This window comes from Chenopodium quinoa, unplaced genomic scaffold, assembly GCF_001683475.1.
Source record: "Chenopodium quinoa cultivar QQ74 unplaced genomic scaffold, ASM168347v1, whole genome shotgun sequence".
Lineage (NCBI taxonomy): Eukaryota > Viridiplantae > Streptophyta > Magnoliopsida > Caryophyllales > Amaranthaceae > Chenopodium > Chenopodium quinoa.
Genome location: NW_018744239.1, coordinates 7,550,409 through 7,622,497, shown reverse-complemented (window position 1 = coordinate 7,622,497; position 72,089 = coordinate 7,550,409). Strand labels below are relative to the sequence as shown.

Here is a 72,089-nt window from a genome sequence, read left to right as displayed (position 1 = left end):
GTTTTTCGTTTTTTTTGTTTGAACTTTATTTATTTATCATCAAAACTATGTTTTAATTTGATGTTTTAAACCTATATTTTCATATTATATTTATGTTTTAAATTTTCAGATTTTGTGATTTTAAAACCTAGGCTTTTAATTTATTTAGATTGGGATTTTAGGGTTCTAAAGAGCAATTAAATTGGGGCTTTTGTTTCTATGGTATTTCTAATCATTAATTAAGCATAAAAACATGTTTTTAAGGGAGTTTTAAGGAGTTTTTAACCAAATTATATTGCTGGAAATTAGTTTGGATATTAAATTTTTATTATTGGTTGTTTTCTAGAAGGTGATTATTCCCTAGGAGACTTTTAAGTGATTAAAAGTGGCGCAAGGGATTGTTTACACGAGGTACTTACATGTCTACTTCGTTGTAAGTAGTATCATGTTTACGTACCAAATGAGAAGAACTTAGTTTCATGTTTAGAGAACACTTGGATGGAAATTCTTTGGTTAAACATTGAATTAATTCATGTGCTTATGCTTATGAGACATGTTTTGGTGAATTGATTATGTTTGTATGGAATTTTGGATGCAAGCATGTTAAATTGGATTAATTGTTTGTATGGAATGTTGATACAAGCATATTTTAATTGGATTGGGTTGTTAACCACATTTGGATTATTGAAGGATTGGAATTGAATGGTTTAAGTGGAATGAATTTATTAATTATTCCATGAGGTTATTATTATTTTTATTTTTTACTCAAGCATGACTTGTTAGTATGTTCAGTAAAGGTGGATTAAGCCGAAATGGCTAGGTGGGTTGACTATGTTCAACAATTTTGGATATTCTTGGAAGTTTAATGGAATTAAAGGTCAATTTGTGATGTGATCATCGTTGTCCTAAATAAGATTAAAAGTGAATTATATGTATGATTATTATGTATGGTTTACTTGAATGAGTTGGCTATTAATTAAACTTCTAATCATGTAAAGTGAAACATGGATGAGCAATAAAACTCTGGAAAGTGTGCACTTCTAGAGTATTGACAATCATGGGTTGGGATACACGGTGGTAGCCCGTGACTTTCTAAGGCTTGTTTGATCAACATGTCCTCTTTTCTTTTGGTATTTTTATTTTTATTTTATAATGAAAGTTAGATGGGATCCTAGACTAACTTTGTGAGAATGGAGTCGCGCCCATTCTTGCATCGCGCTATATTTTTTTTTAAATGGTCGTTTGGGACCAAAATGATTTGGTGGGTTGGACAACCTCATCTATTGCTTACTCCGAATTAAATTAATTAAATTAAACATAACGAGTCAAGTGATAAGAATTGATTAGTAAGTATGTTGAGTTGATTGAACTATTTAAGTGAGGAGTCTTGATTAATGAATTCATGATGTATGTTTATTTATTTATTTTAATTAGTTGAGCATGCTAGGTTGGTGCGTTGTAGCTTGTATGTACTCAGCTTTGCTGATTGCGTGCTTTTGTGTGTGTTTTCTTTTGGTCATGGCCTTCGCCTTTCAATGACCCTATGATTATCCAGTTATTACACTTGTATTATTAGGGAGCAGTATTGCACATATTAGCTTGATGATAGGAAGTTCGAGGATTTGACAAAAGCATTGTCAAGGGCTTGGTGTGATTGAGAGTATTTGTTCTTTGTGTTGAATTTATTTATGTTTATTATTTCATTTATGATTTGGGTTTTGAATATTGATTTGGTTTAAATAAGGGCCTTATATGGTTCTAGTTTGTAAGTTTTGACTTATTGGATTTTTAAACTATATTATTTTAAAGATTTAAGTTTGGATTTTCTGTTGCGATATTCTAATATAGCCTTAACATTTTAACACGTGGCCGTAACATGCCAATAGTTATCCTCTATTTTATCTAAAGAAGGTGGTTTGGAAAAGGGAGAATTATTGGGGTGTTACAGTAGATACGGATTCCATCTATGAATGGGCAAAGTACTGAATGTACTTTGAACTGGTGGCAAATCTATTCCAACACATTCGGTAAAAATCTAGACAAGAGTAGGACACAGTCGACGACACCCATCCGTGTGAATTCGCTCAAAGAGAGCAGCGCCCATTTTGGTGGAACACTTGCTTTATTATCTTCATACATAGACAGTCAACTCAAATCGCCTGCCAAATATGGTAGGGGTGAGCATGGATCGAATATCCGATCCAAAATTGAATTTCGGACGGATATCCATATTCGAAAATTTGGATATTTGATGTCCAATATTCCATTCGAAATTTTCGACTTTCCGATATCCGGATATGATATTCGAAATTTTTCGATCGGATACTTCGGATATCCAGTATCTGAAGATCTTTTTAAAATAAAATTGTAGAAAATTATGATTTTATTTATAATTTTTGTTTTGTTAGAAACTGAAACAAAGAATGATAATTGGTTTCAATTTCTCATAAACAATACCAATCGAAAAAAATAAATAAGATAGTTGAAACTTATGAAAACTAGATCAAAACAAGAACTTAAATTATACAAAGTATAGAATTTACAATTTAACAAAAAAAAAAAAACAAACCAAACCATATCAAAATACAATTAGAAATAAAAATAAAAAAAAAATAAATAAATAAAAACCAAATTAAAAACAAACAACAACCACCCATCGAATTGGATCCCAAACTCCAAAACGTAAAGGCTCTGTCCAGATGAAATTTAGGACGATTGATGGAGTTGTTTTCTTTGTTCCTCTATGTTAAGCTTAGTAATGGCGGCCATTAATGGAGAAGAAATGGTGAATTAGAGGGTACGGGGTAATGGGTTGCCGCTGAGATGCCGTAAGAGTCAAGAAGGCGCCGATAGTTAAGCAACCGTGAGGAGAAGGGAGCCTGCAACCGTGAGGAGGAAGGAAGGCACTGCCGTAGTTGGTAGAGGAAATATGAGAGAAGATAGGAGAGATGAGAGAGAAGAGAGAGAGGCGGTGGGATCTGTTTTGAGGGGAATGAAATTTAGGGTTTGAGTTTTGGACTTGGGGGGGGGGGCGGGTTTTGTAATTTTGTAAATAAAAATAATATATTTAAAGTAAGTGATATTTTCGGATATCCAAAATTCAATATTTGGATATCTGATATCCGATCCGAGTTCCGATTTTTTTTGGATCAGATATCCAATCAAAAATTGATTTCGGCTCGAATATCCATAATTTTCGGATCGGAAACGGTTCGGATTTTTGGATTTTCAGATAGTTTTGCTCTACCCCTAAAATGTGGCAGTCCTAGACGGCCTATTGCCGTCTGCGCCTAATTTTTTGACAAGTTTAACCGCATGTTGTTGGACGGTTATTAACTTGGTTTGAGGCAATCGTGGTGATGATTGATTGACTTAAAAATTAGTCATACCGAAAAATGTATCAAAAATTTCTAAGTCAATCAACTAAACACTAAAACCAATCAAATAATCGTCTAGGAGCAAGGACAGACGGTTAACATAATGCCGCATGAGTGAAAGAAATTAAACATGACGCAAGATCAATAGAAGTACAACTTCAAATAAATTGTAATGGAAAAAACAATTTTTTGCAAAACCGACACTATAGTCGGAAAATTGGATAAAAAATTATAATTGTTAACTGATCCCACAATCGGTAAAGTAAGCAATTGTGGACCGACTACAAAATCGACAAATACACACATACCGACTCATAGGCCGAAAAAGCATACTCGGCACACAGGCTGGAAAAATAAAAAAAAAAATAATTAAAACTTCAATCGCTTGGCTGCTACTACTGCTGCTGGGGTTGGAGTTGAGGCTACTCAGGATTCTCAGTCGTCTGGTCCACCTCCTGCTCTAGACCTTGATCGGCTGCCTCATCTTCCTCCTACTTTAGACCCTAATTAGCTGCCACTTCTTCATCCTACTCCAGATCATGACCGGCTACCGCCTCGTCCACCTCCTCAACCTCCTCACCAAAGGGAGGCGGTGCCGGAAGACCAAGCTGTTAAGTGTTGAGGACTTGGGTAGCGTAATCAAACTCACTTCCTTCTCGCTATAGTCAACGTCGGGAAAGCAGAGATCCCAAGCTATCCGCATGCGAGTTTGGCAGTCGGCCTCATTGTCTACAATAAGCCGGGTCTGCTCCACATGTATCCCTCCGTCTGCCAAATTGATAGGCGTGTCACGCACCTAACATAAATAATACCTAATTAGACCTCCTAATTAGGTAGTAGGGTAAGTCAAGGTCGATCCCACAGAAAGAAGGTTGTTTAATAATCAACTAAATAAGATTAAATAAGAGATAGAATGATAGATTAAATAACTACGACTACTTAAATAACAAATAAGAATCAAATAACACTAGCATAATCAATACCGGAAAATTCTTATCCCCAATCAATCAATTATATGTTCACAAGGAAAATTAATCCCTAAATAGTATCAAAGGGCTCTATCGAGTTATTAATGGCTTCCCTAATCACAATCAGGCCTATTCTCTTGAAATCATGCAAATTAAAGACATTAAGCACATTACTCTAACTTCCTAATCATCCATTCAACTACTCTCGTGATGAATTTCAAACCCTTAATTGATCTATTCAAATCCGTTAAAACCCAACTCTCGTTGCGATTAAAACAAAGGAATAATAACAATACCAATTATCTCAAATCTAGTATTGGCATAAGCACAATCAATTAAGCATGAACAATATAAACACTTAATTGAGAATTTCAAAGAATAGATCAAGCATCAATCATGGCTAGGGGTCAAACTAACCCTAGAATAGTAATCTACACTAACATAATAAAAGAAATAAACATAAAAGAAAGAGAAGAAGAAAATATAATACTTGAATTGAATAAAATAAAACTAGAAAGAAAACTAGGGTTCTAAACTAATGGCTAATGGTATAATAAAGCCAAGGAGTATTTATAATAAAGTTAGGAGTTTAGGATAAGTAAGGAAATCAAAACGGGCTAAATCGTCCACACACGAACGTGCCGCTCAAAGGCACAGACGTGCCTCAATTCACTCGTCAGGACATGGACTGCGCGCGTAGCTCGTCTTATGGTCATAATTTGAGATCTAGAGCTTTGTTTGAGGCGTGTAATATAGAGCTGTCAATTCGGGTAAATGGGTTGGGTTTGGGTCGGGTAAACTCGGGTCGGGATAATTCTGGTTAATGTCATAACCTGTGCGGGTCAGGTTCAGGTTGGGTCATTCTTGAGTCGGGTCACATCGGGTCATACATCTTATCGAGTTTGGGTCGGGTTTAGGTCAGGTCAATAACAGGTCGGGTTACATTCAGGTCGGGTGAATAATAGGTCGAGATTAATTCGAGTTTTCACGGGTTAAATGAGTTAGGGTCATTCTCGGGTTCGAGTCAGGTTCAGTTCAAGTCAATAATTTGCGGGTTATAATCGGGTCAGGTCATTTCCAAGTCAGGTCAATCTCGGGTTCAAGTCGGGTTTGATTCAAGTCAATAATTTGCGGGTTACAATCAGGTCAGGTCATTTCATGTTCGGGTTTGGGTCTCAAATATTGAGCTAATTTAGGTTTCGGGTTGATTTGAGGTCGGGTCATATCGGGTTCGGGTACATTTCTTGGGTCGGATTGTTAACAATTCATGTAATGATGTTTACATATAATCATCATCAATTTCTTCATTTATTGTAAGAGAAATAATTTCACATAAGTTTAAATTCGAGCTAATTAGTTCTAATAAGTTTAGATAAATTATACATTATAGTTCATATTAATTCCCGTAAGATAGGTTTATTTTAAATTTTTAGAAGATAAGTTCAAACCCTATCCTAGTCTATTCACATTGCTTCCACTCCTTTTAGGGATATCAATTTCAAATAAGTTCATATTCGAGATGACAACGTAACTATATAACTATACTTTGATCAATATTAATAAGGTGGTCTAAATTGAATTTTAGGTGATATGATACGGACTAGGTCAATAATAGGTTAGGCTGAGTTCGAAATGGGTTAGGAACAATTCGGGTTGAATTTGGGTCGGGTCAATAACAAGTCATGTTGATTTCGGATTGGGGTAGTAACAGATAGGGTTGAATTTCGGGTCGGATTAGTAATAGGTCGGGTAAAATTTGGGTCGGGTTAGTGACAGGTTGGGTTAAATTTGGGTTTTGACGGGTTAAATCGGATTTGGGTCAATCTCGATTTAGGTCGGGATCAGTTCAGGTCAATAATTTACGGGTTATATTCAGGTTGGGTCATCTCTAGGTCGGTTCATGTTCGGGTTCGGGTCTCAAATACTCGAGTTAACTCGGGTCTAGGGTTGGTTTCAGGTCAGGTCATATCAGGTTCGGGTCACCGTTTTTTCAGGTTCAAACGGGTCGGTTAATAATCGGGTTCGGGTCGGTTTTTCGAGTTGAGTCAGCTTTTGACAGCTCTAGTGTAATATATTGTTGGAAATATCTTGAAGTCTACTTTCCAATGTAATTTGAATCACCCCATTATCATTTGTACATCAAAAGTTATGATCAAAATAGTGGATAGGACTCATATTTGTCAAGTCTTTCATCAACGCTTTGTTTCATTCTATCCCAATTTCGTCTCAAAAACATGATTTCAAATCCTTGATCAAGATAGCTTCATACTCCATTATTATTATACTCAAGATTAGCCAACCATAAACCATTTGCATCTAAATCACCTGAAATTTATCAAAACACACAAACGGAGAGTAGTAGAGCATAACCTAAGAAAACAGTGTAAATATACACCTTAGACCTCTAAATTTATAAGCAAATAAATTAGGACTTATCACGGATCTCCTGATTAGAAAGCTCGGTCTTAAGGGCATTGACTTAGGCTCTCAACTCAGTATTTTTAGTGTCAGCATCTTTAAGAGTAGCCAGGTCGGCCTTTGCCATCTTAAGCTCGGCATCAGAGAGGCGACTCTCTTATGAGCTGTCTCTAGGTCGGCACACGACTTGAGGGACGATTCTGCCTAAGAAAGCAGAACGTCCGAGGTTAGTAAGTCATTTCTATGAGTTAAGTACTCGGCCTTATGTAGAGACTTACAAGCCCGATTGTTGGCCTTACTTACCTCTTTTATCTTCGTTTTGGCCCCATCAACCCTCAACATTGCCTACAAACGGCAAAAAAATGTGTCGAAGACAAACGACACATAAATTTGAAAAAAAAAATTGCGAGTAAAGTTAAGTTACCTCAGCCAGTAGGGCAAGTATATGGTCTACGTTGCCTGACTCCACCCCTCTTATGACCGCCCTAGCTATCAGCCTTAGGGACGGCTTTCAGCATGATCTTCGTGAGCTGCTTCACATCCAGCCTTGTGGGCGTGATATATGAAGCACAACAAAGATTACGTAAGTAGGAGCAATAAGTTGATCGTATAGATGGTGCACTTCCAGGTGAGCCGGGTGAGTGTTGATAAGACTTGACTCGGCAAGGGTAAGGCGGCATGATAGACTTGATACCTTGAGGAGTCTGGGGGTCAACAAGGGTGGCTCAAGACTTCATGCAGAATAAGATTCCGTCTCTTTGTCATCGTCGATCTTGACGGTTTCCACTTCAAATAATCCTAGGATTAAGATTTGGTCCTAACCTTCCTCAGGGATAGGCGGCAGGTGCGCCTTTTTTTTTAGAAAGCAGGGGTTGTGGTTCCAAGAGTTAAACTCCAGGTTCTCCTCATGATTTTCAGATGCAGTGCAATAGAATTTGTACCGCCAGTCTTTCCACTTGGATTTCTTGTCCAAAATCATCATGTGTAACACCCTAGAAATTATTTTCCCTTAAAATACTTGTTTTTCCCTTTTTAAAATACGAAATAGGAAAATCTAAGACATTACCGCCACAGTGATAACGGCTAAGGCAATTGTCAAAGACACACAGCAGAAGACTCAATTTAAAAACCATTCAAAATAAATCCTTCCTAGAAGGTGCTCTGGTGCATGGGCTTAGTTTGTTCTAGGCTCTGTTTAGAACCCTTCCTAGAAGGTGGCTAACTCAGATCCTTGAACTGCTTTAGGGATGGTTTGACACTCGGGTCTTGTGTAGCTTGGGTGTTCTCGCTAGTGCAACTTTCTTTGTCAGTTGTACTATCCTTTTTGGTAATAAAATTTTATTTTCCAAAAAAAAAAAAAAAAAAAAAAAAAACATTCAAAATCAGTCAACTTAAAAAATCAAACCAAACGAAAGTAAAGTCAAACCCAGGTCAAACGAAGTCAAATAAAGTCAACCTACAACTTGGAATCATTGTAGGCCCTTATCAAAACCCAAAACAAATAATAAAACCTTTGCATTAGTCTCATAAGTAGAGGTGCCAATTCGGGTCAGTAGGTCGGGTTCGGGTCAGATTTCGGGTTGGTTTCAGGTGATGCTTAGAAACTATCAAAAATTGTGTAAAACTTAATATTATTTTGAAATATGAAATTTGGGGCAAATTGGGTCGAATTCAGGTTGTTCGGGTTCGGTACAAGTCGTGTTCGTGTTTCTCTCAGTAACTTCGGGTCGGGTTTGGGTCATGTTATCCGGTCGGCTCAGGGATTGCCAGCCCTACTCACAAGCAAATATATAATAATCAAAGCAAATAAAACACATCATATTCTTATTGAAACTAAATAGGACTCACTCTTCACTCATGCCCATCATGAATATGCTTCATCACCTGAAAAGTTTTTCTTTACTTTGTCCCCACTACTCGCCATTAGAAATGGGTTGTCGTAGGGCCAAGATAAAGACAAGTTCAAACAATCATACAAACACACAATCAGCAATGCTGGGTACATAGGCGTAAACAGTACACACTAACATGCTTTCATCCTATCAACACACAACTTACCTTGTTGCACCTGTTTACAAGCATACAACATACAACATAACCAACCAATAAATAAATAAATTGCTTATTTAATTTTATTACGTATCAAACGGGTTTCCCCCCTAACCTTCCCCAAATAAAGGGGTACTAACACGGGAGCTAACCGTGCCAGTATAAAAGAGTCACTAGTTAAGAGGCGGAAAACCTGCGCATAATAAAAAGGAAAATACAGCGTCCGGTACTCCCAGTAGAAGCTATGGTTAAATATAAAACCCCATAACTCCCCCCATATGTTCATACTCGAAGTATATACGTTCCAAGAGTTTGGTGCATAATCTCTTTCGCTTTACGTTATTTACATATTTTAGACTTGGTGATGACTCTCAATCCATAACACAATCAATCATCATAAATCATTCAAGCAATCAAACATACCAATTTAATTCTTGAATAATTAGTGACCACGTTTAATTTAATGTTGAACCCTTTTTAAACTATCTCGGTGTTTAATAACACCTTAAGCGCATAATGCACCACAAATCCTATCCCTCGGTGTTTAGATACCTTAAGTGCACTTAGGCACCAAAATATAATTAATCCTCGTGTACATAGATACTTAAATAGCTCATTTCCCATGCTTATAACATCAATAAAAATTATATGAAACATAATAAAATTCCCTTTCAATATTCCAAACTCAATTAAACATTTAGTTTAATTAAACATGCACTCAATAATGCCAATAATAAAAGTATGGTTCATAATTAACATGCCAATATAATTAATTCCAATCAATAATTCACCTCAAATAATTCATACCTCATAAATCAATCACCAAAATCAATCCAATCAACAATTCCAATCAATACATATCGTAATACTACCTTGGAAATAATTAAACAAAGCCTAGCATGCTTCTACACACTTAAGTAATTACCGAGTACGCAAACGTACCTCGAACATGATCTCAAAATCGCCACGACTACACGAAATCACTCACTTGGAAGTCTCCTACAACCCAAAATTACAAAGAGACACTAATACCTATTCATAATAAATTTCTAGCAATATAAACACTCTTTAAATCACTTGTAAACCTTGTAAAACATGCTGAAAATTAATTTAAACCACCTACTTTTATTCCCAATTAATGGGTAATTAAAAATCCTTTCAAGAAACATAATTCTAGCCTCTAAATAAAAATTCCAGCGTTATAAAAACTCTTAAACTTGTTGTACTTTAGTTTAAAAACATTAAATTCAATAGTTTTAGTCAACTACAATAAAATTCCATCAATAAATATTAATTTAGAAACCTAGGGTTTTCAATTTAGGGCTTTTTCAAAAACCAAATCTGAAAATTATATGCATATTAATCATAATTAAAGAATCATAAAATCATCACACACACCCAAAAACAATAATTAAATCAAGGCTAGATTGAATTAAAAATAAAAAGAAGAAGTTTTTTTTTTTTTTTTTTGGTAAAAGTTGAACCACAAAAAGGGGAAGGAGGGGAGTGTGGTCTGCGCCACCTCCCTGCGGCTGCTGTTGCTGTCGCCCTGTGCTAGCGGGGGCCACCTATGGTGGTGGTGGAAGCCGACCACCGCTGGTGATGGTGGTGCGTGCGTGTGAGATGAGAAAAGGGGATTTGGAAAATCAAGGGGAAAGAAAAATAAGAGGAGAGAGAAATAGAGTTTACCTTTGGGTATTCTCCACCTAGGGCAAAGTTTAATTTGCTCATATGATGGGTATTTATACCCGCTCTCAAAACCCTCCTAACTTAAATTCCTTTTCTATCCTTAATGATTCCTACTCCTATTCCAAATGACATTTGACTTTCTTTAAAACTCCATGACTTTAAAACTTCCTTTTATAAAATAATTATGCCCCAAAGTTTCTAAATAATAAAATAAAATATTTCCGAAACAATTAAATACTACCTCCGTTTATTATTATGTGCAACTTTGGGGTATTATTTGTGAGATATAAAATATTCTAAAGTTGCACATAATAGTTAACGGAGGTAATAAATAAAAATGAACTTTTAATTAAAATAAACCATTTTAAATTATTAAAATACCATAAATAATTCATTTCGAATTATTTAAATACTTCATAAAATAATGTTCTAAATTAATATACGTATAAAAATACGGGGTATTTTATCATGTACTACTTGTGAGTCGTCAAGGTGTATCATCCTTCGCCGCCTGGGGCATGACTCAAGTAGTGCATGTGAGCAAACGCCTCAAGGCTTCATCTTTTGCATCTGACATGCGGCAACATACCCCAACATGTTCAACCAAGAGTTGGGGGTGAGTTGCCAGACACCCAGACAGTATCCTCCCAAAATTTCTTTCACTGCCGGATGTAGTGGAAAGCGAAGACCAACATTTATGACCACCTCATAGCAGCCAAAGTATTTTTCTCCTTTTACCGCCTCATGCGGCCAAAAAATGGTGCCACTACCGACACGAGGCAGACGGATCTCATAGTCGTCTCCCATCTTATGAGAAGCCCTATAGGCTTCAATTTCACCACTCATGGAAGCAAAGTCCTTTGCGGACACCAATCATGTATAGGGAGTAGGCTTGCCGAATGTAAAGGCCTCTCCTCCTTCAACTTCCTCACCCTCGGCGTCATTTACCGCCTCAGGCATCCCTGACTCTGTGTTCCTTGACTCAGGGCCCTCCACCTTTACATCCACTTGTGATGAGCTCGCTGTGGAGTCGGATATACTCTTACTAGAATCCTTCAAGATGGAAGAGTCGGGAGGACTGGGCGAACTAGGGGGGTAATCAAATACTTCGTCAGCCAGTACTCTAATGGGGCTGTCACTATCAGAAGAGAAAGTTCTTTGGGCAGTCCACAGAGACGGTCGGACTTCGAGAATGAAAAGAAGGGTCCGCAAAAGGAGAGACGACACTCCTAGTCATACACTTGGCCGTACTTGGAGACCGGCTGACTGTTATCCTAGGCCGTGTCGTGTGTGTTTGTGAAACCATTTGAAAAAAGAAAGCAAACGCAAATGGCGCAGACGAAAAATTAAAATAAAGGATAAGAAGAGAAGAGAGGAGGTTACCTTATAAAAAGATAACTTGAAGTTGGGAATTGTGAGACGCCTTGAACACAGATGGCAACACGAAAATTTCTCTCTCTAAAAAGCTCTCTGATTCTCTCTCTCTCTCTAAGGCTTTTTGGAAAAGTAAAAAGTGAGAGGGGGTAAATCCTCTATTTATATGGGGTAAAAGGAGGGGCAAAATGGAGAAAACCAGGAGAGGTGAACAGTTAAAATAACTAACCCCTGGCCACGTGTTAGACGGACATCACAGGCGCCCACGAGGACGGCCACATCACTCCCTGTGAAGGACAAATGTTTAGGGTAAAAACACACTAGATACATGGACAAACGAGCTAGTGACACGTGTCCCCTAGGCCAGAGCTCAAAAGAGCCAACCAGGACATGATACGTGGCACTAGTCAGCATCAAGGAAAAAGGGCCTTTAAGCCCAATTTCCGAGAAGCCGTAAAATCGGCGCAGCCCATTTACCTAGGTTAAAATAATCTAAGAGGGTGCGCACTCCCACACACCATAAATATTGTTCATTTATTAACAGTAGTAGGAAGCATTCAATATTCAACAATTATTACACACTTATTACAATCCCTCGAAAGCCGAGGAATTTACTCTCAGTTTTTTCTTTCCATTTATTACATCCTCTTTCCGGTACTAACTTGACCGTTGGAGGCGAAACTCCAAACATCCAGAGCTTTCGTTGCCTTGCAGGTACAGTGCATCCGGTGGGCCAGGTTCGGTGTTGTAACTCTCTCGCAGGACATCTAAAAAACCCCGAAACAATTACAATACATACATAATTTCGATAACATTAAGAAAATGAACATGTTATCTTATGATTATCTGTAAGGGGGAAGGAGGGGGAGGGTGGGGAGAGGTTTGGGTGTGATATTTTGTTAGTAGTAAAGTGACTTGTGACCTAAAGTCACTACCTTAGAAATTGGTAGCCTAAGTTAGTTTGTGTTTGGTTGTTAATCAAAGATCTCCAATCTCTCTGATTCCATAAGAGTGTGTGTGAGACTGCGCCGTGCATTACAAAGGTAACACTGAAAATGCCAATTCCAAAGCACTAGAAAATAGACAATGCAATAAGATGGCAACATTGCATCAAAAAATGCAGTAACACATCAAAATAAAATTAAATATCCCGTTTCAAAAAGCATCAAACCGTCAAAACCTTTCTAGTTATAACCACAATTTTATCTACTCAAACCAATAGAAAGCTGTTGCTATACAGTTTCAAAAGTGAAGAGGGTGTAACACACTCCAAAAAACTTGGAGACTATACAATGTCTCAGCACTAAACAAGTCTGGAAATATTTCCCCTTTTCGCTCTCTTGGTCTGAAATTCTTCAATCTTCACACTAATGCCAACTCTGAAAGTGGGAAAACAGAACAAATGATACTTGCTAATATAGAAGAATAAAACCATAATACAAAGATCCACCAATGCGAGCCTGCGCGAGATAAATAAGGAATGAACATACGTTAAAATCTATTCCAAATAAATGCTCCTTCAACTATACTGTTACAAGTTCAGAGGAATCATAAAGACATTCGCTTTACATTTAGCAGATAAATATTTCACTAAGAACAGAAAAATGCTATCTTGTTTTATCTAGTCAGGATAAGAAACGCCATTTCCAAGATTTTTCCACCATAGACTCCATTGTCTTTTCTAGATCACAGCTTAAATTCCTTCGTGATTTAGGGAGCAATAGCAGATAAATCAACAAAGTATGGGCATGTAGACAACAGATTCAAATTTGATCAAAATTTTAAAGATTAAAATGAATAATGCATGGACAAGTTATATGAAGCATATCAAGCATGTCTACAACAACTAAATGCTGAAACTTTTCCATACTTGTACGCACATGCGAAGAATTCCATAGTTTTCAAAATTCCAGTTTTCATATTTTCAGTCGACTGACAATGTTTATATACACAGTTGTCCATCAAAATGTCAATCACAGGACAGACTTATTCCAAGTCTGATTCACAGGGGTGGGATCTCCTTTCATCTAAGTGCAATTGTTAAGATATGGAATCTTCCATTGATAAAAGCAGGTTGCAACTGTTTCCAATTACTCAAAATAAAGAGGGTAAATTCAAAGAAAAACTATCAGGCAACAGAATGAATGCAAACAACTAAAGAGATTTCCAATGCGAAGCTGTAACAAACAAATTTACGTATTTCCTACAGAACCAGGAAGTCTAGGCATGACCTAAAGAGCCACTCATGCAAAAGCCTAACACAAAAACAACAATTATCAGTAGCAATGCAAGAAAACCAACCTGGCAAACAGAAAACTTGAGCAATAAATACATTCAACCAATACCCCTATCCTCTTAGTTCGTTAGGCTCTGAAAAGTATGCAACCTCTGAATCCAGAAAATCATGAACCAGGCAAAAAAAATACCACAACATCATGATACATCCAAAACAATACTCATTCTGCATCCAAAAAGTAGCTATTTCGATTGCAACTTAATTTCTCTTCATTGTGGGGTTATTGCCCATAGACGAACACAGCCATCCTCACCCGAACTGTAGATGCTGCATTCATCAGCAAATTCCACACCATAAACTCCACCCAAGTGAGCAGCCTTTACTGTTGTCCTAGATGAAGCAGGTTTTCCAAGTTCATAAATTATGACACTAGTATCAAGAGATCCAGTAGCAACCATAGTGCTTTCAGGGGACCAGGCTAAGCAGTTAATACGAGCAGTATGGTACAGCATGTTGTTAAGCTTCACCTGCAAAAGCACATTAGAATTAAAGAAAAACAGATTACATCACAAGAAATTGATGCATGTATAATTTTTAAATAGTTTACGACATCAACATATTCTACTATCCTCCATAATAAATCCAACTATAGTACTTCCTCGATTCTTCCGTTCATTTAAAATTGCAACATGAGGGGAGTGCACAAAAATTTAGGTTGTAGGAAAAAGAAAGGGATAGAAAGGAAAGATTACAAACTTGCCCATGTGAATGATGTGATTACAACCATTAACTTAATAATTCTAAGGGTATTATGGGAATTTGCAATGTGAAAGAAGACACTTATTTTCCCAAAATGGATGTGTTGAAATTTGTAAATTATCTAAAGCGGTGAACGTTGCAATATTTGTTTTTTTTTAAAAAAAAAAAAAAAAATTAAGTAGATATATAATAAGCTATATAATGATGTACTTGGCTGATGATAACAAATTTCCAATGGAGCATTTTCTGAAAAACTATCCCATTATCTATAAGTTCACAATAACAAGGGTTGACTGATTGGGTTCTATTTTACAAAACAATTAAAAATCTAAAAGTTTAAGTGGTTGAGAGGGCTGGAAATAAAAATATTAAAGAAAAAAGAAAGGGATAAGCTAATTTTTTTAAAAAAAAATTGGAAATAAAGATGCTCAGATCTGCCACTGGTGAAAGAAAGATGGTGGATAGTGAAAGATGGAATGGAAAGGCACATGAGGATGGAAAGAGGAGAAAGAAGGATGCAAGGAGGAGGGGGGATGAGTATTTTTTACCCTCATTTGAAGGGGAATACATTACCCCTGATAATTTTATTTCCATTCCAGGCATAATAAAAAACATCAGAATTTTTACTTCCTTGATTCAGGCATGCTCTCACAGTAAACTATATCTGATGAGATATTGCAGATCAACTTTTTAAGAATGTGAAAGCATGCTACATGAACAGATATTACTTGATGACAGTAAGATCAAATTGCTTTAGATAATTCCTTGTGTGATTGTACCCAAACCAATACGGAAGTCTTTTTTTTTTTTCATAAAGCATTTTTCCTTGGTCTTCGCATATTACTCTATGAATCTGGAAATTTGATCAGCTCCTTAAATCAGAGATAACTATGAATTTCCTTGCATACAGATACACTAAGAAGCGCAGTACGATAGCATACATTGTTTTTCTTCACTGGTCATTGATCAAGCAAAGTTTACGGTTCTGTAGTCAACTACTCAGAAAGTACAAGGTGACATGCCCAGGGAGAACCATAAATTAGTATGGGCAACCTGCTAGTAATATGCAGCACCATGGAAGGGGTTTGTATATATTAACAAATGAAACAAGCTTTAAAAATCGATCAATTGGGGAGGACATCAGCATTTCAGTAAAGCAAAGCCAACTGCCTTCCATTTCCAAACAAGATGGGAAAAGAAAAGGCCATTTTTCAACATACCTCTCTGGTAGAACGATCCCAAACAACAGCCTCTCGGTTGGCATCACCAGAAGCAAACATGGAAACATCTGGAGAGTAACGTATCACAGTAATGGCACCCCGATGCTTTTCCAGAACAGCTTCTTCTGTCAAAGTATCACCAGACACAGAATATATATGCAGTTTTCCATCTTGGCCACCCAATACAGCTTCAGTTCCATCAGGTGAGATGGCAGATGCTGTCACAGTAAATCCAAGGTCAATGCTTGACAAAACTTTCAAACCATTAAGAAGCACTGCTCCTGAATCAGTAGCAACTAACACAAGTTCAGGCACATTAAGAGCAACACTCAAATCCTTTGGTTGGCTTCCTACATCAACATGCTCAGCAGATCCACATTCATCTGCTTGGATGGGAGCTCTCCATACCTAGCACTCAAACATCATGGAATCAGAAACTACCATACATCCCAGAAATACAAGTTGAAAGCTTCTGTTGAAAACAAAGCACCACAACGTGGAAATTTTTTGTCTTAAAAGATATCAATACTGCATAACTACACTTGATCAATGAACCATGTAAAACATATGGAAACTTCAAATCAGAGTAATGACACAAATATACCAGTGTGCACCAGTAGGGATCAGAACAATTATCATGCAACCATAAAAAATAGAACACTGTGAAACTACACCTGCAATGCTCAAGTATAAAACAATCAAAGGGTAACTACTGGCAATTTAGGTGTTCTGTATATGTTTACAGAATCTCCCATACAATGTTTAAAAAATGAATAGCAGGTGACAAAAGTTGTAACAGAAATTGACTCATATAAGCTCAACCAACTAGAAAGCTCCAACAACTCCCCTGCATAGAGCATTCGTCCTGAAATAGAATTTTTGAGAAAGGGTACTTATGCCACTAGCCCATTAGGAGATCATTGAAAGAGTCCTTAATGATATTAATAATACCAAAATAATGCACCTTCTGTTTTAAAAACCTTATATTATAATAAAATCCTGGAATGGGTGACCTACAAACTATCCAGGATGTTTATATGAGGGGATTAAGTATAGTGGAAAAAATTGTGGTTTGTGTAGCCAGCTGTCACTGTTTGCAAGCACCACATATATTCTTAATCACAGCATCAGAAGAGGCCACAGTATTAGCTATCTTAGAATTAACCAGGCAACAATTAACCATGTAACAATACTAAGAGTTGCTTACGGTGGGTGACCTGTTTAAAAATTTCCATTGTGCACCTAAACAAAGATTAAGTGTGCTTGAAGCAGATATATAAACTTAAGTGGCCTATCATCATATCTAATCTAACACATAAGCAACATGTGGTAACAATTTGCAGTCAGAAAAATCAATAATACCTACCTTGTTATCAAAGCCAGATAAAATGATCTCGCCTTCCACAGCAATACAACATTTAATTGGTGCATGACCCTTCATGTTTATATTGCCAAAATATCCGACACCACGGATCCATTTAACTACCACTCCATCATAGCTGCATGAGAGTACCATATTTCGATCATTCTTGAAGATAATCAAAGAAGAGACATTTTTAATATGTCCAGAGAGAGTACAAGGAGCTTTCTCCAAATCGCTTGCCGAATATACATTGATAACACCACCAAGTGAAACAGTAATTAGATGATCATTCTGCCAAAGACATCCAACTAGCATGTCCTCCACTCCGCCAGATCCAGAAATCAATGTTTTAATAACCTTCCCATTGCCATCTTGTGAAATTTCCCATATTTTGGCAGTTTTATCCGCTGATACAGTCAACACCTAAATGAGGTTCCATCAGTATAGAGTTATAGACAATTAATTTGAATAATCTAACATTCAGACACAGCAACACAAAAGAAAAATAGAATGAAATTCAACATCTCTGCATATAAATTCAAAAGACCATTATTAGGAAGAGACAACCAAAAAAAAAAAAAAAAAAAAAAAAAAAAAAAAAAAAAAAAAAAAAAAAAAAAAAAAAAAAACCAATTTGAGAACTACGATACAGACCACGTTTCCTTCTCTTGAATTTCCTCTTCTTCAATTTTGCATTTTACTTTTATCAAGCTTGTACCCCTTAACTATAAATCATTCCATTATCATGCAAACTTTACAGAGGAGCCAGGAGGCATCTCACCAAGTGAGAGGATCAATAAACAATTATTTAAGAAATGCAAATACTACTTTAAATATTGAGTGATTTTGTTAATTAAAAAAAAAGGGGGGGGTGTTTCCAGTTCCAGTTCCAAATGACCTGTCACAGCTACACAACTTTGTGTACTTAGCCATGCTCATACAGTCATACTTAGTAGCAGAACTTAATTCTATCGATCTTCAATAAATAGTTCATCCTCTATTTATTCTTGAAGAACATTAAGTTTTCCCCATGATGATGTGAGGAAACCTAACAGTAATTGCTTCCTCGTGACGCTCATCATTGGCCAAAAGCCATGATCAACTATTATGTGGCCGACTAACCATTGGCTTACTTTTCCTTCTTAGTCTCCCACTTAGTTCCAAATATAATACAATTTCCTAATGATTGCTCATATTATAGGTAACATCTAACAAGTTATCTAAAAATGGACCATCTCTAAGTCATTTTATGCTCCCTCCGTTCCACAATGATGTTCTTACTCTCCATTTTGGGTGTCTCAAAATGATGTTCCTACTTCCTATTTTAATTCCTCATATAGTCTCAGTATTTTCCCATATTACCCTCATTTTAATGGTCCTAATCCAAAAAAGAGAATCCTAATGTACTTTATTCCAAAATAATAAGTGGTACCAAAGTTATTTATTCCAAAAATGGATGGCCCCATTGCAATTAATTGTCCAAATGTACTTTATTTCAAGATTCTTCCTTTACCTTAATTTACACAAAAGATTCCAAATAGGAACATCATTATGAAACGGAGGGAGTATCCTTCATTTCTTATCTTCAATTTAAAAAATATTAGAATAAAATTCTAAATTTTAAAATATAAGAATTGAAAGATAAAAACCGTTCTTGTCCTATCCTATCATAAGTGGAAGTTGGGCCTGGATAATGTATTTTACTAGGAAACAGAAAAAATTACCATATCTAAGGAAAGTTCTTCCAAACTTGGCAGGTGATTGTACATGTTATGGTGTCTTTTTACCAACCTTGTTCACAAAGACCTCCTAAAAAGAGCTTCAATGCCATTTCTTACATTAAGCTTTGAAAAGTGACCAGGTTTGTTGATTTGCACTTAGATCTGCCTGATTGCTTCTATAACTACCAGTGCAATTAAAAAGCCATTGTTTCTTAGCTATCAAACTCACTCCACTAGAATTGTTTAGCAGCAATGAAGCAAAAGATATCCGCAGTACACCACAAGAAGAGTTACAAGACTAGATTAAAGGGTCTTATTTTACAAGAGTTACAAAAAGAACATTGCGTGAAGAAGAAGATAAGTTATATCAATTCCATGCAAATAGTGATCACTCTGACCAATAACGGGAGGGAGAACTTCACAAGTAACTGAAGAAAATCTAATCTGATTTTAGAGAGAGAAGGGGAAGAACAAGAGAGAGAAAGTTGTCATATATTTCATTAATCTGGAAAATATTACAATGAAGAATATATATAATATAGATAATTAAAAAAGAAAGAAGAAAACTAATGTCCTAGAATTTGAAATAGACTGATTTTCTGGCTTCATATTTCTGATTTAACAAAGCAAATGAATAAGGATGAAAGCTTGAAATTTGATTGATAATGGCAAAAGAGGTTACAAGTGACAGGTTTTAGGCTATTACTCTCAGAATAGCTTGAGGCTATCACTCTCTAACAATGGCTTTAGGCATTAACTCTCTAAGGTTTCCCAATACAAATTTCTACCTACCTTCTCAATACCTCTCTTCCATTTTTATATTTACATTCTCTATCCCTAGGATGATTCTAGACTTAGCTTTTGTCTCATGTGCACAGATGGCATCTCTTGGTCCATTGCATATTTTCTCTTATGTACAACAGACCTACAGTTAATGACTACTAACATACAAAACTACCCATAAATCCATCATACCCATCCCCTAAGTCGGTTCATTATAGAATTGCACGGTCAGCTACATTTGCCAACTCAGCAATACAATCTCAAAGTACCCATGACTCTAGAGGGAGATTTTCACTTGGATCTTATTATTTATTACACAGAAAAACAATGTTTTCGTGGAAGTGAATCCCAGTTCTACATAACACAAATCCACTTGATTTGTGTGCACATTGCTCTTTATATCACTACACTGTTCTTTCATTGGCTTAGTGGATTGAACCAGACCATAGTTACCACAGTTCACTCCTTAGTAAGCGAATTTCAAATTTGGTCCAAATCAAGAAAAATAGCCGATTTATCGAATCCAATATAGTTTTCAACAACCTTAATAATATCTTTAGAAGATATAAAGCATGGGATCAACTTAGCAATGGCTATAATTAGCAAATTAATCGTAGCTAAGTCGCTTAAGTGATCCCTGTAGCTGCAGTCATTCCATTAACCTGAACATTCAAATTTTGCATGTCTGTATTACTTTAGCGAACACAAATAAAGAAAATCTAAAGGATGAAACACAAGAACCAAAAGTCGACAGTCAAATCGCATATCTTTTCTTCACTCTTGAAGTAGAAGAAACCTTGAATCAAATTTTGAATGTCAGTAATACTAAGGCAAGACTCGAGAATGTTAAGCAAGCAAACCTAATTATCTACAATCTCATTATTTGCTTTGTCTAGATTTTTTATGGAAACCATAGCCTTTTTTTCTCAGAAATCACTACATTCTACAATAACTGGTAACCAACATTTAAAACAATTTAACTTCTAACATTTCATAAAAGAAAATTAAACATTCCAGGCTTTCCAGCTAACAAAAAATTATCTTATATCAGTATATTACTTCCATAATTTTATAAAATTGACACAAACACCTGCAGTGTAACAGATTAGCATGATGTTTTCAAGTCTAAGCGTAATATTTGCAGCAACAGTGTGAAATCAGGATGTTTTAACTGTTTTCTTGGATAGCCATCTGCCTTATGAAAGTGGTCAGCTTGTCCTCATATAGAAATAACTTTACTAAGAATTTTCTCCTCTCCAACCCACCAACAACTCTCCAAGTACCTCAAAAGAGGTGGTTGCCCTTGGCAGGATGAAAGAAAAAAATTGTCGCGTGCATTCAGTCTAACCCCTATAATCACAGAGAAGTAAAAACCAATTGACCCTTAATCCTATACACAAAGACTATCTATTATGACGGCAATAGAAGAATGTTGAGCAATTAAATGAATCATAGTTGATGTTGTCAATTAGTATTCCAAAAACAAAGAACAGTAAATCTTTGATTCTTTTAATATCAAATAAAATGAGGAAAAAAAAAAAGGAACAGTCAGTTAACACAATACATCAAAAAGAGAACAATTGAAAAGTAACCTAAATGATACTCCCTCCATTTCACAATGATCTTCCCATTTGGAATCTTTTGACTATCAAAAATGATAGAGAATCTTCTAAATTCCTCTTTATGTATAAGAACATAGTCATATGAGGTTTAGTTTGGTTCGTCTCTATGAGAACATTATCAACATCCAATTTTTATAAATTTTGATAATGTGGGATTAGAGATGTTTGCAATCAAAGATTTGCATCGATATACGTAAATAGGAAGATCATTATGAAACAGAGGGAGTACATACATAACATACAGACAAGGCATGACATGCCATACAACTTATTCTTTATCCTCCTACTATGTAACAATGGTACTTACCTGCTTACTATCTGGACTCCAGCTAACAGCATAAATACTACCTTGATGTCCATCCTGTGCAGATAATTCCCCAAGTTTTTCTCCTGTCTTTCCTTCATAAATTATACCTTTCTTATCAGAACCAACAGTAATGAATTTGCTTCCGTCAGAAGAGAACCTCACACAGTTGACAAAATTTGAGTGCTCCCTACAAATTAATAGACATGTTAGTTCCGATGGAAACTAAGCTCATCAAACTGACAAGATCAGCATGCGTCAATTATAAGCCTGCTTAAGAAACAAGGAAAATTTCATGATGAAGATATGAGCACAGAAGTTAAGGAATCCTCTAAATAAATTAATGACAAAAAAATGGTGAACAAATCATGCTCTATATTAACAAAAGGAACCAGGAAGATCCAACATAGAGGACACCAAATGGATGCAAGATTCAATACTATTACCTCCAAATCATACCTTTTATCGAAATTGTACAGTCATTTCTCTGATTACAAAAATCAAGAAACACCCAGCCATACTGATCACCAAAGTTCCTTCTTTCATTTCTTCCAAAATTTACATCAGATACCAATAGATAAGACAAAACTAAAGAAAAGCAAACCCAATGTACCCCCATTATTATATTCCAATGATAAGCAACCACTTTGATATGAATTAAAATGAGCAAACCCATTTAACTCCAATGATAAGGATGGTTAAGGCTACAAATTATCATGCAAGTTCAGCTGTCAATTACATGTTTTGACCACTAGAAGCTTAAATTTCCTAGATAAGGGACAAGACAATAAGTAAATGCACGCAGATATTTCTGTAAGTGAGATACAAAAGCACTGCAATAATTTCCAAACAAATTCTGCAACTAAATCATCCTATCTGCAGAATCATTAAAAAAAAAACTAAAAATACTAATAAATATCCAATTTTCCATACTTAGAGTTGGCCCTTAATTGGAATAGCTCCGTTATACGAAATATTAGAGATTAGAGCATTGTCTAAGATAAAGAGCTGTCAAAACTCAAAAGAAGAGGAAATGAAACAGAAATATGATGCTCCCATGCCAAAACTCCAGATTTGATTATATAACCTTCTACTTAGAAGCTCAGCAACAAATTCCCATCGACTAGAGAAGATAGTTTTTCAAAAATATCAGATGCAATCCCATTTTTAGCAAACTATTGATCAACCTTAAGTAAATCAGCTAAATCCTTTTTCATCACCCTTCATGACTAAGGCAGAGAGCAAGGGTGAAAACAAAGGAAGGTAAACCAGTCAATGAAGCATAACACATAAACAAAGTTTTTGAAGGAAGAAGACAACGAGCCCTAAAAGCTTTGTGAATATAAGTTCTGAAGAAAGAGGATAAAATCCTACTGGACACATACACACACAAACAATCCATGGCTTGGCAAGCATTTACCTCCTCCTACTCTAAAATCCTGTTTAGAATAGTATGTCCTTGTATCCATCTATATTTGCAAATGCACTATTGCACTGACAGGTAGATACACGTACATATTTTGATTATCACCAATCTGCCAAAGGCTAAGCTCGGCAAGGGGAAGGGAATTATGTGGGTACAGGAAGTCATCACATGGTTGTTTATACTTGGTAGGATAACCCCAGTATTCACTTTATCAATTTGGTTTAGGCTGAAAAGGTTGTGTATGTGGCAGAGGGGCCACATTAATTGAAATAAGATATGGGAATACCTCTAAACTATGTGGTCAATCCAGATAGTGATTGATTAATCCATTATGGATCAGAAGGCCCAGATCGACCAGATGTGAGGATCATTACCTATAGATAGACAGATGTGGCACATTCGCATGCACACACGTATATGTAGATTATACATACAAGTATGAATAGACAAGGGAAAGACAGCTGATAAGAATAAGATAAAAGAAGATCAATTAACAATAGCAGCATAGCAAGAGAAGATACTTAGAAAATGACAGATTCAAGTTTCTTCAAAATGAAATATATTTCCAGCACTACCCTCTAAATTCACATTTACCACATTTTTACTACTTCCTCCGTTTTCTATAAGTTGCAGCAGTTGGAAATTTGCAGTTTGCACTACTCACGTTGACGATTCACCCATTTGACCATTTTTGTTGATTTTGATGTTGGGCAAAATAGAGTCGTGTGGGGTCTTTTTAGATTCGTCTTAATTTGTATTTTCACAATATCAAACTTTACTCATCTATAATTAGATATATAAACGGTTGAATTTATGCATTGACAAGCGTGAAAATCGAAACGTTGCAACTAAAAAAGAACGGAGTAAGTATATTCTCCGGTAAGACACACACTCACGAGCATATCCGGAATTGGACATAAATATCATTTTTGTCCATCTTGCAACCTTCTTATGAATGAGGCAATAGTATGTAACATAATGCTCCCCCCCCCCCCCCCCCCAAACACCAGCACAACATACAAGAACATAGGACCGGAAGTTGGACACATGGTCCATATAAAAATCTTTTTATATGAGGCAATGGCATGTAATATAATGCTTCAATTATTGTACCATAAATCGCCACATCAAACCACAAAAGTACTATAACAAAAAAGAACCTTTGAGAGTGCTTAAACTTGAAAGGAGGGCCTTCATAAAAGTTCACCAAAAAGTCTTCTCCACAGGTAACAATACGGTATGGCCTTGATGGTTTAAAAGCACAACTAAGAACCCGCCTTGAATGACCGTCAAACTCTCCAACAGTAGATCCTGAATCCCACCTGAAAAAAGATCATCATGAAAAGTAAGAGTACTACTTCAATCATCACAGCAAGGAAATCTTATGTAAAGTCAAGCACATACAAAACCTAATGGGAAGATGATCAAATGACAGAAATAAAATATATATTAAAAAAAAAAAAAAAAAAAAAAAAAAAAAAAAAATCAATCATCAAATTGGATAATGGGGAAAATATGCTTTCCTCACAACTCATTTGGAACCAATGATCGGTGTAAATTACCATATACACTTTTCATAAATGATTTCGATGAGTACAAAGACTATCAGACAAAAGAAAAGAGATGTAATAGAACACAACTATGGTTAAAATACCAACTTTCCTACAATTATAACCACTTCCATCTTGCATATGAGCTAAGATTAAGACATTAATACCAATCTCGAATTCAGCCTATTTGTATAATGCCACTCAAAATCAAAACCAAAACAAATTACAATTTCCAAAAATCAAACTAAGAATCGAACAAACATACCCAAACAACACGAATAAAATTCAAATAAACCCAGCATTGTAACACATTTACCAAAATTCACCATCAATATCATCAAAAAAAATCACAATCCAACATCAAAAAAATCCAAAATCAATCAATTAACCAATCAATAACAACATTACCAACAAACCCATCAAAATTCAACACCAATCAATTCAATTAATTAAAAACCACTAACATGAAAGCCCGAACCAACGATTTGCCCTTGCCATCACCAGAAGCAACAATACGAAGACTATCAGGAGACCATTGAAGATCATCAATCCGACCCGAAAGAACCTTAAACTCATTTTTCAAAACAAACCCATTATGGGTACCCCAGATCCTAACAATCCCAGAAACATCAGCAGAAGCGATCCATTCACCATTAGGAGAGTACCGTGCAACAGTAACAGGATAAGCATGTTCACCATACACCTCAACATTCTGAGGATTATCGAGGTTTCGGATGATCACTGATCTTCCATTGCAGTAGAGAATGTTGTTGGATTTGGGATCGCCAGAGATTAGGATGCCGCGACCACGCTCTGTTGAAGGTACGCAAGCGTATGTTTCTGAGAGATGAACTTGCGCCATTGAAGGAGAGAGAGGAGGAAGATGGAGGAGAGAGAAGAAGAAAACGGAGGAATGTAAGAAAGGAAGAAATTGAGATTGGACAAAAAAGGGGGAATTTTGAGAAATTATTGTTGTTGTTAATTTGTTATTGGGAATTTTTGTGGGGACACGTGGGAGTGAATTATTTTGAGGGGACAGATTTTAACCCGTTTTGGGGTTTGATACCGAGCGGGAGTTTCAACGGTTAAACTAACCACCCTCTCTCTTATACATTTTGAGCTAGACGTGTTGATTAAGATAAATACAAGTTAATCTTTATGATTGAAAAAATACAATAATTATTTGGGTAAAATCGATATTTTTATAAATTATTTGGGATATTTTTATAAATTTTTTGGGTAAATTATTTGGTTGGGACTTGCTTTTTTATGCTATTAGTTGATCTTTCTTCCTCTTTCCTTCTCTAACTCAACAGTGGCGCTACAACTCCAAAATTTTCAACCTCACTTCTTCACCGCCACTACCACATCACAACCATTGTCATCTGCTATCTCCTTTCCTTTTGACGCCGACATCACTTCTTTCATCATTTTTGACCTATCTTAAAAAACCAAGCCCAATTAAGGTAGTTTCAATACAGGACATGGTCACCTCTACTCTTTGGGTTGACCATGCCCTTAATTTCACCCTTCATTCATAGGGTTTTTGTTTAAGATCAAGGAAGGTGGGTGGAGATCGGAGAAGCTTCAATGTTGTTAGTGTTGGGAAAGCTTCAATGGTGGTGGAGATGGGGAAGTTTCAGTGGTGGTCGAGGTCGGGGAAGCTTTAATGGAAGAAGAAGCAAAAAGTTTTATATGGAGGGAGTTTTAATGGTGGTGTTGGTAGAGTAATGGTCGTTATCTTTACTCGTAAAATGGCATCGAGTACTGTTCTTCAATATTACAATAATGCCATTAGATTGATGAAATTCGTCAATCATTAAGATTAACTGGGGCTTGCTTGTCAATTCGGGTTGTTGGTTAGGTTTGGATTAAATCATTTCGTATTTGATTAAGTAATTGTGCTCATGTAAGTCAATTTATTTATAAATCGAATCTATTTTTTTTTAGGAAAAATCAAATCACTTCAATTAAGTTAAATTGGTTTTTTTAGATCGGGGTCATAAGGTTTGCTGAGTTGGCTTAACCATTAACAAGGAAAAATGTGATCTCCTATTTTCAAAAACTATTATATATGTATTTTCGAATATAATTTGAAATTCTTATAATTAAATTTTCAATCAATCAATCAAAGTTTTAATCTCATAAGTGGGGTCGGCTACATGAACCAAAAGTGATTATTTCGTGTAGTCATCAATAAAAAAATTTCCTTCTCCAACCCTTACGATCCAATGCCTATCCTCATGCAAATCCATATACTTCATTCATATCTTTCCTAACTCCTTCCAACCAACTTATTTTTGATCTCCCTCGTTTTACCCCTCCATGGTCCCACTCTTCCACTCTTCATATCAGTGCACCCTTGGGTCTCCGTCTTACATGCCCAAACCAGCGCAAGCGATTTTCCTTAGTTTGTCTGCAATGCCTACCACGCCTACTTTATAATTAAATTTTTAATGAATTAAAAATCATAAAATATTTTTCCCAAATTATTAAAAAGATATAATTTTTTACGGAGTAACGAACAATTATAAAATATGTCATGTTGATATCATTTATGACATCATTCATTTTAAAATACAAAATTTGTCAATTGTACTAGTTTACTACCCAAAAAGGCCTTTGTCATTTGCTACCGTTAAAAAAATTTGCTAATTACTAGGGGTGAGCAACAATTTTCGGTACCCGGTCTAGATCTGGTCGCAATCTTAACGAATCAAGGTCCGATTCCAATATTTTGGACCCGGTTGGAATCAGTTCCAATTCTAAATTCTAGATTTTTGGACTCGGTTGTATTTATGTAATTATTAATTATTAGATGTAATTATTATTTTTTTGTTTGTTTTTTCGTTTTTATTGTATTATCCCATTACAATTTCTTCAGTTTTTTTTTATTTTTTTTATTTTTTTATTTTGTAGTTTTTGTTTTTATCCATAGATTGAAACCGAAGTACCATATATGCATGCCTTGCACGATAGCCATAAATAGCAATTTAATCATTCATGATCTATTATGCGAAATAATATATATGAAGTTTTTTTTTTTTGTTTAACTTCAAGTTTTATTTATTTTTCAATTACTAATTTTCATCATTTCAATTGACGATAATTTTTTGTAATCACTTGTTAAACTTTTTATCTGATTTGGTAATGTAACATGACTGATGTATCTGAATTTGCCAATTATTTTTAATTTTATCTTGCAAATAAATCAGGTACCCAATTTTGGAACCAATTATGATTAATGGACCTAGATAGAACCAGTTCCAATTTTCCAGACCTACTTTTGACAAATTCCGTTTTCAGTTACGTTGTTTTTGACCGATTACTTGATTCTACTCATCTGTATTAATTACTACCCCAAAACTAATATAATTATTATGATTACTACAATCTTCCCTTTTCCAGTGGTAGGATTTTTCATGCCCCGGTTTACAGTATATTAATGTAAATCGGGTAGCTTGCACATGCCAAATTAATTTCCTCTGAATTCATGCACACTGCCACTTTGCCAAAGGAGAGAGAAAGTGAAATCATGCAGTAGGTGTTGGGTTTCGTAGCGTTCGACTCTACGCGGAAGAGAAACCCGCCCACTAATTAAGGCAACTAAGCATATAATCACAAATTAAACAACAAATAAGGGAGAGAAAGAAAATACTTTCTTACCCTTGGCGCGTGCTTCGCTCGAACCCGAGCTCTTACTTCAAAACTCGAACCCCGCAAATGCGAAGGTCTCCGACGGCTCGTACCCACGAACCCAACCCGAACGGTCCAAGTCCCTAAGGTTAGTCGGGACCCGACCAATAAAAACTTGAGTTTTACGAACTTAAGGTTTTCTCACTTTTCTAAGGAGATGCCTTTTTAGTTTCACTCAAGTGTTCTTCCCAAATCCCAAAACCTTGGTATTTATAGGGAAATGAACCTTGATTTCCCATTCACCATCAATGTGGGAGATTTGCAATTTTCCCATTTTATTTTAATCAAAACAAAAATAAAATTGCAATTCAATCAATAAGTTACAAGTGGCACAAGGAGGATGAGAGATTAGGTGAGGACCATTTCCAAGGGGGGGACCATAGCCTTGCTCCCCAAGGCAAAGCTCCAACCCTTGGTCACCACAAGCAAAACCGGCCCTCCCCTCCAAGTGGCTAGCTGGCTGGCAGCCTGCCTTGGCTGCCAAGGCTGCCAGCTGGCGCCTAGCACCAAGGTTGGGCAGCCTAGCCAGCCAGCCAGCACACTCGCACAACCAGCCACAACGAGCCAGTGCATGCGTGCTGCTAGCGAGCCACACATGCTGGGCGCTGCTGCTATGCGAGGCACATCGTGTTGCTGCTTGCTAGCACATACGCACAACCCAACATGCCTAGCACGCTGCTGGCTGGTGCATGTTGCTTGCGATGTTGCGAACCACTAGGCTACTGCTATGCGAGGCCCAGCACGCATAGTGCGCAGCGATGCCTGGCACAGCTAGCACGCATGGTGCGTGGCTGCGATGGCTAGGCGCCAGCATGCTAGCAAGCACGCAATGGCTGCAATGCTTGCGAGCAGTGCTAGGCCATGCTTTGCGCCAGCGCCTAGCATGCTAGCAAGGCCTAGCCGTGCGATAGCTGGCGCATGGCATGCTAGCACGCACGCAAGGCTGCGATGCTTGCGATGGCTAGTTAGCATGCATGGCCCTAGCACGCCTAGCATGCTAGGCTTGCGGCTAGCATTGCGATGCACATGCTAGCTCGAGATAGCCTGCCCTCGCATGACTAGGCCAATGCGAGGCTACGGCCTAACTCGAACTTGTAACTTGATTGATTTCACGTCTCGTCGAATTCTAAATTCGACTCGACTTGCGACGCTCGGTCTCGACGCTCTAAGCTCGATATCCGACGTTTTTGTTCGTAAAACTCTAACGACTCATCAAATCCTTCAGATTGATTCGTCGTCTCGGATCGGTTGTTCGATTGGGTTCGACCCGAAGGGTTCAATCAAGATTAAGCTGTAATATTAATTGTACATTAATATTACTAATCGGAAGTGGCCTCCACCTAGGCATTTCGATCACTTGACCTTACTGAAGAATTAGCTTTCTAATAATTTTGAACCCTCTACCGGAATAATACACTTGTTGGAAGGACACCATTCCTTTCAGTAGGAAAAGAAAATTTTGCCATTAGAGAAAGAGAAAGACCTAATCTAGAGGCGTATTCAATTGATTATGGAGGCGTATTTAAACTCCATTGATAAATAATCTGGAGAACTCAAAATTTTCCATTGAAATCGGCCTAAAATTTTCAATTATGTTGGATATGAAATACATTCAGTTGATGATGGAAATAGTATTTCAAACTCTCAATTTGGGAAAAATAAATATTAGGAAGTTATCACTGAATGTATTCAGTTATTTTTAGATATTTGTTTGTTTAAATTTGGAATAATTTGTTTAAAATCATTCTGTAGTAATTGAAAATCTAGAAATCAAGTTGTTCCTCATATATTAGAAGAAAATTAGAACAAAATCCAATCCATTCTTCTAATTAGTTGAATAACGGAACAAATTCACATAAAAGTTACTCTCAAACTCAATTAAGTTACCCTTAATCTCACAAAATTATCCTTAATCTCACAAAAAGTTACCCTTAATCTCACAAAATTACCCTTAATCTCACAAAAAGTTACCCTTAAAATATACAAAAGTTACCCTTAAATTAAAATTAAAACAACACTTTATCAAAACCATGACATCAAAAAATACAAATTAAGAAGATCAACAATCTCTAGCAACAAATTTCCAGAAAAAAAAGGGTCAGAAAACATAGTACTCCGTAGTCTTCGTCTTCGTCTTCGTCATTGCATATTTGCAGTGAATCACCAAAGAATCAAGAGGAAAAAAAAAAGAGAGAGAGAAAAAACTTGGACAGTAGAGAGAAAAAAAATTGAAGAAGAGAGATAAAGTTTTCAGGAAGAAAGAAACAAATGAATGAGGAGAGAGAAAGGTAATGAAATGAATTTGGGTGGGTAAATGTCTCACGTGGCACGTGTGGTAAACCACTTTCTGTCCTCTTTCTTTTCGCCATTCACTTAGTTATTGTACACCTGCCTTAATTAAACATTTCTCTTTCCAGTGACTTAAGGCCTTTATGACGTCATAGTCTAGTGACAATCCAAATTAAGCCTAACTAATCCTAAATAAAAAAAAATAAAATAAAAATAAAAAAAAAAAATTAGAGCCCTACTTTATCGTTTAAGAACTAATTGACTACATAAGGGAAGAAAAAAAAACACTTAACTCCCATGAATTTCATTTTAAACTTCTTGTTTGGTTGACACAAAAAAGTGAAAATGGGGGCAATGACAATTCATGGGAATTTTGGCTTCCCACAAAGCATGGGAATTTACTTACCTTATTCCCCCTTGGTAAGTTAAAATTCCTATCGGAATTTACTTTCTCCATTCTTAACCAAACAAATTTGTTGAATTCCCATGATTTTGATGACGGAATTTAATTCCCACAACTTGAAATTTCATGGGAAATTTGCACTTTTCTAACGAACCAAACGACCCTGCATACCTTCATTTCCAATTCAATAATCTTTGTTTTCACCTCTCATTTGATAACCTTCATCTTCTTGTCTTAGTAATGCTGAAAAAGCAATCCTTGAATCTTTAACTATTGCATTCGTGCTTAATTAGGGCAAGTTGCATTTTATCTTAGACAAAGTGATAACTAAACTTAGTTAATTGTTCAATTAATCCCTGTTTTTTATGAAGGTAAATTTTTTTTTGAGATTGTGAAATTGACATAAGGTACAAAGAATCTTGAAGGGAATTATAGTTATATTATACTTTGTGAAGCATCGAGTCTCTTCGAAATTTGAACTTCTTCTTTAGAAAAGCGTGTATATATATATATATGTATATTTATATATATGTGTACATATATATAAATATATGTGTGTGTACATATATATATATGTACATATATATATATGTACATATATGTACACATATATGTACATATATGTACACATATATCTATATATATGTACATATATATATATATGTATATATATATGTATATATGTATATATATGTATATATATAACTCAAAGTGATGAGCTCATAGAGTTATATCAAAGAACTATCTCATGTATGTCTTTTGTGTCCCAATTTATTTCATCACAATTACATGTTCTTTTTATTTTAGATTAATTTCCTTGTAAATATGTGTTCCAATTATTACAACTTGTTTCATTTGTCAATTTAATGTAATATGAAAACAAACAATAAAGTAAAGGGTAATGCCATTTGTAGCTCTTGGGCTATGAATAAACATTTAATAACTTTCCTTATTTGGTATTAATTTAGGAATGCATGACAAAATCAAGCGCAAATAAGTATTCCCTCTGTTCTTTTATTAAGGACCTGTATTTCTTTTTTGGCAAATCAAAATTAAGGACCTATTGTTAGAATCTTTCCCTTTTTAGTAAGTGATTTTTTACAATTCCAACCTCATTCTCCTAATTTAATCCCCAAATTGTCCTGCCATTTTTAATTTTTTGTGCCATACATTTTTGGCATTTATTGTATCAACCGACAATATTTTCTCTCTCCTCATTCTTCTTCATTTTTCTGGGTTCTTCATCTTTCTAGGTTCCCCCTACAAAATAACCCCCTCTACAAAAGCCCTAGCCTCTATCAATTTGGCTTTATTATCGCTCGTTTTGTGAAGATTTGAAGTTTACCCCGACACTGCTCACATTTTCTCTCTTCAAAAATCCTAGATCTGGGTTTATGGGTGATTACAGATCTTGAGTAATTGCTTCCCATAACATCCTTCCTCCAAAAAAAAAAAAAAAAAAAAAAAAAAAAAACTCCTCCCTCACCCAGATTTTCATTCTGAAAATTTTCCCTCATTCCTCATTTTTTCCGAAAGTTTTTTCCCTCGTTCCTCATTCTGAAAATTTTCCCTCGTTCCTCAGTTTTTCTGAATATTTTCATTTGGGCATAATCCGTGTAATTGTAAAGAAAGCAAATGATTGGTTCTTTTTTGTCCCATGCATTGAATGTGATGGGTCCTTTTCATTTGTTAAAGATTGGTGACATATGCAGCCTATTTATGAGCGGTGTATTTATTTTCATTTCTCTTTTTCTTTCATATAATTTGTCTTTTAATGCACTTATTGTATTTTGGTACTTCCAATCATATGGTTTAAGGAATCTACAAAAACCTTAATTTCGGTGAAAAACAAGAAATAGGTCCTTAATAAAAGGACGGAGGGAGTATAATTAATGTTATACTTTCATTTGTTTTTTTCCATTTTTAGCTATTTATATACAACTCTTAGGATTATGTATAGCATTTTTCTAAAATAAAATGGGATAAATTTCTTGTAAATTAACAATCAATTTATTAATAAATCCCAATTGATGAGCCATAATTGAACTTGAAAATTGTACCTGTAGATTGAGTGATGTCTTAACGTACTTGGAAATTGGAATTACCTCAAAGATATCCATTAAACTAATTTGGTGAGAAATGGAATAAATTGGATTTGGGTTGGGACAATTAATTAAGATTTCCCATAAACAACTATCATTCATAATCTTATCTTCCACCGTAGAACATAAGAAGTTTGGCCAAACAAATTTTAAATAACTGTTAGATAGATGTACTACTATGCATAACAGAGTACAACGGTGAAGAAATCCATTCATTTTTATTTTATCACATAATCCTACTTTATTATTTTTCTTCATTCTCTTCTTTGGAACAATTTAGTTCTTAGTTGACCCAAGTCCCAAATAATTTTTTTCATTTGTATCATAAAAACTTCTTTTTTAACATATTATTAGGCAAATTATTTTGCACATTGTTTTACTCCATTTGGGTATCAAGCAAATAATCTTTACAATTACAAATTCATCTGAGTTTTTAAAATAAAAGATTTAAACTTAAATAGAACCCAGCTAAGGCTTACTCACAAAATGAAAGTGTTCACTTCTCATTACAACAAGAAATTGCAATATAAGGGTTAGCTACTGCTCAAATATTTCCCGCCTCTTTGTCAGTGTTCTGATGTCCACTTGAATTTTGAGTGTTAACACAGCAGATCAAATTGTACTGCACAAAATTTTCCTCTTCGCCCATTTCCTGGGCATCTTTAGTTCAACAATATCCCCATTTTCTACCAGCTGAAAGATCCCAGCGGATTCAGCAAATTATAACATAACAAAGGCACTCACAATCTTTACAGAATAACAAATGAAGGCATACGATTCAGTTATTCACAACTGATACAGTGTCACGAAACTAAATGGTGTCTATGATTCAGCAATTAAAATCCAAAGCCCGAAGGCCTGGATGAAACCTGATGCATATTTACATCACAGCATCCCGAGTTGGGAAGCAATTCTAACCTCTAACAACTTCACATTACCTAAATTACAGGGTCTCACAACAGTGTCTGTGATCAGATACAAAAGTTAATGGCTTTTACATGCATTCAGACCTGAGATCACATAATTTCAACAAGCATACAAAGGTGGTATGAACAACACAATCCCGCACTCAAATATCCATGTTGTCGAATATTTCCCCATCTTCCTCAAAATCCAACTCATCGGTCAGATATTCATCAGCCACCAAGTTGCTGCAAGAAAAACCACTTGCACAATCAGAATCAGCACAAAAGAGAAACACAACTTCTAAATTCAAAATAATTCACCTTTCAATCATTATTTTAATTAAGTTTACAATGTCCTTATTTCAAGGCTTATGGGAAAAGGCATTATGTGATTCAACATAACGTTAATATTTAGGTACTTCATAAATGTGAAATACTTCTTGTTTGAGCAACACCTGATGTTTAAAGACTTCCCTAATTACTAATCTGAGGAAATAAAGTTACTATACGATTACCATTCCCATCAAACAGAACAAAGCAAATAACCAGACTAAACAGAAGAATACTCCTATATAATTCTCACTTAGGAGGCATTTGGTATATTATAAATGGATAGGGATTAAAGAAAATGGAAAATGCTTAGTCTGTTTTAAGAAATGGGGATAATAAGGGGGATGGCCGAATGAGGTCATGGGGATAATAAAGAAGACATGAACAGGAAAAAGTCCCTCTTATCCTGCCAAGATAAAAGTTCGTACAAGGGAAGACAGGCGAGGATGGAGAAGAAAATACAAATTTAACCTTATAAGAGAGAGAGAGAGAGAGAGAGAGAGAGATATTGAGTAGGGTATTCATGAAACTTAGTTCTAAACCCAATATTAATCTCAATCCATACCAATTAAAAAAAAAAAAAAAGGAAATATCATCCTTTTATTCTTATCCCACCATCTTATTCCTATCCCCCATGCCTAACACGCCGCTAAGGAGAAAATACTGTAAAATCTACCTCAGGCAGCAGAAGCGTAAGCTCACAACACACTTCAGCTTTCTGTTGTAGAAGAAGTAATTGAACGACCATCTGCAGAGGAGAAAATACAAACACAACATTGTCATAATGATCACCCATCGTCAAGCAGATAAATAGTAAATATACAATGACGGAATCTTACATGGCTCCTCTTTGTAAAAAAGGGTCTGCATCACAGTCAGGATTATAACTGTAAATTTCACATTCAGAGAGTTTCACCACCTGCATTACATATAACAAATATGATTTTTAGTCAAACAAATCAACCTGAGTCAACGACTTCCACAAAGAATTAAAAGGTTATGACAGGTTATATTAGCAATATAAATGCTCATGAAATATAAGGCCACCATTGACAATTGCTGAAAACTTACTTCATCTAAGGCCTTGTACAAATCTTCAAGGAGTGAACTACCACCATTAGCTTCAATCCATTCCTATACGCAGCGAAGGTAACAAGCACCATTAAAAGGTCAACAACTACGACCATAAACATGAAGGCAAAAGCTCACCCTAAAAATCTAATATCACTAACTCTTTAGAACAATACATTCACCATAAAAGCAATAATATGCAAATAAATATAAGTAACAAGCTAAACTAAGTGACTCAAAGATAAGAAACATTGGTAAAGACCTCTGCAATTTTGTCCCTAACTCCCTACACTACTTTTCCTAGATTCCCCCATAACAATGAGATTTCCATCATAAAATGAGAGAATCCTCAATCTTATACTTATCAAAATAAATAAATAAATTAAAAAAAAAAAAAGAATATAAACATAAATAACTTTTTAAGTTATGGATTGTTATTTCATCAACCCATATAATACACCAGCATTTAGAATCAGCTTCTTAAAACCTACACTAAAGCAACTACAACAGTACAACCCCCCCCCCCAAAAAAAAAAAATAAAAAAATAAAAATAAAATAAAAAAATTAGAGAAAAGAAAAGGAAAGTAACTGAAAGTTCTTTATCCCTAACTTATATTTTACCAGGTTCTAGGGTAGCAGATTATCATTAAAACAAGAAAAAGATTGATACCTTTGATGCTTCTCTCATGTAAGAATCAAATAACTGCACAAAACTGTCCCAGGTTTCATCTATGAAGAACTGGTGAGCCTTCACTGCACTGCGAGGCAGCAAACAAAGTGGGGTAATATCACAACATACAAAACCACATAGCTATAACAAATTGCATTTGAATGCATCCCCACCCCCAAAAGGCTCCAAACCCAAAAATATTCAAAGAAAAGATTTTCTCATCTGTCAAAACTTGCTACAAAATTTTTACAATGGGAAATGGAGAGACTTGAACTCTCAGCTCCTACAGGAGCGACAGTTTTCAGAACCGTCTGTCAAACCTCTTTGACAACACTCCCAATACCAATTACGAGAGGATTATATGTGGGTTGCCATGTCGCCCATAAAGCTGACAATGACATTACCCATAATCCTCTTTTTAAAGAAATTCAAAATTGAACATCAGCAAACCCAGTTACCTGAAGTCATAATCTGGGTACATGTGGTACAGAGTAAGGACCAAGTAAATCAGCGTCTTCCGGCTGAAGGAACAGTAGGTTGGTTAGTTTGACTAAAAAAAGCATATCATGCCAAACTCATCTAGGAATAAGTAGAAACCTGGATCTGCTAATCAAATTTTCAGCAGGTGATGGAGAATCAGTATCAGATGATCTTCCAAGTTGATCAAGAATCTGCAAAAATAAAATTTTGGCTGCTATGAAGCAAGATCCACAGGTAAATTTATGTAACTACAGTTGTAGAATACAATCATAGTAATTGTTATACTTAGATAAGTAACATCAATACATTTTAACATTCAAAAAGGCCATGTAAAAAGGAGACAAGAGCAAAACATAACACCACAACTCTTCTTATGTGTAAAAGTAAAACAACAAGTTAAGTTTTTTATAAAAAATAAAAGCAAGGAAAGCATAATGCATTTCCAGGAAGCAAGAGAGAAGCATGGCCTCAGTGAACATGATGTATGTAGATGTGGACTGGAAATGGCAGAAGTAACCTTATAATAGAGTTAATATAATTCCGTCAAAGAAATCAGAGACTGCATTAGCACTTATGTCACTTTGCCTCTTTCATTATCACAGACACCAACATTGAACACTTGATCTCTACCAAGGATATGAATTATGGAATATTTACCAAACATTTCAATCACCTCAGCGCACCTCATTACATTGGAGACATTGATTAAGGTTAAATCTTAAAAGAAAGGGAAAAGAAAGCAAACTTGTTTAATATATGCTCACAAATGAGCTTAATATATGAATTTAAAAGGGAGTGGGAACAAAATCAGCAGGAACATCATAATAGAAGTCACTATGCCGCCCTCTGTCCTAATATTTTTTTCCTCTCCTCTCCACCAGAACCACAACACCAAACATTCACACCTATATAAAAAGTAATGAGTACCAATGAAGCATCCTAATCCCATTCATCTAACGAGTCATCCTTATCCCATTCATTTATAATATCAAGTACTTAAATTATGATGCAACAGAAATAAAGTTTATTGATTATCAATCCATGCTCATATAAAAGCTGAAAAAAAAGGGCCTAAAATGTTACCACTAGACTAGTAAGAGTACAACATCTTATTGAACTTCCAAAAAAGAGTTTCGGATCTATAAACGAAAGAATACAATGGATATGATAACATGAAGGAAGATAAAGTGTGTACACACTTATAAGGAGATTGTAAGTGAAAAAAGAGCACACAGGTTCATATGGTCAAGGTTAAGTCAAATTCTGTGGGCCAATCTAAAAAAGTTTTGCTCTTTGTGTCATTTCAACATCCACAAGCATCAAATGAAGAAACTATCTGCCGTGAAACATACCTTGGTAACCAAAGTACTCCATAAAATACTCTGACTAGATTAAAGACTGCTCATAGCACTCTACACTCAATCAACCATAATATCTCATTAATATTAGTACGTCCCAGACTTCTTCATGCGTATGAAGGGTGACTAGTTTAATAACAACTACGGTTCTTCCCATATAAAAGTTACAAAAACCCTAGCATAACCCATGCTAAAGAAAAAATATGTCCTACAGAAGCTGCATGAAATTGGAAATATCACTTCTAAAACCAAGAGCAACAAATGCAACCATTTAACAAATTCCTTGTGAACCTTTTAAGGGGGTGTTTGGTTGGCAGAGTAGCATGGGTTTGGAATCAAGAATGGGGTTAAGGTGGTATCGGTTAGAACTTGATACTTAATACCATGTGTTTGGTTCAATTCTGTAATGGAATCTCTGACTATTCCCTCCTTTCATTTGATACGTAAGGGAATGGAATGAGCCAAACCCACCTCCCCCCAAGGTTTGAGGTAAGGGTTTAAAATTCATACTTTTGACAACCAAACATATGGTATGGGTTTTAGTCATTCTAAACCCATACCTCATACCTATATTCCGCGAACCAAACGCCCCCGGTCCTACTTCCTAATGCACACCTCTATTTGTTTGTTTATTCACCTATACAATTCTTTTCATTTGTTTTATATAATAATAAATATCAGCATAGATTAAGATCACTGTAGGTCTGCAGTCATAAGTCGCAACTTTCAAAAGACAGCGGAATACTGGCAATTGGCAAACAATAGCAGCACACGAATAATCTAAAAGACAAAAGCACATGATTAATTTACCTCATGCTCTAAACTCAACGATAGTCTTTTGTCTAAACCTGTGTGCTTACCTGTTAAACAATAAAAACACACACTAAGATCAACAAAACCGCACCCAAAAGTCATTCATTCAACCTGCTAAATATTATAAATGTGTTTCATGTAGGCAATAATCAAACAAATATTCCTATAACAATGATGAGTTTCTGCTTACATGAATATGCCTCCAAACATCCCTTAATAGTACGCTCGCCAAGATTTACATGACTCAAGAAATCGTTTATACTGGAAAAAAAAAACCGGAAACTCACAATTACTAAATCAATTCAAACAATCAAAACCTAAAATAAGAATCAAAATCATCAAAAATAAACCAATCACATAGACAATTTGCAGGTGTCGGCTGCATAAAACTACTACAAATGCTCAAAAAACACTCTATAAAAAAGAAATTACGAATAGATACCGATTTAACTGAGTGTATTCGAGAAACTTCATGATTTAATTGAGAATCGATTCTACAGACGGGACTTCGAGGCGGTAGCGGTGGCGGCGGAGGTCTACTTGTTCTATAGAAATCCTTAAGAACTATACCTACAGAAATCAATGAAAATGAATAAATTATTATGATTACATTGCAAAAATAAAAAAGTCAATTCAACAACAATTTGAAAAATGAGATTCATTTCCGAAAACCCTAGCTATAAACTCATCAATAAGAAATAGAGCACTAAATTCTCTCCAAATTACACTACATACTACTCGAATTAACAAATAAACTAGAAATTTTCACCAAAAAAACCCTAAATTGAAAAGCATCAACATTGAATTATTCCACCAAGTACCATACCTGCTTCTAATAACATACGATTAGATGCGGAAGAACTGAGTTGCCGAATTCGCGAAATTTCTCTAGTTTTCACTTTCTCTTTCACTTTCTCTCTCCTCTGATTTGGTGGATTTTTTTGCTGTAAGAAGAAGGTTGGAAAATATAAAAGGGGTTGGAGAAATGGAGCCCTAATTGGAATATTCGGATTTTGGAAGGTCGTTGTTCAAACGATTTGGGGATATTTGTGGTGTAAGAGATTTAAGTGCATGTTCCGGTGTGTTACATCCCATGTGGACTTGATTACAATTTTTTTTTAATAATTGATGATCAATGTTCTCATTTTTTTTATTTATGATTTAAGATGTCAAAATCTAATTCAACTTTTCTGAGTTGAAATTGACTTGAAAAATATCTGAATTAAATTTTGACTTATATAGGTACAATCACACAATAATTTAGCATGATTCAAGTTTGAAATTAGATCTGATCCGGACACTCGAATTGACAACTCTATTTATAATAATTATTGAGGAAGTCACTTGAAATATTAAAAATTAAAAAAATTACAATAGTTTAATACACTATGCCATTTTGAAAAAAAAAAACAGTAACTACAAGTAGGCTATGTAATGCTTGGGTTAAAATTTCTTATAAAATGTTTTTTAAATGAGAAAATTATTTCATTGCATATATGAGATTGTTGTTGGATTGGATTTAAACCAAAATATGTGTGTAAATGCAAATTGTATTGTAGTAGTAAAATTAAAATTAAGCGTAAATGCATGGAGTCAATCTAAAACCTTGTAAATACTTGGGAGCGGGGTTTATCTAAGCAAACAATGATTAGGGAGTGCTTGGATAGATATTGTAGGAATGAAAATGTTTCGAACTATAACCTCAAGCGATTGTCAATCACTTAGTGAAATTTAAGTCTGACCACACCCCCCATTTTGGTTAGACTTAAGAGATTTAAGAAAGAAGCATGTGAAGCGGTCCTTGCCGTTATGAACTCTTCGATCGGCCTCCCCCGCAAACAATGAGCTTCTTTGCCAATCTTTCACCATGGATGAGAGTTTTGCTGCCACTTGTGAGATGCACCCATGTAAAGCACCGGGCCTGACGATATGCACGCAATCTTTTATCAAAAAGGCATATATTATGTGATGATACACTATTAGTCATGATTGTATTATTCTTCACTTGTTTTCTTTTTTGAGGAGTGTGAATTTTACAAATATTTTATTGATCCCAAAAGTTAAACCCCCTATTGCTATGTCAATCTTTCTCCTTATTTCTTTACGTCATATGTTCCATAAAATAGATTCCAAGGCAATGAGATTGAAGTCTATCCTCCCAAAAGTCATCACAAAAAACCAAAGTGTTTCATTCCACGCAGATTAATTATTAATAATGCTTTAATTGCTATAGAACTCTTTCATACGGTGAACAAAAGGAGTAAGGGGCCTAATAAAGGGACAGTGGCTATGAAGCTTGACATGAGTAATGCTTATGATAGGTGGAATGGAGTGGTTCTTTCTTGAGAAGCTTCTTTTATTCGGTTTTAGTAGGAATGGGTGAAAATAGTGATGAGTTGGGTCTCGATAGTCTCATATTCTTTTGTTATATCAATGACGCTCGATTACGCCCACCCAAGGTCTACGATAAGGTGACCCTCGATCTTTCTCCATATCTGTTTATTACGATTGTTGATTCTTTGTAAAGCCTAATCAGGAAAGCGTCAGATGAAAAACTGATTCATGGTGTTGGTGCGAGTAGGAAAGGGCAAAATATTCTCACCTTTTTTTTTATTAGAGGACAATTTGCTATTTGTTGCAGCCAATCGAGAGAAATTGTTGGCAATAGTTGATACTCAAGATATAAGAAGCAGCTTTCAGACATAAATTTAACTATGATAAGTTGGAGCAGGGATGGCTATTAGGCCGTGCAAACAGCCCAATAGTATAGAGCCTCACACTTTCTTTTTTCTTCTTTTGACAAATACTAAACCGCAGAAATTAATCTAAAGCAAAAACAAAAGAACAAAACTAAACATAATTTTTACGCAAAAATTAGTTATGTCGTGTGCTCTTGTTCCCTTGTACTTTCCTTATGCAACACTGCTGAGCTGGTAGTTCTTTGATATATCATGTATATTGTATACTGTTTATTGTCCATTTAATTGAATTAGTCATCCCCTATCTTCCTTGCAGAGCAAAAACTAATTGTGCCGAATCCGTATAAAGAGTCAGACGCTGGATCCGTTTATTTTCTGCCCATCATACTAGAGCTTGTAAGTAAGCATGCGCCTTCACATCAATTGCGGAAATATTCACACCATGGTGTCCCCCCATCGTAGACCACATCCTTATTATTAGATAAGGTCCAACCCACCCCTAACTTTCTATTTTTCTTCTCCCAAGAACCATCAACTTGTGTTATGACATCATTCGTAAGAATATAGCTCTTACCTACTAATTGACTGTAAAAAACCTTAGGGGGTACGCTGAACCTTCATCCATATTATCTTCCTTCTTACTGGTGAACATATTGTCCTATGTTTTACCATTCTGGATTTGGGCAAATACCGTTGCTATATATACAACTTTGTTGTTGAAAACTCTCATGTTTCTCATAGTCCATTTGCCCCAACAACGTTGACATAGAATCTACAATTTGCTCACTTTTAACACCATCCTTGCTATAAAAAAGCTGAATATATTTTTGAACCCATTCATTTAAGGAAATGGATTCAAACTATCAGGTTAAAATAGTATTACCTAATCAAAGTAATCCTAGAGTCCACTTACAAGGTAGTCACAAAGGCAGCTAGGGTCGAATCCAAAGGGAAACAATGTTCTTCGTTCTATTCCAACTTAATTAATATAATTTAAATTATTAAGAAACAAGTATGATTTGTATGAATTAATCAAATTAACTGGCTCATGCAATTTATTAATCATAGAATTTAGAAGTAATAACGGGCTCTCGTAATCTGTTAGATCTAATTCTACCTATATTGTAACTAGCCTTGATATCAAAGTTATATCTCTCAATCATAAAATCAATATTGCTATACAATTACAATCAAACCAGGCCTAATCTAATTTCATAGAATTAAAGCAATCAATAAAAAATTAATATGAAATATCCACAATTAAAAAAAACAAATTATCCTTTCATATAAATTTATGGATCCCTAAAACCCTAGAATTAAACTACTCATACATAATTAAATCTAAATTAACCAAAGCAAGTAAATCAAACATATTGAAAGCAATAATTAAATTATGCAATAAAAGGGTTAAGAAATAATTAATACCACACGAAAAGGAAATTTGAACTTCTATTATGAAAACTTCAATCCAATAAATAATAATAAGAGTGCTTTAAACAAAATCTCTCTAAAAACTAAAAGCTGGAAATTAGTTCATGAAAAGTGTGTGCTTATTAAGAAAACTAAGTTTGGGTTTTTGTAATAATCCTTGTTAGGTTACTACCTTCTTGGGTTTTGAAGTGATCGATGACAAACAACTTAGCTGGTTGTTGCTTGTTTTGGTATAATCAACTGTTTCCCATGTGCAGTATTAGCTAGTCCACGTATTTGAAAAATGATAGCCTTCTTGAAAAAATGTTCAAGAAAAGAAGACATGAAGAACTTTAGAATTAGACTTTTATTTTAGTTAGTTGATCTTCTTGTTGTAAGTGTGTATAAGTAGTTGGATGGATTGGTGAAATGTTCATTATTAAGGTGTAAATGTGTTGTAGGGATTAGGAACAATTGATTTGGTACCTAGGATACTACCAGTTCATTAACAAACTCAAGAAACATAACAAAAAGTTTGTTTACTGAACTTAGTTCGTTAGCTTTTGGTGAATGTTCGAAATTTCCTAAAGTTGAGGATTCTGTCCTTAACATATTTTAATATGGGAATATTTCCCAAAGAAGAGGATATATGTTTGTGAGATTTTAGGAGATAAATTATTTTGCAAATATCTTAGGATATTATTCTGGTTTTATTTTTGGAAATAGGATAGTATAGAAGATATTTTCCGTCCTTTTATGCGAGTAATACATTGAGGAAAGGATCTCAAGAAACATAACAAAAAGTTGTTGTAATAGTATTAGTAGTAGTGGTGGTGGTGATGAACAACAACAACAACAACAACATCAACAACAATAATAATAATGATAATATAATTAATTAACTAAGAGAAGAGAAGAAGAGGTAGAAAACAGAAACAAGGAGAAGAATAAGGCACGGTAGTGGCAGTGGCAGCAGCCACAACATCTCGCCAGTACGTGGCTGCTGCTGGCAAGTTAGGGTGGTCGCCGGTGAGGTGGTGGTGGCTAGCGGTGAAGGTGGTGATTTGCGGTGGTAGTGGAGCAAGAAATCGAGAGAAATAGAGAGAAATTAGAGAGCACGAAAGAATAGAGTTTTGGTGTAATGAGTTTTTGGCTTTGATGCATGGGGTATTTATGCAAGAATTAATGTAAGAAAATGTAGGAAGAAATATGGTAAATTTAGTTTAAGGAATTATTTGGAAAAGAGAATTTAAGAACTTAGGAAAGTCTAGTTTATGGTGATTAAGAAATGAAGAAATAAGGTAAGTGTTTGATCATGAAATATAAAATGGTAAGTAGGCTTTGCTTGGAGAATAATCAAGAAAGATTTAAGGCAATTAAATTTTATGATCAAATCTTACTGAGCTGGAAAATAGGAATTAAGGAAATAATTGAATGTAAGGAACGAAGATAATTAAAATACAAAACTACCAAAATAAATTGCTCAAAAATCACACAAGGTGGCCGAAAATATTAAGCCTTCCTAAGCTCATATTCGGACCTCCTAGCTAGACTTTAGGAAATATGTTGTTAGATTTTAAGGATTAAAAATGATTTTATAAATATATATTTTGTAGAAAATAATTAATTAGGAAAATATCAACTTTAAAACTAATTTAATTAACTAAGAAAATCAAATTTTCTATGCTTAAAAAATCCGAAACTCTTAGCTAATTAATTAGGAAATTCAGCCCTTTAAAATAAATAGGAAAATATAATTTTTTTTGTTTAATAAAATAAATGGATAGTAAATGTTATCCAAAATCCAAAATAAAAATTGAGTTTTTGAAATGTTTTTGGCGCCAAAATACAAATATCATCACTAGTAGAAAAATACAAATGCGCACCGGTTCAAAACCCCCCTATTGCACTAATTTTGAACTGGTCTAAATTTAAGGGATGCAAAAAAATAGAAACTTTGGCACCAGTTCAAAACCGGTGGCAATTCCTAGTTTTAGCACCGGTTAACCGGTGTAAATTATTATTTTTGGCACCGGATACCGGTGCTGAAAAAGATTGTCGCGCTTTTTTTTTGGTATTAATAACAATTGGCACCGGTTAACCGGTGTCATTAAGTTGTATATAGTTTTTTTTGTTTTTTTGTTTTTTTTTTTTTTTGTGCAATAATAATAATAATAATAAAAATCTTGTACATCCTGCATTAATTCTACCATTATTATAATATAATTATAATAACAATAATAATTATAATTATTACAATAATAATAATAAAAATTTCTAAATTGAAATAATAAAAACAACGCACAGATATTAATAATCCCAAATGCAATACAACGAAGTGTTATATTTACAAACAATACTAAATAATAATGTATGTAGTTAAAAAGTTAACAAAATATAAATTTAAATAGAAGTGACATTTATAAATTAAAGGTGATGAAAGATGCCAACATGTCTCGAACTTCATTAAGTTCCTTGCTTGTCAACGAACGTTCTTTTTGTACCTAGCAAAACTTGGAATAAACAAAAATTATGTTAGAATTAATTACTTAGGTTATGCATGTACATATACATTTTTAAGAAATTAAATACCAAACTTGATTTATTATATGTGGCTCAAATATATAGAATGTTTCTATTATTAGTAAGTATAAACAAGCAAGTAATAGTCAAATTCATGCATTTACAAGTTCACTTAGGCAAAAATGGCCTAAAATGGCATGTAACAGCTACTAACATTCCCAAACTTGTTCTTTTCATTCTAAATTTCAATCCAATGACTTATACTAAGCTTATATACCATGTTTCTATTGTTGATAACCATAAACAAGAAACTAGGAGTCAAATTCATGCTTTTACAAGTTCACTTGGCCTAAAATGGAATATAATAGCTTATTACGTTCCCAAAGTTGTTATTTTCTTTCTAAATTTCAATCCAATGAGTTATACTAAGCTTATATACCAATTTTGTATTGTTGGTAACTATAAATAAGCAATTAGGAGTCAAATTCATGCATTTACAAGTTTCGTTGGGAAAAAATGGCCTAAATAGGGCCTATATGACTTCTACTTTGCCTATTTTCTACATTTCTTAGCAAATGAACTCATTCTTTCTCATAACATGTCAATATTACTTATTTTTAGGCGTCTAAGGATTGAAATCACATGAAAAGAGCAATTTACTTAGTTTTAGGACGCATTTTCATCCAAAATGGCCCAAATAAGGCCTATATGACTTCTAATTTGCCTATTTTCTACATTTCTTATCAAATGAACTCATTCTTTCTCATAAAATGTCAATATTATTTAGTTTAGGCGGCTAAGGCTTGAAATCATCAAAAGAGTAATTTACTAAGTTTTAGGACGCATTTTCCTCCAAAATGGCCCAAATGAGACCTATATGACTTCTACTTTGCCTATTTTCTACATTTCTTATCAAATAAACTCATTCTTTCTCATAACATGTGAATATTACTTAGTTTTAGGTGGCTAAGGCTTGAAATCACATCAAAAGAGCATTTAACTAAGTCAATGACATACCTCATCAAGCTGTAGTGTGTCCGTACAACGACTCACTATGTTAAACATGAAACTCATCACGTATAGGCCATAATCAACTCTGTTATCTTGTTGTCCGCATTAGCATAGGAAGAAAGTACATGAATCAAACATGCATAGCAAATTATCAACATCTTACGCATTGTTTATTACGAAAATCATAATATCATGTGGCATTACCATCGGTGATTTCCATGTAGGACCTTGAGGAGCACGACAATTTAGCTTCTTCATAACACTATAGAAAAGTAAGTTCAAATTTGATTAGTATGACTAATAAATGAGTTTATAATCATCACTAGGTAGCTATATTTACTTTTGTAGTATGGCCTTCACGAGCAACTTTTTTGGTTGAGGCAATCGAGCTGAATCAAATAGGAAGATTGTGTTATTGGAAACACAAATCACCATAAGGGTCCAATGCAAACTACATAAATTCACAATAGACAAACAAATCAATAATTAAGAGTCAACATATAATCAGTGGAAACGATTGAATTTGACATGGTTAGACGTACTGATTCCTTGATACTCTGTTCAACATAGTACATCACGTCAGGGTGGTTGGCTAAGATTCTAGTAGTGGAGGTCTGCTCCGGGCATAACCACCCAACTTGAAAAGGAGAATCAATGTCACGTAAGTGCTCCTGTAGTGCTCTGCATGCATAATAATAGAATATTAATGGAAAAATGAAGGATAATCACCACTAATTTGAATGACATAATTTAAGCGGCATTGCAGTACCTCATGAATGTTTGAATGAGGGAAATGTTAAGCATTGAATCACTTAGAAATTCCTTCACATCTTTTTTGCTAATTCATGCAATTGCATCCTCATCATAGTGGAACAATGCCTTAGGTAGTGTAACTTTAATGGGATTGTCACTAGGCAACATACTAACACGATTGTGTAGAAAATTTAAATCCTTAGAGAGCGATTGAAGGACCGTGCCTCCAACAAGTAGAGTAGCTTGCATGGCTGAACCTCTCGAAGAGTTCTTATTTGACGCTTGTTCACTCTTCGACCGTTGTTCATTCATCTTCTTTTTAGGTTGATCAATGCTTTTAGGCTTCTCCACCTTCCTTCTCTTTGAAGTTTGGCTTTTATTCGAAATCTGATAAAACAAATCACGCAATTGGTTAGAAAAGAAATCCATCCAACTTTAAGGAAGATAACCGCGCAAAGAGTAAAGAGTGAACCGAAGCAGCCCAGGCAGCAACTGCCGATGCCGTAGTAGCCCAGGCAGCAACAGCCAAGGCCGCAGCAGCCCTAGCCATAGTAGCCCAGGCAGTAGATGGCAAGGCCGAAGCAGCCCAGGCAGCAACAACCGAGGCCGAAGCAGCCGAGGCCGCAGTAGCTGCACAGGCCGCAGCAGCTAGGCAGCGGATATGGGGGCCGGGGAGTCTTGAGTGAGTGCAGATTTTTTTTATTTTTTTTTATTTTTTTTTAATTTTTTTTTAAGAAAAGTGAGTGAGTGCATATTGGTTATTCAACACAAAATCTGAAAATCTTACCTCGTTGATCAACCTTACCCAAGCACGTGGCCATTGCACAAAACTACCTTTTGCTTCCCAAAGTGTAGTAATCCCATCCTCCTCTATGGGAATTGGTAGTCGGATGTCATGGAACCCCACAATCATAGAATTGATCCCGATCGAGTAATGTTGTGGCCTAAGCAATCGCAAATGGACCGTATCATAGGTCGGTTATGCATTAGCGTACGCCACCAAATGCAAATCTCCACTATTTGATAGCCCTGGGTGTAGAAGTGCACAACAGGTCTCTTCCTATACCAATTTGGAAGATCACTTATAAGAACCAAACATATCACAAGGGGTCTTTTCCTACATAATTGATAATGTAACGAAATTGACTACGCTATAACCAAACAAATCACCTGTAAATCTGGAAATTTCTTGAGGTGTTGAATTATCAAGCTCCCTCGAGTCCGCATGTGTAGGAGTACCAACCTGCAATAGTAAATCAATAATGCCACCTTATATTTCACGTACCTCAATATGCCAAAACTAATAGATTTGAAACTACCTCATGTATCTCATCTTCTCCTTGTCATTGTGGGCGACTACATGAGTCGATCGGTGTAGTTGAGGGGAACGACAAGCTCGGTAAGTTCCTTTGCTTAGCCCAAGCATTGAATTCACCTACTATCTCGTTGCGTACTTGTTCCTTAATTGATGCCACCTTGGCATCGAAGTCATATGGTGAGTTAACACTTGCTCGAGATTATCCTGATTTGGTGTATTCTGCACCCATCACCTTTTCCCATCCTAGCAATGTCCTTCTTGAACCTACTACCCGTCTTGGATGGTAGGATTCCCAAAGCCAAGGTGAAAGGGTCGTTCTGTACAGTTGGGACGAGCTTGCCTTCAACCAGTTCTTCAGTGTACTCAAGCTGTAGCAAAAACAAAAGGGTAACATGAATATAGTTAATGTTTTTGTATAGTGATATTTATGCAAAAGCTTCAAAAAGTTCACAAGTTTATAGTTAGATTACAAGTTTATCTACCATTTTTTTTGGTTTCTGGAGCCTTGATGACCCATTTTCCGGTTTCCTTGTCAAGCGCATGTAGAGTACAAATGAAATCGCCAGCACGACTCACCAACGTAGTGATCGTGGAATTAGAGGGTTCTTTGGATGACCCTAGAAGCGAAGTGGGGTATAATCCCTCCTTGACCCACGTTTCCCTCCATTCACCAAATGTCTTAGACCCCATACGATGGGTGTATAGCCTCTGCAATGCATTTTTTGAATTTTGCTCCCGCAGTTCCTACATAATTAGAAATGTTAGTATCATTACTTCAAAAAGAGTTAATATATTATACAATTATCATTAGATTTACCCAAACTTAGAATTGCTTCCTTTAGACTTCTTTGAAGAATGAAAGCTTCCCAATCATCCTTTAATACGCTTGGCCATTTTTTTCACGGGAGTTGGTCTTCCTCGGTAACTTCATCATTTCCACCTCCATTATCCTTTCCCTTGCAAGCTTTCTTCTTCTTTGATTTTCTCACAACTTTCTTAGTGATCCATCTACGAACTAAGGTGGTCTTGAAGCCTCTGAATCTTTCCGCTACTAAAGATTCAAACACCCTTCGCTTGGCGGCATCATTAGGAATATTAAACTGACTCTGCAAGCACAAATAAAGCGATTATTAGTTTCTCCTTTCAAACAACAGTAAGGTGAAGGTATTTATAATTGTGTAAATGTGACAACAAAACACTTGCCCTTGTATCATCCCAAAATGTTTGAATCAAGCCTGGAGGTACTTGCCGCCAACCAAGTATAATGGGGATTTTGCGCGCATATATACCAACTTGAATAGAATTTCCGACGCCATTTGCCCGTAGGTTGGCCTACCTTGTCATACTCTAGGACCGTGGGACCAACGGGTTTCTTAAACTTGTCGTCGGACCCCTACCCTTTTTCTTAGCCGGTGCCTTTACCCCCCCTCCACCACCTATGCTGTTCATTTGACCCTGTTCTTGGTTTTGAGTTTGAGGAGTAGGATTCTCACCAACCATCTCAGAAACTGCATTTTCAATAGGAGGCGCACGTTCAGCTAAAATTTCAAATTCATTAAGCCTACACTCAAACTCATCCTGAGCCTGATCTTCTGGCTCACCCAAATCATTCTCCTTGTTGACATCATAACGCTCGTCCTCATCCTCATTGACATAATCATCATCATCCTCCATATCCTCTACACAATTAAGGTCGTCATCGTCCTCCATGAGATATAAACATCTGCCATTACAAACATAACATGTTATTAGTTGTAATAGAAATAAATTTGTTAGGTAAAGATATAATCAAATATAAATTTATGAATTATAATACAAATCAACATAGAAAATGGCCAATTAAGTTAACTTATAGGTCATTTTTATTCCATTATCACCAAAATGACTTTCTCAATCACCTAAATTGTGATTTTATGATACTGTCAACACTTAAAATATTATATCCTATCATATTTAACATGTTTTGAGAGTTACTTCATTCATTTAAAAGAAAATGCGAAAAATGGGCAAGTAAGTTAACACTTTCATTCATTTTCACCAAAATGATTCTTTAAATCACCTAACTTGTGATTTTATAATACTTTCAACACCTACAATCTCAAAATCGCAAATAATAGTAACTCAATCTAATATTCCTTTATTGTGGTCTGATCGCATATAATTTGCTTGGTCGTCTATGTCATTTGGTATAACAGATCTAGGAACAGTGAGAGGTGCTGAATCATCAAACGCATCATATTCTTCCTCATCCTCAACATCTTTAATGCCTAGGATTCTTCTTTTGCCGGCTAGCACAATAGACCATTTTGAATCGACTAGGTCAATTACGTAGAACACTTGCTTAGCTTGTGATGCAAGGATGAATGGTTCCACATTATCATTCAGGTGGCCAAGACCTACAAGAGTAAAGTCATCATATTTGACGTTATGCCTGATATTATCAACCCACTTACATTGGAAAAGAGCTATCATGAAGTTAAAATAATCAAGCTCCCATATTTCTTGAATTCGACCATAGTATGACAACTCTGCATCAACGAGTGATTTATCCTTAGCACTTGCAAACTCCCTTGATGATGCCACAAGCGTTACACCACTGTTGTGGGTCAAGGAAGATTTCAAATCCTGACGCTCAGTCCAAAAAGTGTACCCATTTATGTCATATCCCTCAAATGAGCGAACATCATCCCTAGGACCATAAGCAAGCCACCTTACGTTATCAGTGACACTCTCATCCAATAGACCCATCACTCGATCACGAAACCAACTCACAAACCTCTTATTATGCAACTACATCAGTGCCCTTTCACCTTTCGATGGAAATTCATCACGCAAACTAGCTATGTGCTCGTCTAAATATGGGTGAACATATGCAACATGGTGCAACACTTATAGGTGTGCTTGTAAGAACTGATCTCGGTCAAGGACATTCGTTTTGACCCGATTGTGCCATGACCGTCAAGTCCTTCTTCATGTCGAGAAGTAGGAAGACTAATAGGTTCAGCAATGGCTATATAGTCGGCCACAAAATAACCAATCTCCTCACCCACGGTCCCTTGAATCATACTTCCTTCCGGGTGAGCCGGATTCCTTACTTTATTTTGCAAGGTACCCATGTGTCTTTCAAAAGGATAGCACCACCTCATGAACACTGGACCGCACAACTTAATCTCAGAACCAAATGAAGAATCAGATGCACCATTATGTCAAAAAATAAGGGTGGGAAATATATCTCATATTTGCACAAAGTCACAACCACATCCGCCTGCAAAGCATCAAGTGTACAAGGATCAAGCACTTTGCTGCATATTGTATTGAAAAACGAACAAAGGCTTGTAATAGCTTCCCTCACGTGCTTCGATAAAATACCATGTATTGCAATCGGTAGGAATACTTGTATCATAATGTGACAATCATGGGATTTCATACTTGTCAGCTTCAATTCTCCATTTAAGGATACAAATCTTTTCATGTTAGATGTGTACCCTGATGGAACATTAATGCCGTACAGACATGCACAAAACATCCGTTTTTCTACCCTTGACAATGAGTAGCAATCCAGTGGTAAATAAGCCTTTTCATCCTTGCCTTTACCCTCATCTTCCTTCTTCGACGCATCTGTGGCCTTTCCCTTTTCCTTTCCTTTTCCCTTTCTCTTCCCCTTTCCTTTTTTCGAAACAATTTCATTTTCCTTTTCCTGTTCCTTTCCCTTTCTAACCTTTTCCTAAGCCCACAATTCTGGACGAACCCCCATCTTTTCCAAATCTAACCGTGCACCCTTTCCATCCTTTGTTTTGCCTTGAATATTCATTAGCGTTCCCACAAGAGCATCACACACATTCTTCTCTATATGCATCACATCAAGACAGTGCCTAACGTCATGTTCTTTCCAGTACGAAAGCTTCCAAAAGATGATTTTTTTTAAAGAGAGCAGTTGAGTCCGCAACATTTTCTGTTTTTTCCAAATACCGTTCGTATACTCTTAACTCAAGCATAAACCTCCTCACCAATCAATGGCTTAGGTGCATTCCCCTCTTTCACTGTCTCATCGAAAGCCTTTTTCTGCATACAGTACAGTTGATCGCGCTTGAGTAACCTTCGGGTTCGCACGTACACCTCTTTGTGAGAATGATCAAGGTGTATGCTTGATGTTTCATCAATACAAATGGGGCATGCTTTTTTTTACCTTTGTTCTTGTATCCAGACAAGTTGCCATATGTAGGAAAATCATTAATGGTCCACATAAGGGCTGCACGCAATGTGAACATCTCATTCTTATGAGCATCAAAAACGGAAACCCCTTCGTCCCACATCTTTCTCAAATCGTCAACAAGTGGCGCAAGATAAACATCTATGTCGTTTCCAGGTTGCCTTGGCCCCATTATTAGTAGTGAAAGCATTACATACTTACGTTTCATGCACAACCAAGGAGGCAAATTGTAGATCACTAAAAGTACTGGCCATGTGTTGTGTTGGGTACTAAGAGTGCCAAATAGATTCATCCCATCCGTGCACAACCCAAGCCTTAAATTTCTGACTTCATCACCAAATTTCCCAAACTTCATATCAATGTTCTTCCATTGCGGGGAGTCAGCTAGATGCTTCAGCATTCTGTTTTTCTTTCTTCTTTCTGCATGCCACCTCAAGTTTTTAACGTCTTTGGTGTTGAGAATAGACGCTTAAACCTTGGAATAATGGGAAGATACCACAACACCTTAGCAGGAGGTCCCTTCGTACCAGCATTGCAACTCATGCGCTTGTAGCGCGACTTCTTGCATTGTGGACACTCCTCTAATTGTTCATATTCATTTCGATAAATAATACAATCATTAGGACATGCATGTATCTTCTTATACTCCAAACCAAATGGACACATAAGCTTCTTTGCATAATAGTAAGACTTAGGAATTTCGTTCCCGTCAGGCAACATCTCACTTAACGCGGTCAACAAAGAAGTAAAACTAGTGTTCATCCACCCATGCTTCGACTTAATGTTAAAAAGTGTTAGCACGGCTGATAGTTTGGAGTATTTTTGCACCCAGGATTCAAAGGCTTTTTAAAAGCCTCCGATAATGACTCAAACACGTCACCTTCAGCACTATGCATCATCTCATCCACCTCTTCATCCTCGACCTCATCCACCTGATCATCCTCAGCTCCATCCTCACCATTATCAATAATATATTCATTATTCCCGTATTCCTCGTCCACAAGAATGTCATTGCTTCTATCATGCACATTATTCCCATCAACATCCTCACTACACTCTCCTTTTTCACCATGCCAAATCCACACATGGTATTCAAGCCTAAACCCACGATAAATTACATGATCTCTAATGATTTCAACGTTACTGACCACCTTCACATTATTACAATCAACACAAGGACAATAGAGGCAATCGACACCCATTCTGCGCTTATAAGATGAAGCCCTCTCGCAAAACTCTTGAACCCCATGAAAGAATTCCAATGTATCACGTCTACCATACATCCAACCACGACCCTTTTCCATTTAGTAAATTGTCTCTAAACATAGCAACATATTATGAATAATGTATAATTGCTACATATATTATGTAAATCAAATTCAAACACACACCATGCATATACCATTCATATAGTGAAAAAATGCATGCTTCCAAAGTGTCCTTATCACTCCAACCTAACCCATCCTTGAACGTCTAATCTCACTAGTGAATGTATGTCGACTTTCCAATTTTAAGGAAAATCCGGCAGCATTTTCCCCTAGTTCTCCAAGTACACGATGCATATAATTACTTACCCACATATGTACCTAGAGAACATGGTGAGGAAATGGTAAGCCAAGATGTTCCTAAAAATCGAAAAAAAAAATACATTCACCACCTAAGTGAGAGTAAACGTTCATGAACAGTCCCAACCGGGGACTATTCAAGATTTTCTCCTAATGAGAAAGCCTTGAACGAGTATCTAGGCATATGATGATGCAAGCATTCTATATATATAAGTCATTAAACAATACACAAGTTGTAATAGCATGAAAAAAACTTTTATTAAATGGCTTGGATAAAGAGAAAGAAATATAGCTTAGTATGTAAAGTTTATAATTCATACCAATATATCAAGTACAATAAATGTACACTTTCTAACTTCCCACTTGAGCTAAATATGTATTCTTCAAGCTAAACTTGTGCTTCACATATGAATCTATAAAATAAAACAATAAAAAAAACCAAAAGTTAGTACCTACATTCATTGCTAAACTATAACACATCATTCATCAAACCAACAATTGCTAATCACTAATTTATTTAAAATTTAGAGTAATTCATGTAATTTCACTAATTTATTCGCTAATTTTTAACACAATTGCTAATCACTAATATATAACACAATTGATAATCACTAATTCGTACAAAATTAGAAATTCGGGAATTAATATAATTTTTTTAAGCTAAATTCAACCACATTATATTTTAGATACCCAAAATTCAACTAACTAATAAGGTTTATAATTGTTCCACATTAAAATTCAACTAACAAACAAGGTTTATTTTACATACCACGTTATATTTTATATACTAATCTCTAATATTCAAAATTACCCATTAAAATCACTTAAAATTTACAAAATTGGGGTTAAATTATACAGAAACCCTAACTTTTAGTTTGCTCAGATGCCCAATAATTGTTCAAAATGCAAAAGAAAATATAAGTTGAGATAGAGGGAAAATAATTGTTCCAAATGGCCAAAAAATTACCTACTAACCTTAGGTGGAAGATGTGAGAATATCCACCATAATTGGAGGTGGAAGGGGAGGAGAGATAGAGGGCAGAGGACGGCGGCTGGTGGAGGGAGTTCCGGGGTTGTGGAGCGGCAGCTGTGGTGAACCTCGGGGCTGCTCCTATGTCGCTGCTAAGAGGAGAATGAAGAGGTAATTGGTCGCGCTCTGGTGCGGTGGTTGAGGGACTTTTGGGATAGGTGCTTGACGGCTTTAGTGGAGGGGGTTTCGGTACAGGTGGAGACTCAGGTGGAGAAGGTTCCGTTGCTTGGTCGCGTTGCTGTGAGAAGGGAGAATGAAGAGGAGGGAACGAGAAAGAGAAAGTGGGAAATGAATTCCAACGGGAACAAAGAGAAAGAAGGAAGGGGCGGTTTTTTTTTTTGTTTTGTTTTTTAAATTCGCACCGGTTTGGTTTGAACCGGCGCGATTGCTATTTTATTAAAACCTGCCTATTTTTCGCATCGGTTTTTAAAAACCGTTGCCAATTCCTCGATGCTAATTTATGATTTTCTACTAGTGCATTTTGGCTCCAAAATTCAAATAGTAAAATAATTTACTAAATACCCTTTTTAGAAAATATTAATTAATTAATTAATTAGAAAATACGTCTCAAAAATACGGGGTATTACACATGAAGACTGAAGGAAGGACATCAGCAAAACAATCAATAACAAGCATTTTATTTCTTATTAAGCTTTCTTCTTAGCTTTCTAAGTTTCCCTTGGCTTAGTAGCTAAGCGATAGGGTAGTTTTCTTAGCATGTATTGAACATCATCTGTTCTTTTCCAATGGTATGAACATGGTGGTAACCTCTCCTTCAACTTATGTAATTGTAGACCTGACTATATCCTTTAATTAATGGAATGCATTTGTATCTTTTGTCATATATTTATCTACTTGTTTCTTTAAGCAATCTAACTTGTTTTACTTTCTTTGAAAAAGCTTCCTTATCATTTGTTTTGGTACGTTAGCACGCTATAGGGTTATTAATCTTTGAAACCGGTAACTCGAGGGGCAGCCCCCTAATACTTTAGAACTAGGTAGGGTATCTGACTTGTTGGAAAATAAAAATATTTGCCTTAACAAGTTTTTTGGCGACCATAGTGAGAGAACACTAAACTAAAACCATTTTACTCTGTTAATTTGAAAGTTGTCCCATGGCTCCTAAGCATTCAACACGTACAAGAAACACTCAGGAAGAAGTTAATTCATTTGAACTCAATCCTGAGACCATTTTAAAGGATCAACAAGATCTAGAAAATCAACTGCCAACCGAATACATGGCACACTCTTCTGAACAATTCGAGCCTCACACTTAAAGGCAGGTTGAGTTGATTCTAGATGGAGTTGAAAGTCTTTCTCCAACTAGGAACTTAATCAATACAATATACACAAAATACATGGACATAGTAAAGGTTCTGATGGAGGATTTAAAGGAAAACAATGAGAGAAGTTCAATAACTACTACTGTGTCATGGTAACCGCTAGAGTGGTAATTGTTGAGTTAAGGAATTTTAACTCCAGTACTCCGCAAGTGGTTACCTGATAAGTGGATAGGATTATTCTAGGTATTAATGAAACTCTGATCGCTACTAACGTGGCTTTATCAAAGAGTGTAGAAACCAAAGTAGTTACAAGGCTTGAACCTCTAGTGGAAAGACATAACCAACTCAATGAGAAGTTGATGAATGTTCTAACCGCTTTAAGTAGTGGTATTACTAAAGCAAATCAAAGGGAAAATATCCCTCTGGAATACCCTGGATTTGAAAATATGACTAGATCTCATGCAAATCCACCCCCTCTATCATTTCCAAGAAGTATCCCTCCTATTGTTTCTAATGAGGGGTATCGGGGTTAAGGGAGTGTTAAAGGTTCAGGACTAGGTTATGAGTCAGGCTATAACCATAATGGTAAGGGTACATGTAATACCCTAGAAATTCCCTTCTTTTAAAATACCTCTTTACTCTAAAAAAAACTTATTTTAGGAAATAACCAAAGTATTACCGCCACCGTAATAACGGCTAAAGCTATTTTCAAAGTCACATAGCGGAAGACTAACTTTTAAAATCTCAAATAAAATAAGTTTAATAAAACAAACTCAACTTTGAAACCAACTTACATTAAACAAATAACTTGGGACCATTAAATACCCTTTTAAAAATCAAATTAAAATATCAAAACAATAATTAATATTAGTGTCAACAATTACATAAATAATTCAATATAATAAATAATGAACAAAGAAACATATAACCCTCTTTGCTTAATCCCATGATGCTTGATATGCTCTTTCTACTTGTACTTTTCTTAATTTTAACCTCACTACTCACCATACAAGATGGGTCATAGTAGGGCCAATCCGAAGAAAAGCTAAACACGAACAACAAAGTACGAATTAGCAAAAGCTGAGTACATATACACCAACAGGAATAATCACACTAACATGAATATCCTAACAAAAGACAATAAATAAATAAATAAATAAATAAATAAATAAATAAATAAATAAAACATGATTGCCATACAACACAGGTCAACTTACCCTTAACTCATTACTCTATTTTAATATATAATTTTGGATAACGCATCGAATGGATTTCCTTCCTTAAAAATAGCCCATTTAAATATTGAGCTTCCAATTAGGGAGTTACCCCAATTAACACCTACTATGTCACCTTGTGACGGAATTCCAGCGCATTAATAATAAAAGAAAATACAGCATCCTGTACCCTTGTAGAAGCTATGGTTAAATATAAAACCCCATTACTCCCCCCATATGCTCATACTCCAGGTGTATCCTCTTACACTTCACGTGATTTACCAATTTAACTTGTGATGACTCCAACCAATCAATTAAGAACAAACATAACAATAATCACCACATACTTCCATTTCATTCTTGAATTAATTAGTGAGCACATACTATTTATTTTAATTAAGGTTCCTTGCCTAGTTTTGTGCATAAAATTGCACTATTACTACCTTGGTGCATAAAATGCACTAATAACTTCTTTGACTCAATCTCAAGTATGTGAGTGAGTCATAAACTAACTTCTTGACTCAACCTCAACTTATGTGGGTGAGTAAATAAATAACTAACTTTCTAGACTCAACTTTAATAATAAATGGGTGAGAATAAAATCATGAATCATGCTCAATAAATATTTGGACATTTTCAATTTTGCTACCACCAAAAGGCATGCACCTCAGTTTTGCTACCCCTTAATTTTTTATTTTTATTTTACTACCACCTACATCAGAGTTGTTGAAAATCGCTACCAGTTGACGAAAGCTGTTAATTTTGCCGTTTGGTGGGCTCCCACTTCAACGATACTGTTGTCAGTATCCTATATATAAGTAACTGCTGCTAACCCATCTTCTCCAAAGCTGAACTCTTAAAAATCAATCAATTTTCTTGGAGAATTTGACAAATTCGATCAATTGCGAAGAGCTCAGAAGGTGTAATTGCATTCGGAATTTAGGGCTATTAAGGTGAGCACCTTTAATTAAGCCAATTAATTCCTTTATGCTAAACGAATTAGGAGATGAAATTGCTGTTTACGTTCAAATTATTGCTGGTTAATTGTATTTGTGAGTGTTTAGGAATGATACAGAATACAATTTTGATTTTCAATTGGGTTTAATTGGTAATTAATTTCATTTAATCGAATTAGGGTTCATATCCCAATTGAAATTAGGGGTTTTCAGCTGGGATATGTGTGGACGAAATTGATGGTGATGTTTGTTAAATAATGATTGTGTCAATGTAATTGTTGATAAATCTGGTTGAGTTGCAGGCTATAATGTCGTTGATTAGGTCTTCTCTCTCCAAACAGAGGAAGTGTGACTGTGGGATTCCTATGGCTGGGCTGACATCATGGACAAGAAAGATCCCTGGAAGGAAGTTCAAAGCCTGGAAAACAGAAAGTAGGGGTTGCTAGTGCTTTGAGTGGGTGGATGTGGAAGAAGGCACTGACTGGCAAAGGGATGTCATCAACCAACTTCTACTGGACAAAAAATTTATGAAGGGAGGAATCAACTCACTGCAGAGAGAAGTTGAAGATTTAAGTGGGCAAAGACGGTGTTTGCTAACTGAGAATGACAACCTAATAGTGAAGTGCAAAGCTCTAAGTTCTGAGATGCAGAAATACAACAAGGAAGGGCAGCAGATTAGTGTTAGTGGAATGACTTGTGTGTTAGCAAGTATAATGTGTTGTGTATTTGTGATTGTTGGTGTTTTAATAGTTATGAAATGAGATTAGGGTACTCTTATTGCTTCTGTATTTAGATGAAGTAGTTTTAGGAGTACAAATTGCAAATGTAACAGTTTGAAGTACTTTGAATAAAATGGTGCAAATATGACTGTGTTGGCAAATAAATGAGCAAAAATAAATGCAGCATATAAATATTTGCAGTGCATATAAAGTTGGTACAGGCAACTTGCAATGCCAATTAACATATAAGTTCACCTAAATCATTAACATAGTGCATAGCACCAAAGTGCATGGAAAACATCACAGTTAAATTCCTGATACTTAGTTTTACAGACAATTAGTGCCAAATCAAAGTTCACTTAAAAACAGTAGTAGCATAGTTGCAGGGTACATGAAACAGGTAGATAAAATTCTAGGTACTAAAAAAACTAGTATAGCCTAATTCTTCTTCTTCCTTTTCCTTCTCCCTTGCTTTGTTGGCCTATGTGCTACTGTTGTTGTTGTTGTTGTTGATGCCTGGGATGCTTGGGTGCAGGTCACAGGTTGTTGGGGTGGTCTCTCTTGAGGGAATGTCTTGTTAGCTATGCTCCTTGGACCAAGAGTTCCACCAGTCTGTATATAAAAAAAAAAAAGAATAAGAAGAAGAAAATTCATTAAAATGTAACAGTTTGGGCATGATAATTTACACACCTTCCAAGCAGCCCTTGCCTCCTTCCTCCTTCTTTGCTCCTTCATCCAATCATTGTGCAAAACTGGTTTGCATGCTTTGGTGGCCTCTGGTGGAGGTGCAGGAATTTGCATTGGTGCATTGCCACAAGTCTTGGCATAATGACCAATCTGCCCACAGTTGCCACACCTCTTCTGTCTTTTTTGTGGTTTTGGATGTCTGCCACTACTCTCAGGTGCTCCCTCACCTCTCTCTAGCTTTATTTTCGTTGACTTTGGCCTCCCTGGCATAACTCTTACTACTGGAGGCAGGGGCTCTGTGAAATGATAGATGCTTCTCCCAATGCTTAGGTCCAGGCATAGGCTTCACAGGTTCCTCATATGCATACAGATATTTCTGCCTTGTGTAATGCACATCCTCAAAGTCTTCTGGGTCCACCCTCTTGTCCAATATGCATGCAAACCCATGTACACATGGAATACCAGTTAACTGCCAATGGTAACATGTGCAAGTCATCTAACCTATGTCAACTAGCACTGTATCCGCATTTAGCTCAACCTCATAGGAGTCTCCCCTTGATACTTGCACTATGCAGTGCCTTGCAGCCCTCTCAATCCTCTTAAAAAGCTTAGTCACATAGGGCACCAGCTTCCCTTCCATTTTCTTGGCAGCCTCCCATTTCTCATTATGCCTCTTCATCATATACCTTCTCAGCCACTCCATCTAAGTGAGTATTGGCTTGTCCCTTGCATCTCTTATAACAACATTGAATGTCTCACATACATTGTTCAACAGCATATTTGATTTGCAATCAGAAGAAAATGCATGCCTAGACCAGTGCTTAGCAAGAATGTCATCAAGAAACATTAATGCATCTTCAGACAGGAATTTTATTGATTCCATTGCCACCTCAAAGTCAGCCTACCACATCATACAAAATTTAGCAATCAATCAAACATTTCGCAATCAATCAAACAATTTTATTGATTCCATAACAAGATTTAGCAAGCTTACATCAAACTCAGTTCAAGCAGATTGGCATTCAATCTCAGTTTAAGCAATCAATCAAAGTTCAAGCATTTCCAAGGAATTGAAGCAATCAATCAAACATTCAACTCAAGTTTAGTGACTAACCAATGTTGTAGCCCTAGCAGCATTCCAGAAGAGCTCTTTGAAGGTTGATCCATTGAATTGAATCTTGAAGTTGGCCCAGATATGCCTGACACAGAACCTCTTCTCAACAAATGGGACTTGCAATTCCAAGGCTTCAAGGAGATCCTATATTAACAATCACCACATTAGTGCATAACTACTCATATCAATTTAGTTACTTTAAGCAGTCAAATTAGGGCATGTAAGCTCACCTTCTGTCTGTCAGACATGAATGTCCAACCACCACCTTCACACACATCACCAAGGTCCTTTTTCAAACACTCCAAGAACCAGGACCATGTGTCCTTATTCTCCACTTCTACTGTAGCCTAGACAACTGGATATATGTTATTGTTTCCATCTTTTCCAACAGCCACAAGTATTTGTCCTGGGTAGGCTCCCTTTAGATGACAACCATCAACACCCACTAGTAGAAAAAATGAATTAGGCATCGCACTTTTCGCACCGGTTCTTGAAAACCGGTGGTAAAAGAAATGGGCGGGAGTGAGGAAATTAAAAGAGTTTTCGCATCGGTTCTAACGAAACCGGTGCGAAAAGTATGTAAATTGCACTGGTTCAATTCAAACTGGTGCGAAATCTATTGTCAAATAAAAAAAAAACCGTTTAATTTTCTTTCTTTCTCTTTCATTTTATCGTGCGATTTTTCCTCCTCTCTCAGCTGCCTCTCTCTCCTCTCCCTCTCCTCCATTGATGCGTACTCGAAATTCTCCATTGAAGCGTACTCGATCTTTCCTTCTTTCTATTTCCCCTCTTTGTTCTTTCGGTTTCCCCTCTTCGTTCTTTATGTTTCCCCTCTTCCTTCTTCTCTCTCTCTTCTCTCTCCTCAAACAAACCCTAATCTACTGAAGAAATCGGCCTTGAACGACCTACTTCCCTCTTTCGAAAACCGACATCAATTCGAACCAAGGACAACCATCATCGCCGCCGCCGTCTATTTTTTGAATCTACAATATTGGAGGTTAGGGTTTCTAGGTGCGTCTATTTTGAATCAATTTGATGTGCGTGTGTCTTCAACAAGCACAAATTCGAATCAATTTCGAACCAACAATCATAAATTCGAGGTTAGGGTTTCTGGGTTATTTAGTTTTGCGTTATATTTTGGTCCAATTATTCATGTTAAATGCTTTGAAATTTTAGGTTTATTTGATGGGAACAAGTGGATCTCTTGATGGACAGCAGAGATTGGTGGTGAAAGGAAGATTTGCCCCAAAGTATTTTGAAGGAATATTGAGGAGATATGTTAGTAAGTATCTGCTTTCTATCATTGTCCTGAACTAAGTTGTTTAATGTTGTAACAAGTGCTTTTTTGCTTTGCTCTATTCAACTCATCTGCCTATCCATGAATACTGATTTTATGCATTAGAAAGTCGTATGTTTATATAGTGCGTCATCCTTATATAAATTTATATAGGCTTATCATGACTGACTAATTGCATGAATAGAAAATCTCTTTGATATGATGAACTTTATTGCAAATGGCCTTGCATTATCTTGTGACTGCCGTGACTGGATATATTTAGCAGCCTAATTTTCATGACAAAAATACATAGTTCCCCAAACATGTTCTGCAGTGGTCTAAACAATCAGATCTAAAAGGCAGCATTTTATTATATTGCAGATGAGTATGTTATATGTAATGGGTGTAAGAGCTCAGATACCATATTGTCGAAGGAAAATCGACTCTTCTTCCTCAGATGTGAACAGGTTAGTCTTACATTGAAATTTGTTGCTTTCCTTTTGGTGTACTTGTTCAGTTTTGACTTGGTCTATTGATATTCTTGTCTTTGTGCATGAGCAACTTATGTTTTTCTTAAGTGCTTTTTTGTTAAAGCTGTGTGAAAGGCCTATGATGACTAGTGGTATTTTTGAGCTCTTGTCAATATGTGCCTATGAAAAAACTATAATTCGAGTTTTGAGACCTCATCCCAGCTTTTGTGTTTTCTTGAAACCTTGCCATGGGTGTAGGTCCAGTCGTGCTGTGTAAGGATACTAATACATTAGAGGTTTTTATACTTGTAAATAGAAAATGCGCATTTCTATTCCCATGTATTTTATTAGAGCTTCAGTCACTGGTTTGAGAGAAACTTATTACAATATCCCTCTCTATTTCCCCAGTTTGCTGATCAGATTGAATCCTGATCTATGTGCGGACCTTTCTGTACTTGGATATTTGCTACTCTTTCTCTTAAACGTGCTAAGGATGGCAGCACTTTCTCTCGCTGGTTTTTTCTCCCTATATCTAAACCTAGGTTTTACTTTTTTTTATTTTTAATTCATGTTTTTCTGCTATTAGTGTTGTTTAACCCTAATTTTATTCAGGCTTGTGTATTCGATACATCGCTGTTTGATTTCGTTGTAGACTTCTGATTTTTAGTTTCTAATTTTTGGTTTGTGATTATAACCAGAGTATTCCTCACGTTTTATTATGTAGATTTGTATTTTGCTTGCTTAAACCTGTTTGATTTTCTTCCTGCTTTAAGAATGGTGAATTTATTGTTGCTTTTAAGTTGAATGAGCGATTGTTGAATGTTTAGTGGTGTTTATTTAGCTATGACTGATAATATTTGGTGGTAAGTTGGTAACTATTGAAAAGTTAATGATTATAATTGGCAATGAGGAATAGATATGGTGTTAATTTTATGTGAAAAGTTAATGTTTTGATCTTGATTAATTTAGGACGTTGAGACATTGGTGGATGAGGTTCAGGAAGCTAGACGAATCATCAGCCATGCAAGGTGTGTCAATGCATAATTTTATTGTACTTTTAGTAAAAGTCTTTTGGTAAAAGATCATGGTCATATCACCTTATATTTATAAAAACTTCAAGGACACCTCAAATTGGCTTTTGATTTATCTTATTGGTCTGTCAAAAGCACCGTGTTTGTAATTTGCAAGTGACACAGCTCATGCAGATGTTTTGCCTTAATATTTCTTGAATCTTCCTTTCCTAATCTCTTCTTTCCCTGTATTTAGCTCCTGACCTTGTATATTAATGAGTGCTTTTCATCCATCCATAGGTTATGGACATTGAACATGAACTTTGAGCTCTTAGGCTTCAACTTAGAGAGAAATCTATATTCCCGGCTAATCTTCAAAAGAGGTTTATTTATGTTATAACTTTACGCTGAATCTGAATATGGATTCTAATACAATTGATTTAATAGATTGAACAAGGAATTCCCTTTCTTCAGCTTAAGAGCTTTGCAACGAGTGGTCTTATAAGCAATTCAAATGATTAGAGAGGAAGGTGAAAATTAGCATTTAAGGTAGTAAGACAAAGCCTTTTCTATTCAATGTGATAACACAGTGAGCAATTCTTTCAGCTTGGAAGAAAAATCTCAAAAGTGTAGCACAGAGTAACCTTTTGTTTGGGTATAATTAGTAGGAATGGTCAGCCTATAGTTACCTTGTGCTCAGTATTGGGAAGATTTGGACTTGACTGACCACAATTATCTGATGCTCTGTTGAGAATTGCAAGTAAAGAGGGGTTCCATGGGATGTTGGAGTAGTTGTGACAACATACAACATGACAGTGTAATTTGTTCCTGATTTTAATGCTTGTTGTTTTGTTTTTGTACTATTGGCTTTCTATTTAATTGTGAAATTGTTGTGTTGCTCTTTTCTCTTTGGTTATATATAGAGTGGTTTGGTTTTGGAGAGTCTTATTGTCTTCTCTTCATTTTCTTTTGGCTGTAAGTATATGGTGTTTCAGAGGCTACTTTTTTTTTTTCATTATACAATGTACTTTAACAAATGAACCTTGATTACTGAACCTATATAAAGCTAAATCTGCTAATTCTGGACACCAAAAACTGAACAAATTTCAAACTACCCTACTATGATGCTAGACTTTATAATCATATTGGACTGTACAATGATACTCAGAATGATGCTTGCTAATGATAATTTAGTTTGAAAAATTCAAACTTTACTATTTGTTGGTTAAAATGGTTTTTGTTTGGTGCATTTTATATGATTAGGCTACTCAAATTACAAATTAGGTTTGTTGTTGTTTGTATAGTATGGCATTGAATAGGAAAGATCTAATTTGAGTACTGTGTTATCAGGGGGTTCGTTTTATTAAGCTTTTGTGATGATTTGTTCCTTTGGTTGTTTTTCCGGTTTGGTTTGCTTAGATTCCTTTATTTTTCTGAGACATTAAACTATGCATTCAAATTTAAGAGGAAACAGTTCCCTATTAAGCTTAGTTTTGCCATGACTATAAATAATGCTGAAGGCCAATCTATATCCCAGGTTGCCCTATATTTAAACACCCCTTGTTTTTCACATGGACGGCTTTATGTTGGTCTATGATCAGAGTTGGCTGCAGGTATGCTTAATAATTTACCTTTGCTTACAATTCCTACCCTTTTCCCTCTCCCTTCTACTATTAAAAAAGTTGTTTTCTTCAGCCTTAGTTTTCTATATATAACTATATACATTCTCTTTTGGAACACTATACAAATGCTCTCAACTTCAATTCTAGATTGAAGAACCCTCTAATTTTGTAACCCTTGCTAGCTATTTCTTTGCAATGATTACCCTGATAATATAAAGAGGTCCAATTACTGATGTCATCTATTAAAAGCTAATCTTAGATGTATTTTAAAAAAGATATGTTGCCATTAACACATGCTTTCTTTCCTTACAGAAATAGAGAAAATCGATTTATAAATGATGGATTTAGGAGGGAGTTAGCAAGATTGACGATATAGTGACTTAAAATGCAAAATACGTGGCTTATAGGTGTTGTAATACAGAAGTTCATAGGTGAACTTTTAATCAGGTAGACAGATTATTATTCATTCAGATTGGACCATCAGATCACATGTTCTTACAAAGCAAGGAGTTCTAACATGGGTTTACAAAGAAAATCAAGCAGTAGCAGAATAGCAATAGCAGAACGGCAAGCAGAACACAAAGTAGCAGAAGAAGAACAATAGTAGCAGAAGCAGTAGCAGAACAGCAGTAGCAGTAGCAGAAGCAAAACAACAGTAGTTATGATACCCTGGCTGTGATAGTTCTTGGAGTTATCGGAGGTGTTCAGGGCAGCTTTTATAATAATCTTGTTGACATGCACTATCGTTCACAACGTTGTTTAATCCCTTATTTTGATTATGCTTGTGAATGTAACAGCACCAGGCCTAGCAAAACAACTATATGTTTTTTTTTTTGTTTTTTTTTTTTTCAGTTTTTTAAAGTATAATATTACAAGTTATTGAACAAAATATATGTGTTTTATGTATATTAGTATTATATATAAGTATTTGGTACAATTTAAGTGAAAAAAATGATAAAAAAAATTTATTTTTTATTTTTTTGAAGCACTTTTGGCACCGGTTTTGGAAAAGAACCGGTGCTAAAAGATTTTTTAAAATATTTTTGGAGACTTTTGGCACCGGTTCTAAGATAAAACCGGTGCAAAAAGTTCAGTTTTTGGCATCGGTTCTCCCCCAGAACCGGTGCGAAAAGTCATTTTTTGCACCGGTTTTGAACCGGTGCGAAATGTATGGGGTTTTAGCACCCCCCAAATCCCCACCGGTTCAAAACCGGTGCTAAATGGGGGGTTTGAACCGGTGGGGATTACGTATTTTCGCCTAGTGACCTATCAGAGGTCTACATACTTTTATGAAACCACTTCTCAATGGTTGAAGACAGATGTACATCCTCATAAACAATGGTGGTTCAGGGCTGCTGTGTTCCCTATTTACTACTATGCACACCCCAGAGCCAGGACTGTACTTAATTACAGCTTTACCATAATCCCAAACCCTGGCATATTGCTCTATAGCTGACCCATAAATCATCAGCTTTGCCCTAGCTCTAGCAAGTCAAGCTCTGGAATACCTTATTGTTATGCCCAAGTCACTCAACACCCTAGCTCTGAAACTTTTTATATCCCAACTAGGGTTGTGCCTCCATTCCTAAACATACTTCTCAGCAAGATACTCAGCATTCACCGTTGAATTCTTTTTACTCCTCATACACATATGCTTTGGCCTAAAATCTATGATTTTCCAAGCTTGACTGTTGTACATTCTTCTAGCAGCCACCTTAAACTTGCACTTTCTAACCCTACCACTACAGTTGCAACTCCCTGTCACTTTGCTTCTTTTGAAGTTCCACTCACACTTACACCTTCTCTTACAGAATGTGGTTATCCTGTTACCACCATTGTGCAGATAGTAATACTCATATCAGTTCTCTATTGCATGTGTCCTCAAGGCTTTCCTTAGAATGGTGCTGTTGCAAAACTGCAACTTCTTCACTAGCACAACTGGTTTTTTGAAATCAGTTTCTTCATAAAACCAAGGACTATCATCTTCTTCCTCATCTGACCCATGTAAACTTCTAAGCTCATCTGACTCAGAACTTTCATCATGCACATCCACTTCCTTCCAACCAATGTCCTTACTCAGTTGTTTCAGTTTCCCCTCCCTTTCCACACCTACACCCTCTGAATTTTCAAGCCTATGTGTCACAACCACCAAGCTACTTGCAGTTAAGATGCCTTCTCTAGTCTGCCTATGCCACTTATCGTCATCACTGTTTGCCTCTTCTTCCCCAGGCTCCCAATCGATCTCTAGATTAGTTGCATCTGAGCTTGATGACCCACCTAGATCAGTTGCTTCTGAGCTTGATGACCCAGTACCTGATTCCTCCTCTTCACCCAATTTATGAGCCCTCTTTGCTTTTATTTTCCCACTTCCCTGCCCTCTACCCTTATGCAGGCTCACACCACCATCACCAACTTTTTCTGAAATCTTACCCTTCCCCTTATCAACAGATCTAGAAAACCTAGGGCTTCTCTTGACTTTGCTCACACCAGGTTCTGTTTCAGGAACTTTACAAAGTCTAGGGCTCCTTTTCAAGACAAGGTCAGTAGGTTTATGTGTTTTGTTTTGGGTTTTAGGTGTGATAAAGCATTGTTGTGTTTGGGATGGTTGTGCTTGGGTTGGGTTGGATCCAGCAACAGTATGGGCAGACACATGGGTTTGAGGTGGGGTAGAGAATTGTTGTGTTTGAGATGGTTGTGGTTGGGTTGGGTTGGATCCATTAAAACTATGGGCAGACACATGGGCAGGCCAGTTGGATGCACTTTCATTGAGGTTGGACTGTTGTGGGATTGAGGTGGGGTTATTATCTTCAGCTGCAATGCTCTGTGGGTTCTCACTAGGGGTGGGGTCATTTGAAACTGTACAATACACCTCTAAATACCCATCCCTGTGCTTGGCTTCTAATAACCCTTGTACATCCTCATCAGTTTCTATCTTTCTTTTACCAGTCATCCAACTCTTACCCTTTTCTTTGTACCAGAGAATATATGTGTTAGGTACATCCCATCCCATGTCCCTAATCCCTTCAGTACATAGATATCTTAAATATCCCATTGTCAAGTAAGTCAGAGATACATCCCTTTTCCAATAAGTGAACCCAGCTTCATACACTTGATACTGGACTCCCCTACGGCTCTTAAACACAAAACCCCCATATATTCTTAGCTTAATATCAACATTATCATCACCATCAGCCATTTGTTTGGAACTACAATTAAATAGCAATAAAAAAACAGATCAAACACTATTTTATTCTTAACTATAACAAAAAAAGGCACTCTCAATATACCCCCATACCCTACCACATGACTGTGCAAGCATCAATTTTTAATTAGTCAAATAACGTAGCTTAAAATATTCAAAGCTCACGAATCTAGGGTTTACTACAGATTCTCCCAAAAATATCCCAACTACAATGAATTATTGCGAAATTACCACCATTATTGGACCACTATAAATAGATAGGGTTAATTCGTACCTTCCTATACGTTGTTGTTAGGCGAATCTTCAGCTTACAACAATAAAGATGTCGCTTCCTCGCAGCTGTTTGTCTTCCCCTGCTTCGTTGTCCCAGTTAAGACCTTCCACGCGCACAATTATAAGCTTCAATTTGAAGAAAAGTAGAGATAAAGAGAGATGGAGATGGTGACAGAGGAGAGAGAAAAATCCATCAACAAAAAAAAAATTTAACCCTGCCTTCAATGGAGTTAAATTCGGAGGTTGAGAGTATTCAATGGAGAGACAAGGAAGATTTAGGTTGGCAGAGGAATAGATTCTAGGAGAGAGAAGAAGTGAAGGGAGGTTAGTTAACTGAAGTGGGGCCCACCAAACGGAAAAATTAACAGCTTCCGTCAACTGGTAGCGATTTTCAACAACTCTGATTTAAGTGGTAGTAAAATAAAAAAAATTAAGGGGTAGCAAAAATGAGGTGCATGCCATTTTGTGGTAGAAAAATTGAAAATGTCCTAAAAAATACTTGTTAAAATAAAAAAAAAATTCACTTGACTAAAAATCAAAAATACAACAACATCATAGTTAGAACATTAAGAGTGGGAGTCATTGGAAAATTCCATTGACTCATGAGTACTATAGAAATTAGAAATTAGAAATCCAACCATCTTCCATAATCCATATTCCTCAATTACTTAAACTGTAGAAAATTTGACATGCATTTGTACACACTGTACTTGATAACAGTGCTAAGATGAATAAACAAGTAATAAAATCAAATTAAGTTGTAAAAATATAAAGTAACTCGTGTTCTCATTTTGGTGGCTCCGATGAGGCGGACGATAAAAGGCCTAGAGGCTTCGATGACGATTGACGATGTGAGAGAAGGTGACAAAGGTGAGAAGACAGACTAGTGGTGTGTGATTTGGATGCGGTGGCTGCGTGAAAAAGAGATTGAGTAAGAAAAAGAGTGGCTGACTATGTGGTGAGAGTATAAATTTTGCTTTTAAGGCTTTGCCAAACACACAAACATACATATACACTATACACCACTAGTTTATTTTTTTTATTGTTTTATATCAAAAACCAAATCGGATCGAATATCCGATTTTTTAAAAGTCGTAATCCGAATCCGATCCAAAATATCCGAAATTGAAAACACCGGATCGGATATCTAATTTTTTGGATCGGATCAACCGAATCACGGATTGGATCATTCGGATCAGATTTTTAGCCCACCCCTAGTTGAGATTGATGATTTTGATCAATTTCTTTCTTCTTCTGGTATTGCGGAACTTCAAAACTTTTTCTCTTGGAATAACAAGGGGTTAGGTGACAATAGGGTGTTGAGTAGAATTGATTGAGCTTTAGGAAATGCTTGTTGGATGTAGGAGACGGAGAATGTTAAAGTTGAGTACCTTAATTTTGATATTTCTGACCATACTCCATTACTTATTTATTGTGGTGTGGATGTTAGAAATGGAAGGAGGCCTTTTAAATTTTTTTAAAAATATGAGTGATCATAGTACTTTTGACCAGGTTGTCTCTTCTAGTTGGGATGAAGATTGTACTGGGTTCCCTTTGCAGAAAGTATGGAAGAAGCTAAAAAGGTTGCAAAGAGTAGCGCATTAGTCAAACTCATCTTTAAGCCCTACTGTGGTTCATGCTTTTAGGCATGACGGCGTTCCAAGGAAAAGAAGTTAGAGCTAAAAGAGTTGCCAACAAGTTTTAGGAACTTGTAAACCATTCCCGGGTGTGAAGGTTACATCCCATTCACGATCACGGAGATCACTAACTCCATAGTGGTCCGAAACCATGACTGGATGTTCAGGGATGATGGTACGAATCCAACCTAAAAGAGATTGAACCCGCCCTAAATAGGCCTCTACTTAATTCTTAGGATATTCATGTGCACTTTTCGTTCAACATTCATGTATCAAGTTAATCCTAAACCTGTTTAATCTACGTTGGTTGATTATTGAAGCACAATCAAATCTAATATTGGTAATCACTTGAATTAAAATCATATTAAGCCTAAAATAAATTATTAATTATCTTATTAGGCGTGATTTTGAATACAAATTCCCTTTAAACCTGCAAGAAGGGGCGTGATTAAGCAATAGCAATAAATCATGAATAATCAAATAACATATGATTAATACAACAATCATCATCATAATACATCATCAAAATATTATTACTAGTTAGATCTTAGGCATGATACTAAACAGATTAATAACAAATTCTAGTATGTCACTAATAATCAAATCAAAACATTATCCTAAATATGATACTAGAAATCATAATCAACATCCTAAGCATGATACTAGAAATCATAATCAACATCCTAAAAATGATATTAGGAATTAAAATAATATTATAAAAATGATTTCTACTCCAAAATCTAAGAATTATTAAGGGCAATTGAATCACTCACTTTGATGCCTCAACCTTCAAGCTATTAAAACAATACACACGTTAGTAAACTTCAAGAAAGTTAAATCAAGACAGTAATAAATCAAATATGAATTGAAACATAGATTTGGGACCAAACCCTCAAAACTATCAACCTTTCACGTCGAGGTCGAAGGTGACGTCGAGGATGTCTAGGAGTCTTCAAGACTCGCAAAGGAGGTATTGTGGATGATTTGGGAGAGTATCAAGGATGTGTTTAGCCTAAGGCTAGGAACATATGGATCAAGAAATAAAGAGAAGAGATGATTAAGATGATTGAAATGATTAATGATGGTTGTGGATGATCTGATACGGGGGAAAATTACCTCTATTAATAGGGAAAAGAGAGTTTGACGATCAG

At 35.8% G+C, this 72,089-nt stretch overlaps 2 protein-coding genes across 3 annotated transcripts; both read right to left on the bottom strand.

Annotated features, from left to right (window-relative positions):
* Window positions 1–12,959: 12,959 nt before the first annotated feature.
* Window positions 12,960–25,835, bottom strand: LOC110694436 (actin-interacting protein 1-1-like). Of its 2 annotated transcripts, none has more exons than XM_021871606.1 (7): window positions 25,303–25,835; window positions 24,449–24,610; window positions 21,866–22,052; window positions 17,436–17,855; window positions 16,070–16,477; window positions 14,156–14,617; window positions 12,960–13,314 (listed from the first exon to the last, which is right to left on the bottom strand). In XM_021871606.1, exons 1-6 carry the CDS (start codon window positions 25,698–25,700, stop codon window positions 14,360–14,362), a joined length of 1,833 nt encoding a protein of 610 aa, XP_021727298.1. In that variant the 5' UTR covers window positions 25,701–25,835; the 3' UTR covers window positions 12,960–13,314; window positions 14,156–14,359. The 2 variants fall into 2 exon arrangements, with proteins under 2 accessions (XP_021727298.1, XP_021727299.1); XM_021871607.1 differs by having other exon boundaries at window positions 12,960–13,233.
* Window positions 25,836–34,056: 8,221 nt separating this feature from the next.
* LOC110694435 (repressor of RNA polymerase III transcription MAF1 homolog) lies at window positions 34,057–39,980 on the bottom strand. Its single transcript, XM_021871605.1, has 11 exons — window positions 39,783–39,980; window positions 39,399–39,526; window positions 39,147–39,217; window positions 38,954–39,003; window positions 36,903–36,976; window positions 36,764–36,826; window positions 36,306–36,393; window positions 35,635–35,697; window positions 35,403–35,482; window positions 35,240–35,311; window positions 34,057–34,479 (listed from the first exon to the last, which is right to left on the bottom strand). The coding sequence occupies exons 2-11, from the start codon at window positions 39,428–39,430 to the stop codon at window positions 34,398–34,400; spliced, it is 675 nt and encodes a 224-aa protein (XP_021727297.1). The 5' UTR covers window positions 39,431–39,526; window positions 39,783–39,980; the 3' UTR covers window positions 34,057–34,397.
* Between the last annotated feature and the right edge of the window lie 32,109 nt (window positions 39,981–72,089).

Coding starts and splice junctions, on each gene's coding strand:
- LOC110694435 (XM_021871605.1), bottom strand. CDS start 39,430: ATGAAGTTTCTCGAATACACTCAGTTAAATCG. Junction 35,698..36,305: donor ACATGAGAGAAGCATCAAAG/GTATCAATCTTT, acceptor CGCTGCGTATAG/GAATGGATTGAAGCTAATGG. Junction 34,480..35,239: donor TTACGCTTCTGCTGCCTGAG/GTAGATTTTACA, acceptor TTTTTCTTGCAG/CAACTTGGTGGCTGATGAAT.
- LOC110694436 (XM_021871606.1), bottom strand. CDS start 25,700: ATGGCGCAAGTTCATCTCTCAGAAACATACGCTTGCGTACCTTCAACA. Junction 16,478..17,435: donor TATCTGGCTTTGATAACAAG/GTAGGTATTATT, acceptor TTTGAGTGCTAG/GTATGGAGAGCTCCCATCCA. Junction 14,618..16,069: donor GGGATCGTTCTACCAGAGAG/GTATGTTGAAAA, acceptor GTGCTTTTGCAG/GTGAAGCTTAACAACATGCT.